Source organism: Indicator indicator, chromosome 17 (assembly GCF_027791375.1).
Source record: "Indicator indicator isolate 239-I01 chromosome 17, UM_Iind_1.1, whole genome shotgun sequence".
Classification (NCBI taxonomy): domain Eukaryota; kingdom Metazoa; phylum Chordata; class Aves; order Piciformes; family Indicatoridae; genus Indicator; species Indicator indicator.
Window position 1 is genome coordinate 3358030 of NC_072026.1, and position 67343 is coordinate 3425372.

General features: G+C 46.1%; 2 protein-coding genes across 2 annotated transcripts in view; both read right to left on the reverse strand.

Moving 5' to 3' along the window:
* The window catches only part of LOC128972640 (transmembrane protein 182-like), an 18561-nt gene extending 1019 nt beyond the window's left edge, over window positions 1–17542 (reverse strand). The window contains exons 1-4 of the mRNA XM_054388718.1: window positions 17390–17542; window positions 14481–14598; window positions 12239–12337; window positions 8652–8789 (exon numbers count right to left, since the gene is read on the reverse strand). Coding sequence (XP_054244693.1) covers window positions 8652–8789; window positions 12239–12337; window positions 14481–14598; window positions 17390–17542 — 508 coding nt within the window. The remainder of the gene's footprint in view (window positions 1–8651; window positions 8790–12238; window positions 12338–14480; window positions 14599–17389) is intronic.
* A 7490-nt stretch (window positions 17543–25032) lies between these two features.
* On the reverse strand, window positions 25033–60162 carry LOC128972721 (sodium/hydrogen exchanger 2-like). Its single transcript, XM_054388827.1, is given in 14 exon segments — window positions 25033–25181; window positions 26785–26857; window positions 31741–31875; window positions 33783–33894; window positions 35134–35298; window positions 36549–36619; window positions 38623–38712; window positions 44236–44432; window positions 48170–48387; window positions 52893–53143; window positions 54462–54925; window positions 57537–57696; window positions 57698–57777; window positions 60153–60162. Coding segments are annotated over 14 exon segments (2175 nt in total).
* Window positions 60163–67343: the final 7181 nt, after the last annotated feature.

Below are 67343 nucleotides of genomic sequence, written 5' to 3' on the forward strand. Positions count from 1 at the left end.
CAGCTCCTGCCCAGCCACAGGCACATCAATGCCTCCTGCTGCTGGTGCTACCCAGGGCGCTGGTACAGATGGATACACCATGGAGAAACCACCACAAACATGGATGATGTTCACAGCAGGGATCTGCGTGAGGCTAGCTCTGAACTCCTGCCTTAAAGGGGGGTTGATCTGCCTTTTTAATTTTTAATTTGTCTGAGATGAGGGAGAAAGTGAGACTAAGACTTCCCCTTTTTATATCTGCCCTTCCAGGTAGTGTCAGAGCCGGGTTCCACCAGAGATGCAAAGAGAGAGGGATCAGTCCTGCTGATGGCAAACATTACCTGGCATCAAAACTGCCACCCCAGCACCAGCACAGGCAGAGCACACACAGATGCCAAACTGCTCAAGGCAGTTCCTCTTCACGTTTTGTGTTACCCTTCCTTAAACTGAGGTTTGCAACCAAGCATAAAATACATGGAAAGGAGAGGAGATGATCCTGATCTGCAGGGAAATAACCCATAATAGGATGGAAAAGGCACGTACCCACGAGTTGCTCATCTCAGATGGGCTGCTAAACTAAAGAATGATTAATAAATAAATAAATAAATAAATAAATAAATAAATAAATAAATAAATAAATAAATAAAAGCTTATACCATGAGGCTAGGAAGTATTTTTAAAGGTGAGTGAGACTTGCTTTGCCCTCCCTTGGAGCCAGATGGGAGAAGGGCTGAGGCCATACTCAAGCCAGAGCAGTGAGTGCAAGGTCAGCATCTTGCTCAGCAAAGGTTCACCCCCCTGGGAGACTCCCACACCTTGTGGGATGCCCAAGACCCAAATAGCAAATCTCCCATGAGATCCCACCATCTCCTATTTCCATGGAAGCTCAGTGTCTGTAGGAGGAGCTCAGTCACATCTGACTGGTGAGCAGGCACCTCCCAGACCCAGAAGGTGCCTTAAGAGCAACCTCCTTGCCCCAAAATTCACCAAGTGATGGTGGTTGGAGAATGCAGATCTGGCTCCTCCACATGTAGCAGGTGACAAAAAACCTAGTGTGGCCCCATTATTATTTACTATGTCACATTAAAGAATATATACAGTGCATTTGAAAGTCAATGTACATTAAAACTAAATAGTGATGGCCTGCTGACAGATCTGGAAGCTCCTCAGGAGTACCTGATCTTCACAGCTAGAAGCTTGCCAGTTTTAAATGGTGCTGTATAACAGATAGATATATGCACATAAACACACCTATATGGGAGAAATACATCACAGATTAGATTTTTATGGTAGAAGTGAACAGTTCAAAGTTAATTTAGTTGACAAGTTGCCACACAGTTCTATGGATGTGTTGTGGCTTCTGCTGGATTGAATTCCTCCCCTTGCAGTTTTTAAATCAAAGGTATATTTAATTATTCCTCCTGGCAGCTTATACATGACAAGATCTAGCTCCTGTGGGTGGGTAAAGCCTGACACTGATCTATCTGCTTAGTGATGGGGGCTCCTGAAATCTTGGTCAGAGAAAACAAGACAGTGTTGGACTCTGTTGCTGCTTATAATGGATCTAATCAACGTCTATAAATACATCAGGAAGGGACAGGAGCAGCCTCTGCTCACATGCACCCTATGATAGGACAAGGGGCAATGGATGGAAACCACAGCACAGGAGGTTCCACCTCAACATGAGGAAGAACTTTGTTACTGTAAGGGTCACAGAGTACTGGAACAGGCTCCTCAGAGAGGCTGTGGAGTCTCCTTCTCTGGAGACTTTCCAGCCTTATCTTGATGTGTTCCTGTGCGAACTGTGCTGGATTCGATGGTCCTGCTCTGGCAGGGGGGTTGGACCCAAAGATCTCCAGAGGCCCCTTCCAATCCCTAACACCCTGTGATCAGCACATGTGCAGCCACAAACCTTTGCATCCCATCTTGGATCCAAAAAGGAAACTTAGGCAAATGTTCAGAAGGTTCAAAGTCCTCACTGTGTGTTCTGTGAAAGCTGAAGTCACCTGTCCTAAGCTGTCATGTCTCTTAACCTACCTCCTGTACCCTAAGACCATATCACAGAATCACAGAGTGTTAGGGGTGGGAAGGGAGCTCCAGAGATCATTGAATTGACTCCTAATAACCAAAAATTGTTGTAACCATATATTTTAAAGGTCCCTTCCCACCCAAATCATTCTAATACATTTTACATCACCAGGTGCTGTTCCTTCAAGTTGTGCTCCTGCACCTAGCTTACTGGAGAGGCAGGCTAGGAGTTAAAGAGCAGCTGCTATACCATTTGCATGTTCACTGAGCTTTAGAAACCACTTGAAATTAAGTACCCAAATAAATATTTTACACTTAATATAATAGTTGGGCCTTTAAAATACCAATTATTCTGCTATAAGAAAACAATTGCATGTTAGACAGCCACATGTCCTTTACAAAATACAATATATTGATAAGAAGGCAATTAAGTCTTTATTACTGATGTAATTTAAAATTAAATTAATTAGATAGGAACTGAACCTTGAAAAGTGCTCTTTTAAACATCAATTTCTATTTCATTAACTTATAATACCTACCATAAGAGGCACAAATAAAACCATAGCCCCGGTGGGATGGAGGACGTGCGTATGGTCATGTCCTTCTGAATTCTCCTACTTCTCTTTAAAGAGCTAGAGGTTGAGCATTGGGTTGTCCCAGGACAACTTAGGTAGCCTAAGTCTCATTTATTGAGGAAAACAGATTCAAACCTACCAGTTCTTACTAGGGAAGCCCCATGAGTGGGTGGTGCTGTCCCCGAGCTCACCAGGAGCTGAGGGTAGGGAAATGGTTCCTCTCCTAGCCCCAGTAGAAGCACCAAGTCTTGGTTTGGAAGGATTTGTTATTAAACAGGTACTGGAGGTGATGGCATGGCCATGGCATCTAAATTAAGAACGTTTTCACACCCTGGGAAAATGACAAGGAAAGGTAAAGTAAGCAGCCTGCTTCTCTGGAATAATTACAGGTGAGTGGCCAGCAGTCCCTGGGATTTACAGCAGCTCCTCAGTGAGAAAAGAGCAGCTAAATGGCAGCTGCAGCCAAGGAAGGACGATGGAAGCACAGCAAGGGCAGCCCACTGAAAACTGCTCAGCAAAAAAAGGCTGAAAGTGCCTCATGAAAGTGCCTACAATTGGTCATGCTGTTAGATATGAGCAGAGTCTTCATCACGAGAATATGGAGAGGTTGCCCAGTGACAGGGCAAAGGGCAATGGCACCAAGATGGAATATAGGAAGTTCCACTTAAACAGAAGGAGAGCATTTTTTGCTGTGAGGGTGCTGGAGCACTGGACAAAGCTGCTCAGAGATGTTGTGGAGACTCCCTCTCTGGAGAGATTCTGAACTCATCTGGATGCCATCCTGGGCAACCTGCTCTAGATAAAACTTCTTTAGCAGTGGGGTTGGACTGGGTGATCTCCAGAGATCCCTTCCAGCTCCCACCATTCTGTGATTCTGAGACTGTGTGATGAGACCACTCCCCTGCTCCTCTCAGCATCCCTGTGCTTTCTACCCTTGCAAAGTTAGCCAAGTGATCTACTTTTTCCTCTACCTTTTCCTCTTTGCTTCTGCTCATGGGCTAAAAAAAAAAAAAAAAAAAAAAAAAAAACCAAAAAATAAAAAACAACCACCTGTGAAGAGCTGCACCTCCATTGTGAGTAAATTGGAGTCAGGCTTCTTCATTCTTTCATTTTATATCTTTGTGACACCTTTATAGCTGCTAATTGTAGGGACAGGTGAGTGAACTCAGTCTTGAACTCTTCTGTGGAAGCTGCTGAACTTCTGTGTAATCTGCTAATTACAAGAACAATGAGCTTTGACTCATTTGCCTTTCTCACCAGTTGCTGCTTAAGGATGTTAAAAGTGAGGAAATGGAGCTGAGACCTTCAGCTGCCCTTCCATAACTTCTAGCCTTGGCTGCACACAGGGAGCCTGAGTGTCAAAAGGAAGATACTTGATTTGGGAAGAGGAATCTGAGCACAAAATTCAGCACTTTAAGTCACAGGAGCTGAGCACTCTGAAGAACAGAGCAGTTTGAGCATGCTCCCCTCATGAGACATTGATGCAGCTCTGAAAGCTCAGGAGAGGCTTTTGGCTGCCTTTGCCTGTTGGAAACAGCCACAGCAGTCCTGGGGCTGGGAAGAGTATGAACATACCTGTGAGTGCCACCCCAATGGGGATGCTGGATAATCAGCATCAGGACCACAGCAGCCAGAAGAAGTATGGACTGTGAGAGGTTCATCCAGTTTCAGTGTCAGCTTTGCAGTGTCAGGCAAGCTGATAAGGGACACACCCCCTCGGTAGGTTTGCAGATGATGCCAAGCTGGGAGGGAGTGTTGATCTCCTGGAGGGTAGGGAGGCTGGACTGAATCAACGAGATGAGGCCAGTGGAATGAGGTTCAACAAGCCCAAGTGCCAGGTCCTGGATGGGTCACAACAACCCCCTGCAATGCTGCAGTCTTGGGGAAAATTGGATGGAAAGTTGTCTGGTGGGAAAGGACCTGGAGGTGTTGGTCCACAGCCAGAGTAAATGAGCCAGTGTGTGCCCAGGTGACCAAGAAGACCAACAGCATCATAGCCTGGATCATCAACAGTGTGACCAGCAGAACCAGGGAAGTGATCATCCCTCTCTACCCTGCACTGGTGTGGCACACCTCCAGTACTGAGGTCATTGAGGTGCTAGAGTAGGTCCAAAAAAGAGCAAGGAAGCTGATGAAGGGTCTAGAGCACAAGTCTGCTGAGGAGTGACTGAGGGAACTGGGGTTGTTTAGCCTGAGAGACCTTGCTCTCCTGGAAGGAGGTTGTAGCCAGGTGGGGGTTGGTCTCTTCTTCCAACTAACAAGTGAAAGGACAAGAGGAAGTGGCCTCAAGCTGTGCTAGGGAAGTTTAGGTTGGGTGTGGGGAACAATTTCTCTTCCAGAAGGGTTGTCAAACCCTGGAACAGGCTGCCCAGGGCAGTGGTGGAGTCACCATCCCTGGAAGAACTGAAAAGCTGCAGAGATGAGGTGCTTAGGGACATGATTTCATGGTGACCTGACAGTGCTGGGTTGATGATCTTAAAGGTCTCTTCCAACCAAAACGATTCTATGATTCCATGGTTCCTTGCTTAGAGAGCTCACTTCACATTCACTCTTGGCCTGTGCATTCCCTCCAGAGCAGCCTCTTCACCTCTGAGCAAACCACCAGGTAGAGTTCACCTTGGTTTTTTCACTTAAGCCTACAGCCATGCCCCTGGTCTGGATGTACTAGAGCAGCACTGCAAGCTGAGGAACTACCCTAGGCCTGGAAGAATCAGGTGCTCACCTCTCAGCTTAGTCTCCAAAACACCCCAAGGAAACAAAAACTGAGGAGCACCAATACAGAAAACCAAGGAGCAAAAAACCAGAGTTGCCTCAGCAATTCAGTTTGCAGAAGCTGCAGTGCAGCATTCTCCCAGCCTTCCTGGTGCCATTGTAGTGCTAATTAATCATGATGTCAGCTGCCTGTTGAAACAAGGGGACAATGAGCCACCAGGCAGTGCCTGCCTCCCCCTAGCAAGCACCTAAACCAAGTCTGAGATGGCAAATGCTAGAAGGAAAGCAGCATGTCGGCTGTTTGCTCATGCAATTCAGGTGCTTTTGGGAGCAGACTGGCAAGGACAACTGCTCAGCTGGGTGGTATTTGCAGCAGCAAATGTCAGATGGGCTCTGGCTGTACCTCCCAAGTCACCCAGCAGTGCAAACCAAGGGGGATGGCTTCAGTCCTTTGAAAGGGCTCTCAGAAACACCACCCACTGAGCACTACATTTGTCACAGTAGCTCACAGAGAGTTGGATTTGCTCTCTTGAAAGCACAGGAAATAAAAGGCCTCTTGGAGAGGAACCCCAGAGGGGTCTAATAGAGAGAACAATCTCCACCCTTAGGCACTGAATTTCCCCCAGGACAGAGGTGCACACAGACCTCCTCAAGGTCACATCAGGCTGGATATCCATAGATGCTTGGGAGAGTGTTTGCACCAAGAATATATTTTAGAGCCTTTTGGTGGCAAAGGTTGCATCACCATTTTGTGCTGGGATGTGGTTTCATGACCTCAGAGCAGGCTGCTCCCTGACGGGGACAGAAGGATGCATGGATGCAACAAAGTTGCTTGTGAAGGATGTCCGGTGAGGCTAGGGCATATTGCAGCTGTAGTGCTCCATCTCACCACCTGACTGCAGACCACATTCCCACTCTACAAATTGCCAGTGTTTTCACACTTCCTCAAGGAGAGATCATTTCTGCAAGGGAGGTTAATTAACACTGACCCACAGGCCATGATTAGAAGACGAAGCACTTTCTCCTGCCTTGTCTCTCCACATCCTGCTGTCTGCAAGGAAGAGATGGCCAGGGAGTTGGAGCTGTCTTAAACCTATTGTTCCTACTGCTTAGTGCAATTATGCAAAGTATTTTTAGAAAGGATGGAGAGAAAATAACCACAGAGGGATGCATCTTGAATCCATTGGGAAAACAGTGTCAAGCAGGTTCCAGAGCTCTGAGTTTGGGATACTCCCAACCCCCGCACCCACCCCCCCACAAAAAAAAAAAAAAAAAAAAAAAAAAAAAAATCAGCTGAAACTCTAAGCAAACTTTGCTGAAATACTGCTGCAACCTCCTGGCTATCATTGAGATTGAAAATATAGCAGGAAGCCTCTTCCAGCTGAACTCTTTCCTCCTAATGACAGTTAATAACAATGATTGCTGTTCAGATTGAAACCGCATTAATACAAACTTCAATTTAAACAGCAGCATCTCTGGCTAATGCCAAGAGGTTTATGTGATGCATAATCAGCTCCTCTAAAAAGTGTCACATTCTAAGCCCCAGCCTTTTAATCAAGAAGTAGTCAAATGAAGTGCAAAAACAATGAATGAAAAAAAAAACTGGAATACAGTGATTCAATATCACTCAAAATCCTTTCCTCTGTGATATATTTTATGGGCCTGGCCAGTGTCAGAAGGTGGCCAAACTCAGTTTTTTCCATTTGGGATGAAAGCTGAGTGTTTTGAAGGGCTTTTACTGAGGTAGCCAGAGTGTCCCACCTGAGAGGATGCCAATATTCCTCCTTAGGCTCACAAGATGAGGTGATCCCAGTGCACAAGCATGCCAAGTGGCCAGCACTCCTCTGCAGAAGTCTTTGCATGAAGATCCCCAAGCAAGATGTCTTGCATTCCCAAATGAAACCCACATGTGTAAAACCAAGTGAAATTTGCCTTTAGGAAAATTAAGCCCAACCACAGGTTTATTAAACTATGGAAGTGAGAGATAAGCAGATACCCAGAGCCTGGCTGCCCTCCCTTCAGTAACTGGAGATGTGGAAGCAAAACAGAAGAGCTGACAGGGAGGCAGGGCAGGTAGGACCAATCAGATTTAGTGCCTTACAGAATTTTCTTTTAGGCAAATAGGTAGATGTCATCTAACTTTGTGTAAGCAAGCAGCTCAGCTGTGGGTAATCATTAGTACAGCTGGAGGACACAGAAATGAGGAAATAGTTACAAAATGGAGAGGAGCTAAATAAAGGGTGAAAAGAGTAAGAGGTAATAAGAGCAGGACATGGTGAGACTGGAAGGAGCTTAGGTGGAATTCCTCCAAGGTCAATGCTGGAAGATTCTTGCTAAATATTGTAGTTTCAGACCCTACAATCTTGGGCACACTCAAAGCTCAAACTGGATGTAAAGACACTGGCTTGGGTTTGATTCATGCCATGTGTGAGGAAGCAGGATCTAGAATTAAGCAAACTGTTTTCAGAGAATCATCAAATCATGGAATCATTTAGGCTGGAAAAGACCTTTAAAATCATTGATTCCATCCATTAACATAACACTACCAGGTCCACTGCTAAGCCTTGTCCCTCAGCACCACATCTACAAGTCTTTTAAATACCTTCAGGGATGAAGATAAAAGCTTAGCTCCATGGCAAAGTCCTTTGCTCAGCATGGCTCAGCTGAGCTTCAACCTCAGACTGCTTGAGTCACAAAAAAGCTTCTTTCTGAGATGTAGTCACTGTTGTAAGTCAGGTATTTCTCCTAGTTAGGCCAGTTACTCCTTCTTCAAACAGAGAAAAGGAAAAAGCCCAAGTGATACTGCAGTGCAATCATTTGCAAGAGCAGTGGGAATCATGAATAGAAGCTTTCTTAAATTCACTTTGCTGCTCTGCCACCACTTTATCCTTTCAGTTTTTACACCATCTCCCCTCCCATTTTGGGTTGTCAGGTATGCCTTGCACTGCTCCTGGGCTTCCAGCTCCTCCAGATGTTAATGGCAGAGGCAGGAGAGGCCCAGATACCAAGAGTGACTTAGGGCATGGCTGATCGCTCACCAGGGTTAACACAGTGGTGGCCTTCACTAAAGCTCTGCTCCTCTGGGTTGTATAGAAGAGAAGAACAACAAACAACAAATATTTTTTTCCCAATCTCCAGCCTCCCTAGGAGTAAGGACTGTTGTTGTAAGGCTTGACTGAACATAAGAGTTTAATTCCAGCGGAGAAGATGGAAATCATTTGCCCCACACCTATGCGGCTCCCACCAGAGCCATCATCATCCCTACTGCCTGCCCTTGCCCTGCACTCACAGAGCAGAGCATGATCATTGTGTTCTTGCCCTGGCCAGAGCCCAACACCCAGGGTGTATCCTGCTCACCTGAAAGGAGGAGGAATCCCCCTCCAGCTTTGTAGCAGCGGGGGTTGACAAAGGGCACACCACAGACCAGCAGCATCCCTCCTACCAGCCCAGCAGCAACAGCCAGCAGGATGAACGCTGTCCAGAAGCCTCTGTACACTGCACAGACAAAAAGACTCAAGTCAAGGGAGAGCAGAGGAAGTCAGGATCCTTCAAGCCCATGCTTAGCTCCTGCTTCAGCAACAGGAAAGGGGGCAACCTGAAGGAACAGCTGAGAAGACAGAGAGCAACCTGTCTTTGACCTGCAACAGTTGTAGCAAGCAGGACCAGGGAATGAATCATCCTCCTGTACTCAGTACTGGTGAGGCTGCACCTTGAATACTGGGCTCAGTTTTGGACCCCTCACTACAAGAAGGACATCAAGGTGCTGGAGCACCTCCAAAGAAGGGCAATGAAGCTGGTGAAGGCTCTAGAGAACAATTCTCATGAAAAGCAGCTGAGGGAACTGGGCTTGTTTAGTCTGAAGAAACGGAGGCTGCAGGGAGACCTTCTTGTTCCTCACAACTCCCTGAAAGGAGGCTGGAGCCAGGTGGAGGTCACTCTCTTCTGCAAAGTACCAAGCTATAGGAGAAGAGGAAATGGCCTCAAGGGGCTGCAATGAGTACAAGGGGTTGGAAGGGCTTGCCAGGGAAGCACAGAACAAAAGGGGGTGAGAGTAAAGTACACCATGCCTAGCTGTGCCTGGGGGGGATGGAAGATCTTGGCAGGAATGGAAAGAAAATAGTAACATTTGGAGAGATGGAATCTGACCACATCTTTGATCCATTTTAATTAACACTTACAGAAGGTGCCAGATTCCTGGTTTAAAATAAAGGCAGTTTGTGTTAGCAGGACTGCAGGGAAAACAGGAGCTCGTGACTCCCCCCACTAATGGCCTTGCTTGACTCCAGGTAAGAGAACAGAGCAAAAGAACAGCTGCCTCTGCAGCCCCTGAATTTGGGGGGTGTGCTGGGGCTTCATGCAACAACACCAGCCAGAGCTGAGCAAGCTTCTGTCCATCACATGGATATAGCCCACTAATTTCAATCTCCTAATGTCATAGGATCATGGAATGGTTTAGGTTGGATGGGACCACCAAAGGTCACCTAGTCCAATTAACCCACTCCAGCGAGCAAGACGTCTTCAATGAGATCAGGTTGCTCAGAGCCCCACCTGCAGTGTTTCCAGGGATGGGGCACCCACCACCTCTTTGGGCAACCTGGGACAGTGTCTCACCACTCTTAGTGTGAAAAATTTCTTCCTTCTGTTGAGTCTAAATCTCCCTCTTTTGGTTTAAACCCATCACCTCTCGTCTTGTCACAACAGGCCCTGCTGAAAAGTCTCTCCCCATGTTTCCTGCAGGCCCCTTTAAGTACTGGCTACAAGGCTATGAGGTCTTTCACTTCACCAGGCTGAGCAACCCCAACTCTCTCAGCCTGTCCTCACAGCAAAGGGCTTCCAGCCCTTGCATTGTCTTTGTGAGCTCCTCTGGATCCTTTCCAACAGGTCCATGTCCCTGCTGTGCTGAGGACACCAGAGCTGCGGTCTCAGCAGAGCAGAGAGGCAGAATCAACCTCCTGGCCACAGTAGCCAAATCTCTTCCAGTCACTGCTGTAAACCTTGGCCAAAGGTGGTGGTCTTCAGGTAGAGACCCTCTGATGCCCTGCTCCCCTGATTTATCTGGTCCCCTGGGTCCACTGCATCTTGCTCTGCCTGTTGTTCAGAAGCTCTAGTTAGAGAGATTTAATCTGAGCACAAGCAAGTGGGTAATTCTGAAATGATTCACACTTGAAAGAAAAATGATACAGAAAAGAGGCCTTTTACTCATTTGAAACCATTTTGTCAGGAGAGCCACTTAGGGGAGAGATAAGTATCATGAACTCTCCAAAACCACAGAACTCATTTTCATGTTTAACCTCTCTTCACCTGCTTCTCTCAGGAACACTAAGAGGATGCAGATAAGGCAGAATTATCTCTGGAGCAGGTAATAGCTGGAGGACCCCTTTTTTTGCATGACCTCCTGTGTGGTCACCCTTTGCCTGTGTGGATGTGCTGGTTGGGGAGCTAGTGACAGAAGGGTCTGCTTGCTGCAGAGTGCTTTGCAGTAGATTTGGTGCTGCAGAGGAGCCCTAAACATGGGTGCTGAGATATCCTCATTCCCCCAGGGATCACAGCAGGGTGGGTGCTGGGAGTCTCTCCAGCCCCACAGCACTCCAGGGTGCAGCCCTGGTGCAGAGCTCATCCCCAGTACCCTCTTGGGACCTGTCCCAAGGTGGCATTTCTGAGAGGCAGCTGGAGAGGCTTCCACAGCAAGGGCTGACAGGCAGGGACAGATGCCTCCAGAGCCTCTTATTTAGGATGGAAAAAAATAGCGTGGTTACCAGCGAGATCATTCACAAACCAAACGGCATGCCTGCCCCTCCTAAGCTGCCAAAACCCCACTGCATGCTTGCAGCACCCAGCCTCCAACAGGCTCTACCACTGACATGTCCCTCATATCCATTTTCCACCACGGCGTGTTCCCTGAGGCAGGAATCCTGCACAGCAAAGGGAGCTGGCTGCTCTCCCTCACCTGCTCCTACTGACAAATGGTGCAGCTGAGTTTTGGTTGGGTTTGTTTTTTTTTTTTAAATTAATTCCTCATAAGCAAAAAAATAAAAATAATAATAATAATAATAAAGGTACTGCTAAAGGCTAAGGAAAAGGTCAAGATGTTTGTTTGTGCAGTCTGCCTGCCCCAGCTCCCTGGAGGCAAGGCAGAGCGATGCACACTAGTTAAAGAAATCAATTCATTGCAAAAAAAAAAAAAAAATGAAAAAAGAGATCATTGAATTAATTCTAGCTGCTGCCACCAATTTGGCAAATTAAAATTCCTAACAGCAGCTGATTCATTAAAGAACTCTGAAAATATAGAGAAACATAAATAAAAAGGGAATCACAGTTGAAAGGAGAGCTCTCCAACTGCGTCGGGCTGGGCATATTACAAATAAGATGGTCGCTTACAGGAATCTTCTAACAGTTTGGGCTTTAAATGATTTTCCAGTGTTTGTTTATTTTATCCTGCAACAAATCAACACCAGAGCTCTCCCAGAAAGGCAGACTCTGGAAACAAGTCTGCACTGGGCTGCCATTACATGATCTTTAATGTCACTTCCAACCCAAACCATTCTAGGAGTCTGTGAAGCCTGCAGCTCAGTTCTTTTTCTTCCTGTATCTGGATCTCTTTTTTTCTAGGTCTGGATTTTACCATGAGTCCAGCTCCTCCCAACAAGCAAGGAGGTGGGAATGAGTGGATTTGGCATGCTCCCTTGCTCATAGGAGTAGGTGCTGAGTACCCAGCAGGAGGGTGAATGGCTCATGGCCAAGCATGGCTGGCTCCAGAAGAGAGAAGACATGGGAGAACATACTGATGTGCTGATGACTTGGGGCACTCAGCTAAGGAAGGACCTTTCCAAAAGCCTTGGACATGCTTGGCCACATGCATTTACAATGGGAGAACTGCCACAATCATAAATCTCTACCTGTTTGCTTGAGAAAGGAACTGCTGGGGGAGGAGGAAGGAAACTCACCTGCAGTTGTGTCATAGGAAGGATGGGGGAAAGGTCCAAGAGCAATGGGCATAGGAAAGAGGTAGCCATGCATGCAGAACTTGGGGTGTGCTTGGCTGGCTGAAAAGGAACAAGAAATAAAAATCACAGTTAGATTATTCAGAGGCCAGTGTGCTGTTCAGCAAAACCTACAAACCCTCACTGAAATCAGTAGGCTGGGAAGTAAAGCAGGAGAGTAAGACCTGGTTAGAAAGAGAAAAGAAAAAGAAGCAGAGGAATGACAAGATAGGGGAGATCAAACAGGACCTGAGGCTGCACTGAGACTAGGCAGTACAGCTTCTCATCTTCATAACCTGAGTCCAAGGTGGACATCAGTCTTGAAAGATGAAGCAACTGAAATCAGTGTAAATATTCCCACTGCTGTGTATGACCATCTGGGATGGACAAAGGTATCTGGGTACCAGAACAAGCTTCTTCCCTTTGTGAGAAGGGAAAGCACAATGAAAATGGAAGTGCCCCATCAATATTAATACCACTGAGGCTTATCATGATTAACAATAATAGAATGAATGTTAAATGAATTAATTAATGGCTGGCCACTTATTTAAATATGTTCCCCAGCTCAAAGGAACACTTTATAATAGGTGGACATTAGTTCATGCTAAATTGACTATGGAATACCTATTGAATTAATTATTACCTCCATGAGAGCAGCAAATTAATTTGCCATGATCAATCCTATTATAATAAATACCTAAAGAAGTAATACAAATTTGCCACTTATCAGAAAGAGTCATTTGACTTCAGGTAACATGATATTATATCATGGATTTCCATAGCACGTAATTAAGTGGAGAACTCCCCCTCCTCAGTCCTTTTTATCAGGAAAAAAAAAATCTGGGTGAAAAAAAAAAAATCTCACAGCGTTCACTTGAGCGTTGGCAGCAACTGTTCTTGCAAGATTCCACAGCAAACACAGGTCAGGGCCTGAGGGACAGCTAAGCCCTCTGAAATTTTAAATTTAATTTAATGTTACGGTGGGAACCTGTGTTATTGGCTGCCCAGTGCCCTGTGAGGCCACCACATTGCTCCACAGGCTTGCAGGGATCCTTGAGTAGACCAAAGAACCAGTGAGGCTTCTGCGGTGTTTAAAACCTTTGCAGAACTGATTTTAAATCTCTCTTTTTTTTTTTTTTTTTTTTAATCCTAACTCCTCTTTCAGCGTTGTGTCACCCCAGGGGAAGGCTGTCTTCTCATTGCCCACTGTGCACTAACATGGGCAAGCTGGTGACTGGCTTGGTTGGCAATAGGACTGGTGCCGGGTGTGTCATGGGGTGGTCTCATTCCTTTGCTCTTTCTGGTGAGAGCACCTGGTTCACTGGGCCAAGACCCCACATTTCACTGCTTGTAGGCCACCAGTCAGCACTAACTGGTGTCTCAGAACAGGTTTCACCTTCTCCTTCATTTTTTTCTGAAAAGGGAATGCACTTTCAGAAAAATAAATTATTTTGCATCCATCTCTGTCTATCCACAGGTGTCATTTCAATGACCTTAGAAGGCAAAGCAGGCAAGATCTTAAGGCAGAGGATATGGATGCTTTGTGTTGGCAGTCCTGAGGGACAGTCCAGTTTGGGGAATTCCTGGAACCCCTGGCTGGACACTGGCCACACAGATTGCTTAAGAGCAAAACCACATTAGTTATGGCTCTCCATGGTCCACCACTGCCCACTACTCGAGGTCTTGAGCTCCCAGGGAGACCACATGCATGCAGGTCCAGCCTTCCCCATGCTGAAACCAGTGGGAGGTGGCAATGTTCAGCACCCCAATGGCTGAGAACACTGACAGGAAAGCAATGCTAAAGGCCAGGAGCTCAAATTGAACAGACCGTAACTGAGGTATGACAGGGAGAATTTAGCTCAAATTGAACAGACCTTAACTGAGGTATGAGTTTTCCTTGGGAGAGTTTTCCTTGCTAGTGGAAGCCAACACCTCGTAAGACTTTGTAGGTGATAAATGCCACCAAGAGGTTCCTACATTTTTGTCAACAACCCTCTGAGAGTAAAACCCAAGTCAAAAAAACAACCAAACAAAAAAAAAAAAGCACAGAGAGTGAGCCAAGTTTGCTTTTGATAGAGATAATGAGAATGAAAACAAATGAAATAAAGACAACTGTTTCCTCATGCCTAGGAGCCCTTCTTGTGCTTGTTAGCAGTTCAGAGTGTGATGGAATGCTGTGGCTATGGTGCAGTGGCATTATACTTACTGTACCAGAAGCTCCAGATGGTCTCTGGGTGGCCCTCACCAAAGAACCAGCACCGCCAGAAGAAGCCCTCATGATGGAAAGTGAGGGTTTCCTTCCTGACCTCTGTTGGTACTTCAGCCTGTGGAGGAAAGGAAGCCCAAGACGATAGAGGGATGATCTTGTTGGAAAGGTGTTTTTTTTGGTTTGGTTTTTTTTTTTTGCTCAGACAGTTACTGCTTTCATTTTTGCTGAGGTTTTCAGTTGTGGCTTGAGTTGGTTTTGGAAGGGTTGGGAAACCCAGAAGCAGCTGCTCTCCTTGACTTGCTGTCATGTAACAGCCATAAAGTGCTCTGATAAGACAAATCCTGCAGACCTTCACAAAGCAGTTTCTACTTTCTCTAATAGAGTTGAACCACTGGTGGCCAGAGCTGGACTGGAAGTAGAACATGCTGTTCTATTCTACTTCTGAAACACTTTCCTTCAGTAAATGCTCTTGCTGTTATAACCAGTAGGAAGCAGGTTGGTTACCAGGTAAGGAATTTTAGGTATGACCCAATGCAACAGTTCAGATGTCCTTACTACTCTGCAGGATCCCTGCAAGGTCTGGTTTAGATGACTCACACTCATGAAATCATTTTGGTTGGAAAAGGCCTTTAAGACCAAGTCCAACCATTATCTAACTCTACCAGTCTGGTGCTGAACCATGTTCCTCAGCACCACGTCTCTGTGTCTGGCAGTCCAACTCTAACACTTCCAAACACCAGCCCCAAAGTTCTTCCTCCTTTCTCTCCCTCTGCCAATTTAGAAGCTATGCTAAACTTAAATGAGGCATAAATGACTATGCCCACACCATCTATCCCATTCTACAACAGAAGTGTTGACAATTTTTCCTTTTCTGTTTCTCTACTTCAGCCTCCAGACCAGACCTGCAGGAACAAGGTTTAGGTCTTTCCAGAAGGGAGAATATTACAAAGCTTAGTCATGGTCTGTTCACCATAAAACTTACTAAAACTCCAGCCAGAAACAATTTTATCTTTATCACAGAGTTTGGTAGAGGAGACAACAGCTACAAAGTGACATTTCATGGAGGACAGAGAAACTCCAAATCAGGCTGGAGTCTACAAACTAGGGAAAGGAGATGGGACTCAACAAGGAGGTGCCAAAACTTCTGTCTCCTTGAGATTTTTTTGTGCATTGAGTCATAACCTTATGTAGAGCTCTGAACCAATTCTCCTTTTATTTTCAGGACAAAATGCTGATTGTGACAATGGCAACATGCAGCCCTGCAATGTCACCACTTGGCTGGCTGCTGCCTTAATGCATCCAGGGTGTAACGCGCAATCGCCGTTTGGCAGATCCTCCAGACCCTCCTTATCTGTAAGGGACAGGATTTGCCAGTTTAAGAAAGGGCAGAGAAGGTAAAAAGACAGCCCATTGTACAAACCCAGCAACTGGAAGAGAAAGAACAGCGACAGTGTCTGGAATAAATAGAAATAAAACAGCTCAGAGGAAAGAGTAAGAGCAGGTCCTGTTTCTGCCTGGCTTTTGAAGTCGCTCTGCCTTAGCGACAGGCACACTGACACTTGGCCAAGAGCATATCTTGAACGTTGGAGATGCTTACTCATGTCATGCAGTGCTAAGTCTCTAGTCTCTCCACTTGAAAGACAACTGCCTGAGCAGAAACCTGCAACAATTAACATCGTCCTTTTCCATGTGTGTGCACACAACCCAAGTGGCACCGCTCTGTCCGTGACGCTCTGCCATCTTTGGGGGCTTTACTGTGCTGCTTTAAATAGTAAAGACAGTGGCTTCTGCCAGGCAGCTTTCCTGGCAACATTTTTAGCTTTTTCAATAGGGAAAGTCCTTTGGAAGCATGACTCAAGTGAACAGTGTCCTACATTTGATTACAGGATTCTGAAACGAAAAGGAATATTTCTTGCTGGCATCACGATGCTTACCCAGGGTGACTCACCACACCCAGAATCAAAGCAAGCAAAACACCAAAATCAAACCTAATTGGATTGAACTTTGAAGTAACAAAAAGTCTGCACACAACAAGGGTCTTCCTGTCATTTTGTAATTGAAACCACACATTGATCAGCACAACGTTTTTGAAGAGCGGGCAGCTTGTTATTTCGTGTGGCAGAGCTAGACAGGAGTGAGTGCAGCTGAAAATCAAACCTCTGAGAGGATCTATACACACGTGAGGCCAGCAGTTAGCACTCAAATACCAAATTGTCCTTCAAAATTACATTTCCTGCCAACTAAAAGCCTATATAAATCTTCATTTGAAATACATAGGCCTCTTCATGTTAGATGGGCAGGAACTCTTGTCGACTTGTCTGCCTCTGATGTTTGCTTTTGTTTTCTGTCTGTGCTGCAGTCACATCACTTAAGATGCAAATAATTGCCAGCTTTAAAATATGAAGTAGTTTTAAATGAAGAAACTACAGAGGGAGAACTCTTCTAATGGCAAATATCAGGAGGAATCTTTTGTCTTTAGAAGCAAATGCTGTCAACAAGTAAAGCTCTTACAATTTTTGCCTTTCATTCCCCAACATTCATACCTGCCTGATTACTGAGGTGCTGTCTTATTGTTTTCTAGATGCACTTTACAGACTGGGGCAAAGCTGTTTGGATTTTTGAGTCAGCTCAGGCTGGTGTTCTCCATTAGCAGGTCACTTCCAATGAGCTATACTCAATGCTATCAATTCTGCAATCACTATGCTGCTTCCAGTACTGTCACAAGTCTAAAACTCTTAAAAAAAAACAAACCAACCTAAACCAACCTAAACCAAAACAAACCTGAATAAACCAAAACAAACCTAAACAAGCCAAAACAAAGCAGAACAAACCAAAACAAAACAAACCAATTAAGTTGTTTCAATGAAGCTAATTCCTCCAAAGGAAGACAAGAGCTGAGAGTTTACCTCCTCAGCCTGCAGAGTGCTGTTGCCACCCTGGAAGAAGCCACAGGTCTCAGTAGCCAGGAGCCAGTAATCCGTCCCGAAAGAAATGAGAAAGAGCAAGATGCCAGTGCCGCCGAGGATGCCGGCTGCCAGGGCAGCTGCTCCAGCCTTCATGGGGCAGCAGGTAGGCAGAAGGACTGGAAATCAGGAAAGAAGGGGACCCCTGAAGTTTCCAGGTTGACTGGAAGAGGGGGCAGAGAAGAACTGCTATTTTTGCAGACAGATAATAATCTTCTCCTGGCTGGTGTGGGTTTCAGGGGGTGGCAGGAACAGGACTAATAAAAGGAGATGACCTGGTGTAACCAAACAGCTGTGGCATTAAGGAGCATGACAAATAGCTATTGAGGCAGAGCAGGAAGGGTTCCAAATGAACACATGGTTGCTCATTTCAGAAGAGCTGTGCAGAATCCTGAGCCTTGGCTGGTCAGGCAGTGTCTGTAGGTCACAAGTGGTCACGATGCAGAGCTGCCCAGGACACTGGAGGGGTTTTAAAACCCCACTTGTGTATCTGGAGAGGCTGTGCATGGCTTGAGCAGACCTGAACTCAAAGATCTTCACCATGTCATGGAGCTCACAGTCTCCACAGCCACTGCTGTGAGAGATACCTTTAGCCATGTCCTGGCAAGTGGCACTTCTGGAATATGCATCTCCTTCAAGTCCTGCTTCCTCTGAAGCGGATGCAGCTTTCACACGTCATAAACACAGAGATCCATGCAATGACATAAAAACATTGGTGCTACCTTAAGTACCTTGGTGCTCTTAGAAATGGTGCCATCAAGCCATGCAAAGACATTTCAATCAGGCCGTTCCACACCTAGTGAGACCAGGAGCATTCAAACCAGGTGTAGGTACCGACAGACCTGCAGCAGCATCTTGCTGTGCAGATGTAGAAAGATGTTCTCTCCCCTGCCACAGAAGGGAGGACTATATAGTACTCTTACCCCTCCCACTGCCTTAGCCTGCTGTGGAAGAAGTGTCTCATGGGAATGAACATGCTCCTGCATGGAATTTTTTTGCCATTTGATACCCAATGTTTTTGTCTTCTGCTGGAGCATCTGCTGTAGGTCACTGCCAGGAAGGGAACGCCAGCCTAGCAAAATTGGGATTTCTGTAGGGCAATAAAAAACATTCCTGTGATGTGCCAGGAGGCTGGAGGGAGAAAATTGAAATTACAGCAAAAATTCAAGTTCTGATTTTCTGACCTTAGTCTAAGTCATGCCCTGTTCTAAGAAGCAGGATAGATGAAGATGTTGGTTTCCTTCTCCTGTGGGACTTTGTGTTGCCAAATTAATTTCCAAATCAGTTTAATAGTTAAAGTTAACCATGAACATATGGGTATCTCAGAGAAGCTGCACACTGGTTAGGGAAATGAAACTGGAGAGGGCTGGGTGAAATTTTGACTACACTTCCAGCCAAATGTTGAGGCATATGGACTGATGAATGTGCTTTCTCTTCTTCTCTGAGCACAATAGACTTTCAATTATAATGATTTATTCTACTCTCTGCATTGTTCTTCCTTTAATATTGCAAGGATAGTTTTTAAATAATATATCAGACCTCTCTTGCTTGCTGTCACAGAGCTGCTGTTTGTTCAACCTGACCGTGAGCACGGGAGGCATCCCAGGAGGTCCAGGAAAGAGGTCCTTCCTCAGAGAAGTGCCCATGCTGAGAGCTGGAGAAAGGAGAGGTAAGACAGACTGCAGACTTACCATCATAAAAAGACAAAACTCAGCCCCAGTCCCCTTAGTTAGAGCTTGAGTGGTACTGCAAGGGGCAAGAGTGCAAGGAGGGCAGAAGATGTTGCATCCGGCACAGTGGGGCTGGACAGGGCTCTGGGCAGCCTGATCTAGTTGAAGATGCCCCTGCTTACTGCAGAGGGGCTTGGACTGGATGACCTTCAGAGGTCTCTTCCAACCCAGACCATTCTGTGATTCTATGCATGAAGAAGGCAGCAGAGAGCTGCAGGACAGAGCCAGCAGGTCATCTCAAAGGTTAGGTCTTCATCCAGGTTGCTCATTGAAATGGGAGAAGACTTGTTGTGCAGCTCACACCACAAGTGTGTAAAATTCAAGTGCAGAGTGGGCAGTTGTGTGCTTGGAAAGCCAAGGAGCAGTGCACAGCTCCACATCTCTGCCCTGCTCTGCAGTCAGCTGTACTTGGCGGTGCTGTCCTCATGTTCGCGACTTAGTGCAGGCTGCCATCTGGAAGCTGGCCTCAGCAATTCCCTGTCCCATTGGCAGGAAAACCCTGGTGTGGCTAAAGCAGAGCACTGCTGGTGCCCAGCCTTGGCTCTTCACGAGTTGTTACGTGCCCAGTCAAACAGTTTCCAGATTCTTAGGCTGTGGAAATGGGAATTGAGTTTGCAAGGTCAAAACTCATCTCTCCATGCAACAAGCTTTCCCTTCTCCTTGGCACAACCCAGCCTGTGCTCACCACCAGCAGGGGCTGAAAGATTCCTGGACAGGACGGGCAATGAGACCATACCTAGGGCAGCTGCTCCAGCAGCATGTGGTGAGAGCACCCAGGCTTGCTCAGGAGAGCTAACGCACGTGATGGAACTGCAGCCCCCTTATGTTTCCTTCTCTTCGGCTTGATTCTTTTGTGTAATTAGGCATCAATCCCATTGCATCCAGCCAGATCAGAAGGTGCTGGGGCTACCAGAGGAGCAAATTCCTTCATCCTCACTCAACCAGGGCTCAACTAACCCCTGCACTGCCCTTACTTCTCTATTTCTTCAATGCAATTTTACAAACAGATGTGATCTCAGGGCTGCCCTCAGAGACTTCCCCAGTCCCTTTGGAGATGTCATACCTTCTCTTGCTGGAGCTTACCCTGCTGATATGCCATGCTCTGGAAGATGCTCCCCATCACACTGCTTTAGATGAGTATCTCTTTTGGGTCTCTGCTTTTACATAAACCTCACAAACCTCATAGTAAAAAGAAACCAAGGAGCTCAAAACCACTCAGATCACACCAAGGGCTACCCAACTTCACCTTGGAAATGTCACCAAACAGCCCTGGATGGTTTTGCAAAGAACAACCCCTCCATAAGAACTGTGCAGGAAGGGAGAGAAACAGACACCCATGTTGTCTTTTACCCCTTTAATTCTGCATTAAAACAATACTCACCAATTCCTCTCCATCTCACGCTCCATTTTCATCTCTCCCATCTACACATCTCTTGGACGAAGCACACAAGCCTGGATGTTGAAAGATTCTTAGTGATTCTTAGGAGTTTGAATAACCCTTGGTACTTGATGTCAGGAGGGAAGGAGGGGGAAAAAAAAAAAAAGGCTGAAACGTGCTTCACTTGCTTCTTAAGTGTTGCTGGTACTTTCCAGGATTAAGCCATTCTAATCTCCTTAAGCAGTCGTGGAATAAAATAAACAGAAGTGTGATTTTTTTTTTTCAGCTCAGAATGAAAATAAAAAGCAGCCCACGTGCTGAACACAAATGCTTTTTAGAGCTGGCAGGGAGAGGGAGATTTATAGCCTGATTTTCTAATGTGGCTTCTTCATCAATGTGTGCCCAGACGTAGCTTTTGGGTTCCCACTTGGCCATGGAGTTCATCCCCCACCAGGAACAACTTTTGCCTCTTTCTACTTTAACTTTCAAAAGCCTCCTGTAAACTTCCAGAGTAAGCACAGAAGCAGTCACTCTCTGAACTACTAAAGGAATCAAACTGATGCAATTTATTTCCACAGAACCATGCAATATTCAATGATACACTGAATCCATGTTTTTAACACTTTTTAAAGGACTAAAACCCTGGAAAGAATTAATTAGGCATGCTCTGAAGCCTGAGCATTTAACAGTTTTCCACTTGCTTGTAGAATTTTAAGACCACCAACACTGGATACTGGCAAAGATTTTCAAAGGTATTCTGGGCTGAAATTCATCCTAGTCAGAGGGCCTGGCCACTAAGCAGCTGGAAAATACTTCATGAAGGCTTTAGCCAGGCTATTATATTTTGTAAAGAAACCTGAAGAAGAAATCCATAGTATCTAGAAGGTTAAATTTAGGGCAGAGTGACTCATTGGGAAAGTATGTACCACACAGAACATTGTCTTCACTGCAGTTCAAGCAGAGAAGTATTTATGGGCATTGCAGAGCAGGGTTGAAAGGGATTAACAGGCTGGGGTCTGTGAAGGATCCAGCCAGTGCATGAGCAACAGGGACATGGGGCTGCCTGGAGTAGCCTCTGCAGCCACCCTACCACACACTTGGAGTTGAGCACCATTTGGAATTGCCAGAATCTGGGAGATGCCAGCATCAAAATCTCTCATTTGGCTAAAGTGAGATCAAAATATTCTATTAAAAAAAATAAATAAAAACTAAAGCAAGCAAAGTGGTTATTACTTTTTTCCACATCAGGTAAAATTCCAGTGCTGTTTTCTGCAAGTGTCCTGATTTTTCCTGCCACAGCATTATAAAGTAGTCTACACATGCCAAAAGAGTCACAGAATCTCAGCTGGGAAAGGATCACAAAGGTCATCTGGTCCAACCCTTCATGGGAAAAGCACAGTCTAGACAAGCTGGCTCCACACCCTGTCCACCTGAAAAGCTCCTTAGGAGCCCACAACAATGCTGCAGAGAACTCATTTTACATGATGGGAAACTCAAACAGGGAAATATCATTATCCAAGCACCCAGTGCCCAGAGGTGTGGTGGATGCCATACAGGACAATGATGGAACAGACATCCAGATACTTTGGTCAAAAGCAAGATGCTTCAGAAGCCAAAAGTAAAACAACAACAAAACCCTCAAAACAACAACAAAACCAACAAAAACCTCACAAACAAAAAAACCAAACAAAATCCCGAAACAAAACGAACCCAAACAAAACGAACCCAAACAAAACGAACAAAATGAAGCAAGAATTGACCAAGAGATTCACTCATTTTCTGTTCTCGGTCAAAAAAAAATAAACTTGGTTAAAAACTCCTTGGCAAGCAACTTGGTTTCTTCTCTTTTTTAGCTCTCCAGCTATGGAATGGAAACACCTCATCTCAGTAAATCTTTCTATCATTATTTACTGTGCAGAACTCAAGGAGAAATTTAAAATACTGCAGAAATTAAACTGTAGGTGAAACAATGAACATTCATCCCCAGGCAGCTGAGGACCTTCAAGTTCAGTACTATTTCTCCTCCCACTTGTGCAGAATTTCTCATGCCAGTAACAGAGCCTTTTCCTCACTCATTACCACCACTTGCATTGCTCATGGTCTTGTGAGCACTGAGCAGGGGTTGCCCAAGGCAGGTCTGATTGTGACAGTGTTCAAAGCAGGTTTGGTGTGCTGGAGAGACAGCCCTGCATGTCACCAGCTACCACTGTCATGTTAGGAAGGCAAGGAGGTAACAACTCTCACATGATCTCTTAACAGAGTACATTTAATTGAAAGAGAAATGGAGTACAATACAACCTGTTGCATACCACATCATAATCCAAGATGGGAAGTTTTCCAAGCAAAGTGCAGATAAATCCACATGACTCTCAGCCAAGAGGGATTAAAGCTTTAATATAGGACCTGAAGGAGACAATGGACTTACACTAAAACAAATAAATAGGTCTACATGTGTGTGTATAGAGACACACAAAATACACATATAAGCCTAAAAGATCTAGGGTTTACTTACAATGAGGTGAACCAGCAGGTCAAGGGAGGTTTTCCTGACTCCTCTATTCTGCCCTAATGAGACCATATCTGGAATACTGTGTCCACTTCTGGACTTCCCAGTTCAAGACAGACAGGGAACTACTGGAGAGAGTCCAGTGGAAGCTACAAGGATGCTAAGGGGCCTGGAGTATCTCTGTGACAAGGAAAGGCTGAGAGCCCTGGGGCTGTTGAGCCTGGAGAAGAGCAGACAGAGAGGGGATCTGATCAATGCCAATCAAGACCTAAAGGAAGAAGGTCAAGTGGAGGGGACCAGGCTCTTTCCAGTAGTGCCAAGCAATAGGACAAGTGGCAATGGGCACAAACTAGACACAGGAGGTTCCATTTGGACATAAGGAGAAACTCTTCCTGTGAGGGTGCTGGAGCCTGGGAGTAGACTTCCCAGAGAGGTTGTCTCCTTCTCTGGAGAGATTCCAAAACCCACCTGGACATTGTGATCCTGGGAAACCTGCTGTGGGTGACCCTGCTTTCGCAGGGGGCTTGGACTAGAGGATCCCCAGAGGTCCCTTCCAACCATGATGGGATACTGTGAGTTTCTAGTAATGGGGCAGTGAAGAGTGGGCTTCAAGCCACAATGAACAGCATCTGCTTCTGTCAGGACACTGAAGGAGTTTGTTCAAATGTAAATGAGACCTCCATGTCATCACAAAGCAAATACATCCAATTGGGGGTCTCTGAAAACAAAACCCCCTGAGGTAGCAGGCAGTGGTCTGCTAGTGGAGTATTTCTACACAGACACAGGAGACTGGCTCTGGAAGTCCAAAAACATCATGGAGGGAAGCATGCTCACTCCTTTTACAGTTATTTCAGATTAAATACTCCTGGATCCTTCAATGCAGAGAAAGGGGAAGAAAAAGAGAAGTGCCACTGTTTGCATTGCTAGAAGTTACCATCAGGTTCAGCTAAAGACAAGGATTTGAAGGCTTGAGCACTTCTGTGGGGTTCCTAAGAAAATCACCCAAATGTGGCAATGCCTCCGTCAGGTACTGTCCCTGAGGTTTAGCTGCATCTGATCTGCAAAAGGGATCACACCTTTCCTGGCAGAAGGGCTCCACAGCAGTGAGGTTTTGAGTCCCTCTCTCTGCTGTGTCTCAGAAGACATGTTCAAACCTCTTTGGACACTGCAGCCTTAGCTGTGGTTGCAGAGATCATCTCAGACAGTTGTGCCAGGCTTGCTGCACACAACCAGACCCAGCACAAGGCTTGCCTATCTATTTAAGAGCTGGCACACTCACCTCCTGGTACCAGCACTGGATTTGGTGCTTCCTTGGTTTGTTTTTTGAGGTCTTCCTTAAACACTTTAACCCTTCCTTAAACACTTTAAAACATCAGCAAGAATATCTTTTGCCCTCTTAAGGCAGCAATAATAAGATTTCATTAGGTGTAGGGCAGTCCCTCTTAGGTAAAACATGATGACTTATTTAACCATATGATTTAATTCTGGCCTTAATGTGATTGATGTTCCTAGTCAGGACACATCAGCTTCTGAGGAGCACAAGAGATCTTCTGTTATTTCTGCTGTCTTTACTGGTGGCATGCTCCACCCCTAATAAACCCCTCCTTGAGATTAGCAAGTTTTTTTCCTAACATATAATCTAAATGCTCCCTGCTGGTTCTTCTATCCCTGCTGACAGAGAAGATCTGAGATCTCACCTTATTAAAACATCCTTTCTCTGAAATTGTAGACAATTTCAGCATTTTTCCAGACTGAACAGACTAATTTTTTTCCTAGACATTTCACAGAAATCCTCTCTCAGACATCACCTCACATTGCTGGTGCTCAGCTGGGCTCCTTCCCCTGGGTTCCTGCCACAATAAGAGCACAGGTTCTGCTGCAAACCACTCAGGATACATGCCCTTATGCCTCTTATTTACATTATCTACACGTATGGAAGCAGAGTTGGATCCCTCTTGGAGATCCAGCAGCATCAGTGGTGCTTTTCCACCTCCCAAGTCAGCTCTTTCTCCACGTCTCTGCTCCTGTTCCTGGCGGCAGCGCCGGGCTGCGGCGGGGGCACGACACACACCGACTGGGACCGGTTCTGTTTCACTTCACGAACCTGGTCTGCAGTCCCCACTGTGGAAAGAGACAAAACACCAACCTGGCTGAGAAATGTTCTCCTCTGTGGGTCAACAGGAATAAAAAACTACTTAGGGGAAAGGACATTTTGCAAGGGCTTGTTGTGATAGGATGAGGGGTGATAGGATGAGCTTTAGGCTTGAGGAGGGCAGATGCAGACTGGAGATTAGGAAGGAATTTTTTACAGTGAGGGTGGTGAGACACTGGAACAGGCTGCCCAGGGAGGTTGTGGATGCCCTTCCTGCAGACCTTAATCTCCTGCCAACACCCCTGCCATGGGCATGGACATTTTCCACCAGCCCAGGTTGCTCAAGGCCTCATCCAGCCTGGCCTTGAACACCTCCAGGGAGGGGACATCCACAGCCCCCCTGGGCAACCTGTTCCAGTGTCTCCCCACCCTCACTGGAAAGAATTTCTTCCTCATCTCCAGTCCAAATCTGCCCTCCTCAAGCTCAAAACCATTCCCTCTCATTCTATCACTACAAGCCCTTGACCCTGCACCTTAGCCTATCCCAGCCCATACTGGGAGCTTTTTTTGGTTACTTTCACCAAGCACTGAAACCTTTTCAGTCATCACTTCTGTAATGCTCAAGGTGCTGTGCCTGCAATTGTAAAAAATCAGTGCTCAGCTGCCCACTGAACATCCCATTGTGTCAACTCTGCTGACAGCTTTGACCAACTACAGTTGTGTCACTGACATTAACCCACTGATATCACCTCTTTGCTGTTGTTGAGTGTGGAAACTATTCCTTCAGTGCTCTAAAAGCTAAGCATGGGCTTACAAAAACATGAGGTCTTGAGCCACTGATCTTGCTGTAACAGATAATCAAAGCAGTCAGGGCTGCTAATGGGGCACTCAAAATGCATTTTAATAGCACTTTGCAAGCAAAAACAAAAAAAATCTTAATTTTTGGAAGGCAGATGGGCATAAACTTCACATTTTGAAGTATCATTCACTTTCATAAGGTTTGAGTTCATGCATTAGCATCGGAGTAAGCAGAATGATCTGCAGACACTGCCAAACCTCTTAGTGCTTGGTGGAATAGGATGAGAGTACCAGTTCCAGATGATTCCCTGGCTGGACATGGCAGACAAAAAAGCTTCATGTAAATTCCTGCACTCCCTTACAGCACACACATAATAAGGAGGTCAAACATCCAGACTGGGACACACTTCTCACTGCTCTGGTTCCCAGCACCACCTCTGTCATCAAGCAGCTACCTGGAGCACCATCACACATCCCAGTGCTCACTACAACTGGTCTGAGGTCAGGCTAGGATGGGGCACTGGGGCTGAGTAAGCTCCTGGCTGTGTTTGCTTGTTCACAATGCTCACCTAAAGAGCCCTACTTAGTCTCTCAGGCTCGGACTGATGCTCCTGCAGCCACCAGCCTGCAACAGGCAGCCCAGATCTTCCTGCTGCTGCCTGTAGCCAAGCCAGGGCAGCTTGGCCTTAGCTGTCTCACCAACCCCAGTCCTGCAACAGACATGCCATGGAGCTCAGCACATCCTCTCTGTCCTGTGCTGGACACATGGGGATGGGGCAGGGAGATCAGGGGAGGCAGGAAGTCACCGCCAGCACCCACCAGCTCCCATCTTACCGGTGAAGGAGCGGCACAGCTTGGGCTGCACGCTGGAGTCACTCTGCATCGAGTAGGAGTCCTCCTTCTGTGACTAAAGAAGAAAAGGACTTCAATGCACTTGTGAAGGCTGATAGCAAGTCTGCTAATGACTCCCCACCTTCATAATCAAGTCGTTTGCAAGCCCTGAGCTTTCTCTTTCCACTGGTATTGCTTTTTTCCAAAGGGAACACAAAGAACAGTTGCTAAAACCAGACCAATAGATGGTCTGGGAATATTTACACACAACCATTTGTTTCAGGTTGGCAGAAGAGGTCTGAAGTCTCCAGGAGCAGTCTGGTAGAAAGAGTGGGAAGGAGCAGCCCTGGAGCAGGGGGAGCAGGACGGGGGAGTACATAAGGCAAAGCCCATCCCCAGGACATGGACACTTCTCACCTTGGCCGGTGCCCACCTTGGCTGCAAGCCAAGGAGGCAGGTAAGGAACTTGTACTAATGAGCTCCCTGTCCTTTCACTCCAGCGCTAATCTCCACCCTTCAGGAAAAATAAAACCAAATCAAATCAGGTAGCACAATGCTGCCTGAATTGTTCAGTGCTTCTGTAAACTGGAAGTAAGTCTCTCGTGCAGCTGGGATTTGGCACCTCAGCCCAGAAACCCAGACTGCCAAAATAACTCTGGACACCTCCCAGCCCGGGTTGCTGTTTTGTTTCAGCTCGCTCCCCTCCCTCCCCTAACGAGGACCGATGCCCTCCATCCCTTGTTCACACTTTTATTGACCATTTTCCTAACAATGCCTTCCCAGCTCCACAGCAGTGGCCAGCTCCCTGGAAAGCCATTCCCAGGGGCAGTTAGGGATTCGCAGAGCATGCTCCATGAAAGGGCTCCGGTGTAATTACCAAAGGCAGTATGTCATTTACGCACATGGCTCACAGGCAGCTCCAAATGAGCTCCTTCTGGGGGGGAGTGCACTCATGTTTTGGCAGAAAAAAAGAGGACAAAGTTGCCTGGCTACAGGTGCAAGGATTTTCTGGGTGCTCAGTGGTAAATAAAAGCTATCCTGGGTCTCAGAGAGCTCCCTGCCAGCCCAGGCAGTGTTGGATCCTTGCCAGAAGCACAGCAAGCCCAGAATCCAGACAGCCTTTGGAGCCAGCCTGATGCACAGCTCCAGGAAGCTGCAGCCTTCGGCAGGAATTTTGTCCTTAGGCAGGGGAAGGAGAACTTTCTGCTGGAAATAGATAGTCTTGGAGTTAATCCTCTCGGCTACAATTCAGATCTGAAGTCACCTTGTAGTCTTGCCAAGGGTTTTCTGCCTGGTGTAAATCATTTAACCTGCACCGTTGGCTCGGCAGGGATGAGGATTGTCCTTTTCTTCCCTCCGCCTTCCCCAGTCACTGCCAAACCTTTCCTTGGCAGGGTCTTCTGATGCAACCTGAGAATCACCTCAGGTCACATCTGTCAAAGCAAAGGTAGGCACCTAAAGTGCACTAGACCCCTAAGGCCACCCAGGGTAGAGAGAAGAGGTGATTCACCCTGGTTGAAGCCAGATGCTGTCCATGGAGCAGTGCCTGTCCTGGTGAGCACACTGGTTTCTCCACATTGACTGGGGAAGGATTGTCCATCAAGTGAGACGAACTTCACTCCTGGCTTCTCCTCAGTCTCACAAGGCTATAGAAAGATGCCCTTTCATATGCACATTCATGACTGATACATGAAGTAAAAACAACCAGCACCTAATAAATCATGAGATGAATCTGAGTTGCAACAACTTCATGTTTTAAGAGCCAAGGACTAAAAGAACTTTGCTAAGGAAGTGAGCAGAAAAAGCAGAGTTTCACTGAACCAAAGGGATTCTTTAAGCCATTCTCTCAGCTCAGAACATCCAACTGATGGAATGTACCACCAAAGCTTTTTGCAAACAGACTGGCAGCAGAAGACACACAGTGTTTCAGCAGCACCAGAGGGCTTTCACTGGCTGGAAGTTTGCTTTGCAGTTGCTGGTGTCGTCGAGTTTGCAAACACAGTTGTAATGCTTCCATCTCGTGGTGAAGTGCAGAATAGAAACGCCTGTGCCATGAGAATGCTGGTTTCTTGGGTTTTTGGTTGGTTATTTTTTTTTTCTTTGCTGAATCAAAACCTGGAAGGCCAAATTCTTCCCTTTGGGACTGCAAAAGATGGAGCATCTGACAATGAGCAAAATCTCCAACACTAACCAGCTCTATTTTTCATTCATCTCTTTTAAAGAGGAAGATGCCATTTGCTTGTCAACTTGGCATGAAACTAAACCTGAGAGGCTTAACTCCCCCTCCCCACACCCCCCACCCTTAATATATTAAGCTGCTTTCAATGGGCTGAAATCTACTTTTTAGCACAGTGTTCCTTCCTTCTACTGACAAATTCTGCAATCCATCCTCCTACAGCGTGAAGCAACAGCGTTCACCCACCCTCCCGCCTCGTGTTAATGTTCCAGGGCTCTTTTGGAACATTAACCCAGCACTTTGGGGTATTGCCTTATTTCTACTTGCAACAAAATACCAGAATCTCCACAGCAGGGGTTGGACCTCTGGAGATCACCCAGTCCAATCCCCCTGCTAAAGCAGGGTCACCCACAGCAGCTTGCCCAGGATCACAATGTGCAAGGTGAGTTTGGAATCTCTCCAGAGAAGGAGACTCCACAACCTCTCTGGGCAGCCTGTGCCAGGGCTCTGACACTCTCACAGCAAAGCAGCTTTTCCTCATGTTTAGATGGAACCTTCTGTGGTTTGGTTTGTAGCCACTGTCCTTTGTGCTGTTGCTGGGCACTGCTGAGAAAAGTCTGGCCCCATCCTCTTGCCTCCTGCCCTTTAGCTATTGATGAGCACTGAGAAGATCCCCTCTCAGTTGCTCTTCCTCAGGTTTAACAGCCCCAGGTGTCTCAGCCTTTCCTCATAATGAAGACAATGAGGCAGGTTTTAAAACATTAGCAAATAAGCTACACACACCACACCTGACTTGTCCTTTTGGGTGCAGGGGATGCTTCTTGAGCTTAGAGTCACCCTTGCAGATGTCAGTGGCATCAGCTCCCAGTGTTGACATCTACTTCACTCAGCCTGGTAGAAGGCAAGCATAGCTGCTGTACAGGGTGTGATCAGCCCCAACAAATGACTCCTCTGAGTGTTCAGCATCAAACTGGCATTTTGCATCATCCAGAGAAGCACTGGCCAGCCACCATCCACGAGTCAGTGTAGAGACAGAGTCGATTCTACAGCTTCTGCTAATTCCCTCCCCCCAGTATTCTGTGCCCTGAAAATCCAGCTGTAAGTATTCAAAGGGAAAAGAGAAATGGTCTTCCCAAAAGCACTAAATTGCCTCCCAGATGCACCACACAGGAACAACAGTGAAGGGGAGAGCAGGAGCAGAAGGGTTAACAATCAAATGTCCTTAAAGTGTGTAACTTCGTGCTCAAAATCAGCCCTAGTTTGATACTGTTCTTTTGAAGTTTAATTATACCAAATGTTCTACAGGAACATGCCATGTTCTTGCCTATCTATTTTGAATTGTAAGTACCAATCAGCATGTAAATGATCAAATTAAATCTTCTAAGTTGTTTGCCAGAGCTGGAACACCTTTCTGTGAATGAAGGGCTGGGAAGCAGCAGCATTTGGTGGCTTACTGCTGCTCTCGATGGGCTCTCAGTGACTGGCATTTGAACAGAGAAATGCGAGTGGAAGAAAGCCTGTTGCAGTCCTGAGTTCTTGTGCTGTCATGGAAAATTACTGTCTAAATAAAGACAGACAAATTATTTCTTTTTAAAAGGTCATTCTGTTCTCCTAAGTGATGGAACATTGCTGCCCAGATTAGAGACCAGGACTTGCACTTGGGCAGTGCTTTAGCTCAAGCCACCACATCCTTAAGTTCAGATAAGGGAGGGAAATTTAGGGATGGCTCAGCAATTACTGCTGATGACCTGGAGGTTAGGGAGCAAGATATTAAAGAGGCTGATTGTTTTTCCTCTAAAGCAAGAGTTGCAGAGGATGGGAGGAATTAAAAAGTCCAAGCCTGCTCTTTATGTACTATTCCTAGACCATTTTCTCTTTCCATGGGGAAATGATGGCTCAAATCCTCTCACTGATTTCCAAGGAAGTCAGCAAAAGTCTTCACCAGCTACAGACATTGTATTTACCTTGTTTCTCTTCTAAGTCAGAACATGAACCAACATGGAGCTGTGCCAGCGGTAAATTTGGACTCAGAGTGGTTCTCCCAGGAATCTGGTATCTAACACATCCCTCTACTTTCCTTTCTTCAGAGAATCATAGAATGATTTGGTTTGAAAGAACCTTAAAGATCATCTAGTTCCAAGCCCCCAGAAAGGAAAATAAAAAGATTTTATTGCTACCAGTCTGCCCAGAAACGTAGTTGCTTTTAAAAGCCAAACACTTACCTTCAGAATAAACAAGGAAGCTCACAATCGTGCTTCTGTGCTTTGAAAAGAGGTGGGAGGGGTAGGGATCAAAGACTGAAGAGTTTCAAATATTTACAGTCCATCTGGGCCCACGGACAATGGGTGAAACGAATTCCTGCCTTCCACAAAATCTCTCAGAAACAAAAACGTGGGCAAACCAGACCTCTGAATCCCTGGATCCAGAGAGTGAAGCCAAATTAATAACCTTTGCTCACTAAATAACTGTCCTAGCAGGGATGGAAGCCTGTGTTCACAAACAAAGCCCCCAACAGCACTGCGTGCAGGATGGCCCAAGCTGGTTGTCAGGAGTTGGGTTTGGTTGGGTTTTTTTCCTCTTACCTCTGCGTTTTCTGCTCACTGGAAACTAATTCAGGATTGAGAGAGACTTTTTTCTTCTCGTTTTAAGGCAAGAGGATTTGTCCTTCAAAGGAAGCACTGCCAGCAACAAACAGCACTATTGCTAGTGCCTGTCACAGCTACCCAGGGGAAGCAGCCCACGCCTGGTCTCTGCAGATCCAGGCACTGCTCGCTGCCTCTTACCTCCTTCCTGCAGCTGGCCGTGTCAGCGCCGCTCAGCTCCAGGCGCAGGCCCCTGTGCCGCAGGATCAGGATCTCCTCGGCATGCTCGCCAGGCTCGGTCTCTCCAGGAAGGGTGTGCCTGTTGTACGCCGGCCCCTGCACATTGCATCACACCATCGGCGTTAGGGGCTGCAAGGGACCTCGGAAGCTCATCCAGCCCAACCCCGCTGCCAAATCAGGATCACCTATACCAGGTCACACTGGAATGCATCTGGCTGGGTTTTGAATATCTCCACAGAAGGTGCCTCCACAACCTCCCTGGGCAGCCTGTTCCAGTGTTCTGTCACCCTCACAGAAAAGTGTTTCCTCTTGTTTCCATGGAACTTCCTATGCCTCAACCTCCACCATTGCCCCTTGTGCTGTCATTGGGCATCACCCAGCAGAGCCTGGCTCCAGCCTCTGGGCACTCACCCTGCACATCTTTATCAACATGAATGAGGTCACCTCTCAGGCTCCAGGCTCCTCCTCTCCAGGCTAAAGAGCTCTCAGCTCCCTCAGTCTCTCCTCATAAGGAAGATGATCCATTCCCCTAATCATCTTTGTGGCTCTGTGCTGGACTCTTTCAAGCAGTTCCCTGAGGTCCTTCCTGAACTGAGGGGCTCAGAACTGGACACAATACTCCAGATGCAGCCACAGCAGGGCAGAGTAGAGGGGAAGGAGAACCTCTCTCGACCTACTAACCACAGCCCTTCTAATACAGCCTGGTGTATCAGAGACTGGTTGCAGGTGGGACCATCCCTCCTTCCACACCATCATCCCTTCACTAGTGCCTGTGGCTTCCAGGGTCCTTTACCCACCCCTGCAACCAGCCTGCCTATTTATGGGGATAAACTGAGCTACCCACCTATGAGAGGTGGGGATGGAGGGAAAGAGCCAAAGAAGGAAGATGGGACTCCAAACCCTGCTTTATGCAAAACTGCCCAAGAGGTCACTGAATGACAAGACCAAGGCACATCTATGAGTCCAGGTGACAGAGCAACCTAGTGCAACTACTCTGTTTGAGGTGTCTTCAGCCTCGGGGCCTCTTCCCAGCCTTCCAATATTTTATATCATATACAAACCACAGGAACCATAAATCCTGCTTCAAAAGCCATAAGCCAACCAAGTCAAATCTCCCACTGACATCAGTTAGGGTTGGGATAAGTCAGTTGCTGTGAGGGGTGAGGCCGGATTTAGGCAGGAGTAAGTGCAAACAGGAGTCATGCCTTCATCTTTATCCCAGTGACCATTTCTACTGGTTTCCTCTTAGTCCTGTCTAGCTGTTTCCTTCTGGACAGGAGGGAGTGGTGGATCCCTGTGTACTGAGCTGCCCATGCCAGCTGCATCCCTCAAGGGCTCAGCATTTCGTGTGTAATCCCTAAAACAAAGGCTTAAGGTGGATTTTAAGGATAAGGCTGCATGTATCACCACGTGAACAGCAATTACAGCTCGCAGTCCTGGGTGCTGTGCAAAACCTCAGACAGATTATTCACCAGTTATTCTGTAAACAGCAAATGGGCTCTGTGCTGTTTGCCAGTGGAATCAGTTTCATGGCAAAACTGCTGAGCGGTTTCAAAACCTCTGCAGATGAATTTTGCCTCACACCTCACTCCCTGAGCTCTCTTCTGTGGGGAAAAAAAATCCACAATGTGAGGATAACTCCGTTCCTGCTTTGCCCCATAGGTAACCAGGAGCTGCTGCAACTGCTGGATCTGCAAACCTGCTGCCTGCAGATCCGTGTGCTCCTCCTTTCTCCTTTCTGGTTCAGGGTACTGATGCCTAAAATACTTCATGAAATTATAGGCTGACTGGGTGAACCTTTCAAAAGCTGTCATGCTGCAAACAGAAATGTGCCACTGACTTGGAAACTGGATCCGGCTCCACACAGCCAACTATTCTCTGCTCACAAAGAGACATCGTTAGTAATTATGTAAATATTCATAACATCTGCTCAGGCTGTTAGGATAAGGGAGATGTATTTTGTTATTGGACATCTAAAATACAGATTGAGGGAAGGGTTATACCGTCCTCCTGGTTCGGTACAGGTTCCTTGCCAATATTTCCTGTATGTTGTCCAGGATGTCCGGAGTCAGAGCATCCTCCACTTTTCTGTCTGTTATGACAGCCCTGTTGTTGCTGAAAAAAAAAAAAAAAAACAAAACACCAAACCAGAATGCTGTATTTTGGAAGATGCAAGACAACCAGAGCATCCTCACAGCAGCACTTTCACATCCCACCAGCAGCAGACATGACCACCAGCAGCAGACATGACCGCCACCAAATCCTTGCAGATGGAGCTCAGTGCAGGAAGAACATTCAGTAATTGCATCAGAGCTGTGCCATCCATGTGCCTCTTGGTAGCTAAAGGAGCTGTGGCAGAGCAGAACAGCCTGTGAGAGATGAGATGGCCATGACACATGACTATTTGACCCTGCTGTCTCAGCTGATGCCTATTCGCACTATTCACTCCTTTGGTACATGTAATAGTGCAAAACCATCAAAAAAACAGTGCAGAGCCTCAAACCCACGCTGGTGCAGAGCCTCAAACCCACGCTGGTGCAGAGCCTCAAACCCACGCTGGTGCAGAGCCTCAAACCCACGCTGGTGCAGAGCCACAAACCCACGCGGGTGCAGAAACACAAACCCACGCGGGTGCAGAAACACAAACCCACGCGGGTGCAGAGCCTCAAACCCACGCGGGTGCAGAGCCTCAAACCCACGCGGGTGCAGAGCCTCAAACCCACGCGGGTGCAGAAACACAAACCCACGCGGGTGCAGAAACACAAACCCACGCGGGTGCAGAAACACAAACCCACGCGGGTGCAGAAACACAAACCCACGCTGGTGCAGAAACACAAACCCACGCTGGTGCAGAAACACAAACCCACGCTGGTGCAGAAACACAAACCCACGCTGGTGCAGAAACACAAACCCACGCTGGTGCAGAGCCTCAAACCCACGCTGGTGCAGAGCCTCAAACCCACGCTGGTGCAGAGCCTCAAACCCACACTGGTGCAGAGCCTCAAACCCACACTGGTGCAGAGCCTCAAACCCACACTGGTGCAGAGCCTCTTTCTCAGAGCACCCTTTCTGTGCCACTGGGGTGTGGCTAACAGATGACTTCCCGTGCACAAGATCAGAACCTCTGTTTGCCAATGCCAGTAGATTGCTCATCCAGCTGATCATTTTTCATGCCCACCTTATGATTTTTTCCAGTGCTTGCTGTGCATGTGTCCAAGCTAAGCTGCTCTCTCCCATCAGGGAAGGGCAGAGGAGGCAGAGGAGCTTTTCGTAACTGCATTCTGCAAACAGCAAGCGGTTTCTGTGCCCTCAGGTGGGAAGGCTGGGAGGAGTGATGGCAAGGGGAGCACTTACAGCAAGGCTGGGTGGGATGGGGCATGGCCCAGCTGCCCTGCTTCTGCCAGCTGGATGGCATGCTTCCGCTCCAGCTTCTCGTAGAGCAGCACGATGCTCGATTTCGGCTGGTTGTGTTCCCGAAGCAGGAGCTTCTGCAGGTATTTGCTGTTGAAATATTCTAACCTGTTGGAGAAGGGCATGGGCTTAGCCTCCCCCCACTGCTCCCCAGTACCAGAATGGACCTGAACAAGCCAGCAGGTTCACAGAATCATAGAACAGTTTGGGTGGGAAGGGACCTTTAAAGGCCATCCAGGTCAACCCCCCTGCAGTCAGCAGGGACATCTACAACTAGAGCAGGCTGCTCAGAGCCCCTGACTCTCCCCTATCTTCTTGTATTCCATTACCTTCTTTCCAGAAACCAACAGTGTAGGAGGTCAGTCCCCAATTATTTCTGCACTACAATACATGAGCTAAGATATTAAAACTTTGCCAAATATAGGGAAAACTCCCCAAAGTGCCCAATTTATCATGATCTCTGCTCTAAGTGCTAAAGATACACTCAGTATCCCTAAGGGACGTCACTTCCAGATTCCCTTTTGATCCATCTCCTCTTGCTTTCTGCTCAAATGCAGCACAGCCTTTGGGAAGGATCTAGCTAGTATCAGATCCTGCCACTCAAGTTCAGCTGTTGCTGGCAGCTCACAAACCTCTGCAAGGAACCAGGACCTCCTTTATCAGCAGTGATTCCCATACCCTCTAGTGGCACTTCCAAGCACTGGCATTCCCAAGAACATCCCTGCCAGCTGTCTGTTCCAGAGTCTTTACCATGAAGTTAGCTGCATCTGTGTCTGCACAGCCAAGGGATTAACCCTGGCAGAGTGCTGTTTGTGTATTTTATGTTATTTGTGTTTCAGAAAATCTCTTAGGTGTGCATTCTACCAGAACTTCATGAAAATTGAGCACCTTTCCACAGAAATCTGTAGAAATCCTCTATAACATTTCAGTCTACAACAAGTAGTTGCCCATCTGAGTTCTGCAAGCTCTCGTATTGTCCTGCTATTTGTGCACACACTGAATTGGGGTCTTCAACTCCCAGCTGGCCAGATAGGGACAGGTTGAAGCTGCCCAAGCTGGGGGTTGTGCTGACAGGTACCTTTTCTTTCCAGCAGATTTCTTTGGACAAGAAGGGGCAAGCACAGCAGGAGAGAAGAAAAGAGTCTTTTCAGGGTGAAGTACAACATGGGACCTGCAAAAGCAGGGAAGTGCCCCAAGAACCTAGTCTCACCGTGGCCAGGAAAAGCTGCCCCTCTGCCACCCGCCTTGTGCCACAGGGATGAACAAGGCTCAGCTGCCCACAGTGGAAACTCAGGGAACATAAGCCAGCCTCATTTTTTTCTACACATGTACACAGGTGTATTTTGACAAATCCTTACTTGTCTTTCCAGTAATACTGTCCCCAGTGTCCAGATATATCTTCAATGCCAGCCAGCAAATGATCCAAGAACTAAACAGAAGAGAGGATTTTGCTGTACACCGGTTGCATGCATTGCCTATGTGATGAACTCAGGCAACAAACATCAAAAGCCAGCTGAGGAAACTGGGGATGCTTTCAACTCCCTGCACAGCTCCAGTAAACAAGGGAAGGGGATGTCAGGCCAATTCCCCATCCAGGCACCCACATGTATCCCTTGGTTCTGGAGCACAGTCAGGGGTTTGGCTGTTTGCTTTCAGGTCTGCACAAGCAAAGGATAAGCACGGAGGGAGGGCTGATGTCCTGCATGTCCTGCATACTGGGCCTTGATAAGCAGGACAACCTGTCTCAGGAGATCAGCATCTTCAGGATAGAGATGTAGATAACATCTAAATCATGCTTTGACTTGAATAATGAATGCTGTCTTCCCTCAGACAATTCCCACTGAATTAAGTCATTGGCCATATCATGCCTTACACAAAACCATTACTGTTGGTTAACATGACATTCAAAATCCCAGGCTTCTTGATTTTTTTTTCCACCTAGAAGTTAAAACTCCAGTTTTCCAAATCGTTTTTCCTCCTACTGGCATCTCTAACTGGGAGAAAGCTCTGCTCTACTCCGGGTCACTGCCCCTCCATGCTTAGCTACCAACGTCCCTCGAGCCTCCTCCAGCTCTCATTCTCATAATAATTAATTTTTGTGAGGTCAGAGACAGAAAAATGTCAGAGTGGTTCACTCAGTCCTGCAGCCTGGTACAGGCTTAGAGTCCTCACGCTGCTATTAGCAGCTGTATGGTCTGAGGACCAGCAAATGAGCCCCACTACTACTGCTGTTCATCACTCTTGCCAGCAAGGACATTCTGACCACCTGAATGGAGAAATTAATTTCAGGAAGAAAGCTGCTTCTGGCTCCTGCCTCCCTGATTTCCAACCATCTGCATTGTTACCTTTTCTACTTAACTTAATTGGTACAGGGCCATTCTCAGCTCACATCTCCTAACAAACATGTTTCCCGAGATGATTTGCTATTCACACCCTAACAAAAGAGGAAAGTATTCTCTGCTCATGATAGGAAAAGCCTCTTCAGCCTATTGAACTGTTCTGTTAACCTCAGACAAAGCCCTGTAATACAACCTAATTGTGAGGGTGCCAAACAGCTTCTATAAATGTCCTCAGACCTAATGTCTTCATTTCTAGCTACCCAAAAAGATGACAAAAATATTCCTGAAGGAGCCATACCCACCAAAACGTGACTGGGCATAAACAATTAGATTGAAGCCCATGACTCTAGGCTGGATGCAGACGCAAAGGCAAAGCCTCAGCTAGGTGTGCAGAACACCCTGCTTTCTCCTGCACCTGACCCACTCTCTGAAGAAGTCCTCTAGAATTAGAAAGGCCAACATTTGGATGGCAAGAGCAAGGTGAATTAAACTTCTCTTTTGGGTTAGGGACTTGGAATGATTTGGGTTAGAAGGAACCTTAAAGATCATCTTGTTCTGACTCCTCTGCCATGGGCAGGGAGACCTTCCACTAGACCAGGTTGCTCAAAATCCCATCCAACCTGGCCTTGAACACTTCCAAGGAGGGGGTATCCACAATTTCCAGAAAATAACAACATATTTGGGGCACATCCAAGCTGCTGCTGATGTGCCTGATGAACACACAAATGATCCCAACCCTGAAAGCAACCAAGTCTTGTTTGCTTTCACTGTTTCCAGAGAAGCAGAAAAGCTAGACAGAGGTTAGAATATAAAATTTTGGGCAAGTGATCATCTTTTTTCTGTCATCTTTATGCACCACACCTAAGACAACATCAGCCTGAGTTGATGGCTGCTGTTCCAAGGAAAATAATAACTCATGGTTAGGAAGCTGCACAAAAATTCAGACCTGGAAAGGGACTGACCTGCAGAGGATTCAGATAAAGCTGCAGGGCTGACAAGCCCCTGGAGGCACACCAGGTTTCAGAGGACCACATTGCTATCAGCGAAGCAAATGGGAATGCCCTGGCCAGGTGCTGATGGATGCATCACTTACCCGGATATGGATCTGCTCTCCCACTGTAGGAGCACTCTCTCTTTTCCTCTTGACAGCCAACAAGTCAACAAGAGGACGGATGGTCATCCCCTGCAGCATAACCACAGAGACAAAACTCAGCCCTTCTTCACATCAAATGGTCCTTCACTGGAACCAAAATCACCTCCATGGGATGAGCCCCACTTACCTTGTTCTTTGCCAGCACAAGGCCTGCTGTTTGAGCTGGCTCCTTCTCATCTGTTTGGTTTTATTAGCAAGGTAAAACTCTGCAAAGCTTTGCCAGCTCTACAAATTCTGTCCTACCAACAGACAAACATTTTGTTTGCTTGTGGCACCAGCCTGTCAACAAGAGGTCACTTACAGAGAGGGGAAATGCTCCACTCTCCTCATCTGGCATCTCAAAGACCACAAAAAGTCAACCAATAATTGCAAGGTCAAGCCTGTGCCTTGCTCTTGCTTATATCCCACCAGATGGAAAGGGGCTTGAAAAGTTCAAAGTTCAACTGCCTGAAATGATGACAGTCCTTGAGATCCCCAGCACAGCCTCTGCCAGCATTGGTCTGCTAACTTCTTGAGGATTACATGTCACAGATCATTACTCCAACAATCTGTGACAGCCAGTCACTGGCTAAGTTTACAAATCAAAGCATCCACCTGGGGGAAAGGGTCAAGGGAAGAGTTTTAACATCCTCTAAGCCTTCAAGAGACAACATCTGAAGTGCTGCTGTGGTGCATTTCTTAGCTTGACTTTTCCACGAAATGACTTCTCTAGGACATGTTTACAGCAAAAATGATGGAGTGGTTGATGTTTATGACTTCTGAATGTCACAAATGCTGGCAGGGAGGAAGGTTGAACACATTTTTAATTGCAGAAACAATTAATGTGTCATTTTAATAGCAAATAGCAATAAAAACTGCATCACTGTTCAGAGTACCTAACATAAAACTCACAAATTCAGAAATAAGAGATACTACCAAAATTCAGCAATTTGGACTCTTGCCTTTACTGGATAACCAGCTGCATTTGTTTTCATTTTAAAGTGGCATTTTGGAGTTTTGTGATCAGAAATGTCTGAGTTACTTTGCTCCTTCCTGACCTTGGGAATCCCATGTGTCATGACCCAGCAGTGCACTCATGTAGCCCAGAAGGGAAATTGTATCCTAGGCTGCATCCAGAGGAGTGTGGCCAGCAGGGTAGGAGAGGGAATTCTGCCCCTTGGCTCTGCTCTGCTGAGACCCCACCTCCAATCCTGGTGTCCCCAGCATATAAAGGAGCTGCTGGAGTGAGTCCAGAGGAGAGCCACAGAGATGATCCAAGGGCTGGAGCACCTCTGCTATGGGGGTAGGCTGAGGGAGCTGGGGGTGTTCAGCCTGGAGAAGACTCCAGGGGAACCTTAGAGCTGCCTTCCGATACCTGAAGAGGGCAATCCTATAGGAAGGCTGCAGAGGGACTTTTCATGAAGGTGTCTAGAGACAGGACAAGGGGGAGTGGTTAGACTGGAGATTAGGAAGAAATTATTTTGAGAGAGGGTAGTGAGACACTGGAAGAGGTTGCACAGAGAGGTCGTGGATGGACGCCCCCTCCCTGGAGGTGTTCGAGGACAGGTTAGATGAGACATTGAGCAACCTGTTCTAGTGGAAGGTGTCCCTGCTCATGGCAGGGAGGTTGGGACTAGATGATCTTTAAGGTCCCTTCCAAGCTACACCATTCTATGAATGACTCATTCGCAGACTTAGGTGTCTGAAGGTTCATCTTGACACCTGCTCTGTTGTATCAATCTGTGTTTTCTGTGCTGAGCCACAGCAGTATCTTTCAGGTTTAGCTTTTAAGCAAGCTCACTGGCTCTTCTCCCCCTGTTCTGGTGGTGGCCTCAGCCACAAAATACTGCAGGTACCTGGAGCCTGAGCAAAGTCTGTCCTGATAGATGCTCTGTTCCTACTGAATGGCTGAAGGTCAAGGGGTCGCCCTTCTGACACCTACCCACCAGGGACCCTGTTTAACTCTCACCCTTTTGCATGCAGATGACATCACAGTTGAGCTTTGGAGCTTACACAAAATCTCTTTTGCCAGTCCTGGGAAGGATTTTCCGAAGCCTCAGCAGAATGGAGCTGCTGCTTTAGAACAACCTTTGTCTGGGCCTCCAGAGTGTCTCTGCATGAGCAGCGGTGCCTACTGACCAGATCTTTTCAGTTTCTGACCCACATTTGCATCTTAAAACTTGTCAGCCTCCACCTAAGTATGCTCTCCCTACCCCCAGCCCCTGCTCTCTCTTTTCAGTCTCAAATCTGCCTGCAGTCCAGCTGCCCTGAGGGTCTCAGCTCCAAGCCCGTCAGCATGTCACACTTGTTGACCATTTTTGCAGCTCATGCTGTGGATTAGGTGGACATAAGGAAGCAGAGAGTCAACTCCAACCCTCCACATTACCCAGAGAGGTTCAGGGAGGCCAAGTGGAAGGAATGTGCTCTTGGGAGGTGATGTTCAGCTGTGTGGCCACTCAGTAGCTGCCACCAGGACTTACCATCTCCCAGAGCCCCAGCAGTTGCTCTGCTCCCTCCATCTGAGGGCAGGAGGAGGGCAGCCCTGGCTCAGCAGCTCCACATGGAACTGAAGTCTTTCAGCAGCATCTCTTGGGGAGCTTTTCTCTGCAGCATCATTTCCAGACTTCTATCCCACTTGCTTCAGTCCTACAGAGACCCACTCCTAAAGTCTTGTGTCAGAGCACAGCATGGAGCCAGCCTTGCTCACTTTGCACCAGGCAAACCCCAGGTTCCCACCACCGCCTCCTTCAATCGTGACACTGCTGGCCAGGTGAAATAAGAGAGGTGCTTCAGAGAAACCCCATAAGGAGCCTCGTCCTTAGACCCGCTGCTGGGCCGAGAGGAGGCAGGGAGTCACATCCAAACCCTTCATGCCAGGGAAGGCTGCAGGAATGTTTTCACCACTAGATGTCAGAGCCACGCCGAGAGCTGCCTGCCTGCTCCTCCCGAGCTGCGCTCCGCGGCGCCGGGCCGCACGGCCACTCCTCTGTGCCCAAGGGAGAGGAGACCTTTCTCCAGCACACGCCTGGAGGAGAGAGCAGTATCTGCACCGGGTTCTGCCCCAGCAGCAGGCTGGCCAGCCGGGGTCCTTGCTACCTATGCAACCGTGGGCAGGAGTCAGAGGTGGCACCTCCTGTATGCTCCCCAAGAGCACCCCAAGCTACAGATCACAGAATCGTTTGGGTTGGAAGGGACCTTTCAAGGTCACCTAGTCCAACAATCCTGCAGTGAGCAGGGACATCTTGAACTAGATCAGGTTGCTCAGAGTCCCAACGACCTGACATGGACAGGTTGCAGAAATGTGGTTTCTACCATCTCTCTGGGCAATCTTGGGCATTGTCTCACTACCCTCAGTGTGAAAAAAATCTTCTTTAGATTTAGTCTAAACCTCCTCACATTTACCTTAAAGCCATCACTCCTTGTCCTGTTGCAGCAGCCCCTGCTAAAGAGTTTCTCTACATCTTCCTTACAGAGCCCTTTAAATACTGAAAGATTACAAGAAGATCTCCCCCAAGCCTACTCTCCTCATCCCTTCTCAGCTGCTCCTACAACCCTTCTACAGGATGGGGCTTTGCAATACAACACCCATGGTGGAAATCAGTCTTTAAAACAATAACAGCAAGGAGGAGAAGGAGGAGAAGGAGGAGAAGGAGGAGAAGGAGGAGAAGGAGGAGAAGGAGGAGAAGGAGGAGAAGGAGGAGAAGGAGGAGAAGGAGGAGAAGGAGGAGAAGGAGGAGAAGGAGGAGAAGGAGGAGAAGGAGGAGAAGGAGGAGAAGGAGGAGAAGGAGGAGAAGGAGGAGAAGGAGTTATTATTATTATTATTTTAAAGTACATTCCTGCTTTCCCCAATACACTAAATACAGCAATTAGAAACAACCCAAGAATCACCAGGGCAGAAAGCAGGTAGCAACAGGGCTTAGGGATCAGTTATAAAAGAAAAAAATAGAAGCAAATGAATCAAATGTGCCATGACTTTTTTAGTGCCTTCTGCTTTCCCTTACTTTTATAACAAGTAACACACCCCATGTTTTTTCCAGTGGAAGCACTAAAGCAATCCCCTTCCTGCTGCATCATCACAAAGTAACTGCAGCTGCTCTGCTGCACGGATGTGGAAACATCTCAGGCAGGCATGCAAAATATTTTGATAGGCAGGTAATGACTGTTGGTGCTCCAGCTGTTAGATGCACCACTAAAAAGGAACTCATTCTCAGAGTGTGCTAAGAACATTCCTTCAGAATTAGGTCCCTTTAAATTGTCCCACTTGTGAACTACCAACACTGAGACAACCAACCACAAACCTCTTAACATTCTTGCTGCCTATGTTCAGAGGCTTTGGAATATCTCCAGTATCTTCCATCTCCTCAACTATGGGATCAGTAAAAGTGACCTGCACTGCTGCATGGCTCAAGTGACATTTCATTTCCTAACAAGGGGTTCTTACCTTGCTCAGACAGCACACTAGTTGTAGAAGTTGCATTGTGTTGGCTTTGCTCTCACATAAAACACATCAAAGCTCTACTTCAGAGAGGAAACCTTTGCCAGTAGCATTCTGGACAATTTTCACCACTGTTATCCCAGTTATGGATGGATCAGGTCAAAGATGGGGTAGGTCATCATGGCAAACACTTCAGCACATAGTGTAAGTCAACAACTGCTAGTCACAACCTCATGGACCTGTGACACATTCTCACATCTCCTGCCTCTTTCAGTAATAACATTAAATCTTTCTATGCCTTATCACACTCCATGGATGGAGAGTTTTAATGACTGGTAAATCCTTCTATTCATCCTGTGGCTTAGTACTGATTAGTATTGGAAAAGGACCCAGAGGTGATGGCTAACAGCTTATTGAATATGAGCCAACAGTGTGCCCAGATGGCCAAGAAGGCCAACAGCATCCTGGTCTGTACCAGCAGTAGTGTGGCCAGCAGGACTAAGGCAGTAATCATCCACCTGTACTCAGCACTGGTGAGGCTGCACCTCAAATACTGGGTTCAGTTTTGGGCCACTCACTACAAGAAGGACATTGAAGTGCTGGAGCATGTCCAGAGAAGGGCAACAAAGCTGGGGAGGAGTGTAGAGCACAAGACTTCTGACAAGTGGCTGAGGGAACTGAGGTCATTTAGCTTGGAGAAAAGGAGGCTGAGGGGAGACCTTCTCACTCTCTACAACTCCCTGGAAGGAAGTTGGAGCCAAATGAGGGTTGGTCTCTTCTCTCAAGCAGCAAGTGACAGGATGAGAGGAAACAGCCTCAGATTGTGCCAACAGACATTTAGGTTGGACATGAGGAATAATTTCTTCCCTGAAAGGATTGTGAAGCCCTGGAATAGGCTGCCTAGAGCAGCAGTGCAGTCACCATCCCTAGAGGCATTTAAAAGATATATAGACACAGTGCTTAGGGACATGGCTTAGTGGTGAACTTGACAGGGTCGGGTTACTGGTTGGCCTCAATGATCTTAAAGATCTTTTCCAGTCTAAACAATTCTGATTTGGGGGGGAGTGGGGAAATCATTAAAAAATCATGCTCATTCCATGCACCTGCTAATGATAGGATGATACTGAGATTGTTTTTACCTGTATGAACACGGTGAAGAGGATGACAACAGTTGTTGCTGCGATGAAGAGCTTCTTCCTGTGAAAGTCAGGGAGCAAGAAAACCAAAGAGAAACAAATGGCTCCTCGGAGGCCCCCATATGCTATGATGAATTGGTCTTTGCCAGTGATGGTGTTCACATGAAATCTGTTCACAAAGAAAGTCAGCACAAGGACCCCTGAAAAGCAGAAAAGAGGATGGGAGCACATCAGACAACAATAACACACACAGACAAAAATAACCCAAAAAAACAATGAGGTAAAACTCATCATCTTATGATATATTTTACAGTAAAACATCACTGAACACCAATCACAAGGCACTGGCCACGGCCCAAGGTGGTGTGTTCCCAACATGCCACTGCAGAAGGGCTTTTCTCCCAGCCTGGTCCAATGGGTTTGCATTTGTCTTGTCCAAACACAAATTAATCCTCAATAGATTTCGGACTTGGGGGATTATACAAACACCACTGACTGGCCACAGCTCTAGGGGTTTGCATGACTAGGAAAGTTTAGGTAGCCAAACCTTGTAGCAAATTCTCTTGTTTTTTAACTCAGCCTTGTGCTTGTCTCAGTCCAGCTCAGAAAGAGAGTTTCCTTCAGGACTCTCAGCCCTGCAGGGAAGTTTCAGTATCATCCCATTCCCATGGCCATGGATGCTCAGAACATGATCTTTACCTGAGGACTTGGTGTTAAGCATCAGCTCAGTGCTGAACAGCCAATAAGCACTGGCAACACAGGGTGCATCAGCACTTTTACTTTGATGGTAGTTAAAGCTTTTAGAGCAATTCCATGGTCAGGGACCAATGGAAATTTTACTCTTGTAATGATACAGAGCCCGATTCCTAGAACTGAGTTGAAACATTGATTGCTTTATTCTGACTGATATCAAAAGACTGAATTGCTTGGATTGTAAATGCTCTTGAGGTAAACCACCAGCAACAATTCAGGCATGAGTTACCCCCTGGTTTCCCACAGAGTAGTTGGGATCAGCAGCTGCCTTCTGCCTGTGTTAATGGTGCTTCTTCACAAATCATTCACTCCAGAGATTTATGCTGTATGAATTTAAGGCTATGTAAGGTGACACAGCCATTGGTGTAATTTATAGTCATTTACAGTCAAATTTATAGTGATTTATTAGCTGCAAATACATAAACAGATGCAGAAAGGTACAAGAAGCCAGGCCTTAAATCAGCAAGTTCTGATCTTGATACCAACAGATAAGATAAACATGTTGTTTCCTGAAGATTAATGACCATTGTGAGAGCTGATGGCACAGGCTGTAACTGACTTGTGCTAGGAATTAGCTGCAGCCACATCACTGTTGCTTGTCTGAAGGGTGTTTGGAAAACAAATCAGCTCCCAGAAGAGTGCCTTTGCAATATGTACACATCAAACACCCTCCCAGGCAGGTGCAACTAAAAATAGCTCAGCTTTGATTACACATCAGACTGGTCTGGAGGAAACAAAAAACTGGGGGTGATCAGGAACAGGGAATTCAACTAAATGATCTTTGCAACACCTTCCCCATCTCCAGAGCTCTGTGGAGCAGGTGCCCAGACCAGCAGATGTAAACTACTTCAGTTTCAAGGTATTAACAAATTAATCTATTAACAAAATATATCTCAGAGCACAGCTGCAGCTGCTGTAAAGCTCAGGCAGCGTTGATGATTTAAAGGAACAAAGTTTTCTTGAACTCGTATCCTGGCCTTTGTCTTAATTGAATCCTTCCTCATAAGTTATTATTAGCATTCCCTAAATGAATTCATGGCCAGTTTACCCCAAGAGAAGTCATGGCATTAATCATTTTGTGCAGAATGTATTTTGTTCTGGAGATATACCTTATAACAGCAGAAGAAAACCTCCCTGGTTCTTGGCTGACAGTAGAATAGAAGTGCTGTCATGAAACTAATTCATCCTGCTTTCTAGATTACCTCTCATATCAAAGTAATTCCAGTCTCCAGGCTTCAGCAGAATCATTTCTCATTCAAGAGCACTGGGAGGATCCAGTAAATGACAACTTAGACCCTAATCCCAGCACTGTCAACCCAGAAGTCCCCAATTCCTGTATGCAGACTCCGTGGGTGCCTCCCATTTCTGGATCAGTGCCTCAAGCTGCTGGATGAGTCTGAGCAGGTCAGGGGCTAATCTCAACCACCACCTCCACAGCAGGAATGTCCCAGCAGCAGCACCTTGCCCAGTTTGCATCCTACCAGCCTGCAGAAAAGGGATCAGACATGCAAGATGATTTTCAGCCCCTGGCTTGTGTGTCTTCATTTAATCCAAGGGGGATTTTGACTATAAAAAGAGGCTTCTTTCCTGGCTGCAGCACTGAGCCCTTCCCTAACACTTTGCTGCATCAGAAGAGCTGTGTTTAGAGAGCCAGAGGATTTTCAGTCTGCTTCTGTAATCTTACAATGAAGCATCTTTTCAGCTAGAAAAAAATAAAAAGTCAAACTCAGAACAACTTCTCTTCTGAGCAAATAATTTCAGAGCAAGCCACCATCTGAACTTGCCCCCAGCTGACTAACAAGCACATTTCCAAGTGCATTTATGGTGCAGAGTTATTAAAACAAACCTTGGCATGTGCATTACCAGCTAATAAACCCCATTCTGCTCTCTCTTGCTAATCAGGGCCTAGCCTGTTTAAGCAATTTCTTGAGGTGCCTATCGAATTTGAGTTCACTGCTTGACTCAGTCATTTGTAAACATAAATCCTGCTGAATGCTCCCAAACTCTTTGCCAAAAAAAAAAAAAAAAGTGTGCTCTGTTCTAATTGCAGATAGAGTTAATATACAAAAGCAGCCATAAATGAGAAGGGAGGGACTCAGCACCCACTTAGGTGACAGCCAAGGCTCATTGTAAGAGGCAATGGAGAATCAGCCTCTCCAAAATTCAGCTGGAGACAATGCTAAAACAGAGCATCTATTTTATTTTTTTTTTCCTGGTCATTTACAATGGATGAAAATGGGATCCTAGAGTATTCTAGGACCAGGATTTGGGGTTTCATCATAACTGCTCTCCAGAAGATTATCTTTGGAGACTATTTTCATGCATAGCTCTCTTCCTTTAGTTATCACTAAGTCACTTTTTTTAATGTGCAATAGGTTTCCCAGGGAGGTTGTAGAGTCTCCATCCAAGGAGCTGACCAAAAGCTGTCTGGATACAGTCCTGCCAAGTGACCCTGCTTAGGCAGCAGGTTGGACCAGATGATCTCAAAAAGTCCCTGCCAACCTCAGCAATTTCCTGATTCTGTGCAATTCTGACATTCCCAGTCCTTAGCTGAAATCCCTGAGCAGGAGCAGAAGCATCCTCCCATTTTAGGTCCTGCTCTTTGTCCACCCAGCAGTAAGCTGTAAAGCAAAACAGCATCTCCAGGGACAGCTGTGTGAAGGTTCCTCCAGTTTCCCATGTAAGGCTGCTGCTGTACACAAACTTGTTATGAAATAAATCCCTTAAACCTCTGCAATTTAGAATATGCAGCCAGAGGCCCCCTGGCTTGGCATGGCTCTCTGATCCCAGGCTATGCTCTTACAGCCTCCCTACTACTGCAGAGACATCAAGAGACTAAGATATACTGACATGGAAGAGGAGATCACAGCAATCAAAGAAGGGTCTAAGACTGAAGCATCAATAAAAGAGAGATTGTGAGAATTTCTATTTTGTCACCAGCTCTGTCTGTGGTGACAGGACCAGGAGAGGACAGGGAAATGCTACTGAGGGAGTGACAGAGGAGGAGGGAAGCAGCAGCTGGGGTGTCCCACTTCAGTCCTTGCATTCACATCTGGGATACCACACAGCACAAGCAGGAAAGGATGATGATGATGAGGGCAGGAGCATTCTCTCTTTTAATGGAAGCCCAAGTTTCACTTCCATAAACACTAACATCAAAAATAAATCAATCATTTCACCATACCCAGTGCTCTCCAAAGGAGACAGAAAATGACAGTGAAGCAAATGTATGGCCAGTTCCACTCATGGTTTTCTCCAATGGTGGAAACTCCAAGGAAGATGAAGATGAGGGTATCACTGACACTGCTCCACATCTTCATGAAGTACTTGACTGTGGTGTGAGACTTCAGAGAGATGTTGGCCTCCACGTAGCGTTTCATGCCCATGGCACAAGCAATGATGCTGAGAAGAGAGAAACAAACCAAGAGGTTTTTCTTCTTGAGCACACAAATAGACACATTCTTATTAGTATTCATTAAAAAAAAATTAATAGATGTTTGCAGACATCTCACTGGGTAGTGCTTCACTTCTTACTTCAGACCAAGATCAGGGGGACCACCAAGAAAATAAGATACTGTATAGGTTGACCAGACTGTTTGAATCTGGTTTTAAACAGGTGAATAATTCACCATCTGTTGCATTAATCAAAGGCACACAGCACTACCCACAGCTAACTAGACCAAACTCTTCCCATCACAAGACAGGTTTCAGTTGTTTAACTCTGCCAAACTCATCCAGGCTGAGAAGTTTCATGCTTGGAAATCCACTTTATGTGTCTGTATGAGAGAAAGACATTGGAGGGAACGGAAACTCACTTCTCAGCACGAGAAATGTGTGAATCACAGAACTGTAGAGGTTAGAAGGAACCTCTGCAGATCATTCAGTTCAGCCTCCCTCTCAAAGCAGATTCACCTAGAACAGGTTGCTGAGGAATGCACTCAAGTGGGTTTGGAATCTCTCCAGGGAAGGAACGTCCACAGCCTCTCTGAAGCCTGGGCCAGGGCTTCAGCACCCTCACAGGAAAGAAGTTTATAGTTAATTTTAGGTGGAACCTTCTCTGCTCTAGTTTGTCTGTTGCCCCTTGTCCCGTTGCTAGGCACCATTGAAAGGGTCTGGCCCTATCCTCTTGACTCCACCCTTTAGCTATTGATCAGCATTGAGCAGATCACCTCTCAGGCTGCTCTTCTCCAAAATAAAGAGCCCCAGGGCTCTCAGCCTGGGGGAAAAAGGGGACTGGAGGAGAGGAAGGGAAAAGGAGACCGGAGGAGAGGAAGAAGAAAGAAAAGAAAAAGAAAAAAAAAAAAAAGAGAGAGAGATAATAGATAAAAGATAATAGAAAAAATAGAAAAAAATATAAATTTAAAAAAATATATAATAGATCAAGCAAAACCCATTTGCAGAATTGTTTAGCAGACTGAGTTGCACTCACAGATTTATTTTCTTTTAAACAAATTGATTTCTGGCTATCAAATTATTTTTCAAGGAAACAAACTGCCAAGATCTACTTCTCCTAATGCAGTATTCCCTGCTCACAAATGACTGAATGGTTCGAAATCAAGATATATAATGGAGGCATTTGTGATTTGGCAATTCCAAAAGCAGCAGTGCAGGAATCAGCTGCCTCTGCAGTTGTTTTGCTTCTGGAACAATGCATTATTCAAAAGAATAGAAAATGGGTTCCATAATGGGTACAGGAGATGGTGATTGATAGGAGCAGACACCATTAGGATTGAATGTTTTCTGCTCCATGATGATTATGCAGCTTATTTATTTCACTGCTCTGTCTTATGCTCCTATAAATAGGCTTTCTCTTACCTATTCCCAGAGCTAGAATTGTTTTCAGTAATGCTGGAATATTGCTCATATTAACCACTTGGGGAAACAAAATCTGCATGACAGAGGAATGGTTTTATACCCACAGCAGCAGCATTGCTTTTAAAATTGGTCTCCCAGCTCCTCCTGTGCCTGGCTGCTATCTGACTTCATTTGTTTATTTTCTTTTTCTCTTCATTACTATCAGATTTACAGCTGTTTACACTGCAGCAGCCCTAAGTGCACTTTGTAGCCCTTTGGGAAACATTAAATGGCTGTGACCCTCAGCACCAACAATTTAGGTGGGAAAACCAAATGCAACAGATATCAGCCTGCAGAAAGCAGGAGGACCAAACCACTCTGGGTTTCATCTGCTTTCTGAGGTGAGCTTTCTTTGACCAGCAGGATTATATCCATTACTATATCTGGATTATATCCCTTGTTAGATCTGTCTGTTCTTCAGCACATTCTCTGCAAGTGAAATGCACAATGGGTAAGCAAGAAGCTGAGTTACGTCTCTTAGAGTTGAAAAATTTGGCCCCGCATTATTCATTTCATTGAAAGACCTACCTAGTGAAAAAAGTAATTAATTGGCTGCTTTATTTGCACCACCACAGGTGAGAGGCTGGCCTTCTGGAATGCAGCTTTGCAGTGAAGGACCTGGGAGTGTTGGCAGACAAGGTCACCATGAGCCAGCAATGTGCTCTTGTGGCCAAGAATGTCAATGGTTTCCTGGGGTGCATTAAGAAGAGTGTGGCCAGCAGGTTGAGGGAGGTTCTTCCTCCCCGCTACTCTGCCCTAGTGAGGCCACATGTGGAGTTCTGGGTCCAGTTCTGGGCTTTCCAGTTCAAGAGAGACAGGGAACTAATGGAGAGAGTTCAGGGAAAGCTGTATAAATGCTTAGGGGCCTGGAGCATCTCTCTTATGATGAAAGGCTGAGAGACCTGGGGCTGTTTAGTCTGAAGAAGGGAAGATCAAGAGGGGATCTTCTCAATGCTTATCAATAGCTGAAGGTTACAGGGCAAGAGGATGGGGCCAGACTCTTCTTAGTAGTGCCCAGTGATAAGACAAGGAGCAATTGGTACAAACTGGAACACCATCTAAATGTAAGGAAAAACTTCTTTGCTCCGAGGGTGCTGAAGCCCTAGCCCAGGCCACCCAGAGAGGTTGTAGAATCTCCTCTGGAGAGATCCCAAACCTGCCTGGACACTGTGATCCTGGGCAACTTGCTCTGGTCCCTTGCAACCACCACCATTCTGTGATTCTGTAATCTATGAATTAGAAATTGTGAAAGACCAAATTTACAGAACCAAACAGTTTTGCTCCTCTGATCCTGAAAGTTGTGTGGGAATTCATGAGCTGGTAGCTGGCACAGTGTGGGACAGCTGCTGCAGCCAGCCAGTCCATGTCTGCCCCATATTGCTGTACCCTCACTCTACAAAAGCTTCACAGAGCAACCTGCCTGTGCTCTAAAGTGCTTTTAGACTGAAGAATTGCAAGAATTTGGGGGTTAGTACCTTCCAAACCTCCACCTCTGATAACTTTGGCTGAACTTGGTCAGTAGACTTCCAGCACTACTGGAGGTAATGGGTATGAGCCTCAACCAGGAGGAGAGACAAACTCCTGAGCTAGGTCTCAACCTCTGGCAATTAGTCAGAATCTCCAGAGCAGTGGTTTCCATTAGACCCCTCCACACCCAAACAGCAGGAATTATTTCCAGGCTTCAGCTCTGCACAGAAACACAACTCCCACTCTATCATTCTTTGTTCTGCCACCATGGTCTGCCTCAGCATGCCCTTGAGGCCACCACCCAAAGCTGGCTGGTAGGTAGGGCATGCAGATGAGAGGGAGAATGCTAGAACAAATGTGCTGTCAACTGGGATCAAACCCTTCTGAGGAGTTGATCCAATACTCCTTGCAGCTCTTCAGCTGTTGGTTGACTTGGTGACATGGAAAATACTGAAATATGCCAAGAAAAATCTCTTCTGGCTCTGCCAAATCTACCAAACATCTCACTGCTTTCCAAACAAAATCCATGGAGATCAGACAAACATTCCTCAACCTACATAAACCAATCAGGAGCTTGCCCAGCAGTAGTCATCTGGATTGTTTGTGACTTGCAGCCATCACCATGGATGTGTCATTGTGTAATGTATGAAATGGAGTTATACCTTTGGTCCTCCACAGCCTTTATCCTCCTTGTTTGCTGCCATACACAGATTTCCACCTAAGCAAACTTGATTTGAAACTTTTTCTGCTACCTCTCAGTAAGCATTTGCAGCCCAGAAGGCCAATGGCAGCCTGGGCTACATCAAAGGAAGCATGGCCAGCAAGCAAGAGGAGTGACTGCCACTTTACTCTGCTCAGGTGAGACCTCACCTGGAGTGCTGTATCCAGCTCTGGGGGCTGCCAACACAAGAGAGACGTGGACCTGACAGAGTGGGTCCAGAGGAGGCCACAAAGATGATCAAAGGGATGGAGAAACTCTCTTATGAAGACAGGCTGAAAGAATTGGGGCTGTTCAGCCTGTATGAGGCTCTGGGGAGACCTTAGAGCTGCATTTCAATATCTGAAGGAGACTTACAGGAAGGCTGGGGAGGGATTGTTTAGAAGGGCTTTTGGTGATAGGATGAGAGCCAATGGTTTGGAACTGCAACAGGGGAGATTTAGGTTGGATATAAGGAAGAAGTTCTGCACAATGAAGGTGATGAAATACTGGAACAGGCTGCCCAGGGATGTGGTTGAGGTCCCATGCCTGAAAGCATTCAAGACCAGACTTGGTGTAGCTCTGAGCAGCACCCCTGGTTTTTGCCCAGGGGGAGTTCTTGCGCTGTTTATAAATACCTGTAAATATTGTCTATTTTGTATATATTCATTGTATTTCATTTTAGAGTGTAGTTTTGCTTGTAAATACAGTTTCCATTTGCTTCCAACTGAGCAAATTTAATGTTGGGGAGAATTTTCAACCCACCCCAAGGAGGGCTGGACAAGGCCATCTTTGAGGGTCTCTTCCAATGCAATGCAATCTGTGGGTGTGCCAATGCAGCCAGAAAGCTTTCCCGGGCAGGTGAGAAGCTGGGGCAGGGGAAACTCACGCAACGATGCCCGAGAGGTGGAACATCTCCGCGGTGAGGTAGGAGAGGTAGCTGTAGAGGAAGACGAAGAGCGGCTCGATGACGCGGATGTCCTTGGTGAAGCGTGTGGTGAAGGCGGCCGTCAGCCCGAAAGCCAGCCCCACCAGAACGCCTCCCAGCCCCACCACGAAGAACTTCCCGACTCCTGCCACCACGTCCACGCTTTTGACCGCGGGCATTTCGCAGAAGGAGCGGAACAGCTTGTACAGCACCTGGCGGGGAGAAAGGAAAGGGCACAGCCAGCCCGTAACGAGATACTCCCTAGACATGGCCATAGGTAGCAACGAGGCTGAAAGGCGCTGCAGGGGCAGCATCTGCCTCTGGAGGTCAGGCTCCTACCAGGGGAGGGCTGTGCACCCAAGTGAATTTCTATGTCTATGAATTGAATGTCTCAGATGTAGTCAAAGATAGCACAGAATGACAAAGCAGTATGGGTTGGAAGGGACCCCTGGAAGTCATCCACTCAACTGCCCTGCTAAACCAGGGTCACCTACAGTAGGGTGCCCAGGAATGCAATGTCCAGGGTGGGTTGGGAATCTCTCCAGAGACTCCACAACCCTCCTGGGCAGCCTGTTCCAGTGTTGTGCCCCTCACAGTGAAAAACGTTTCCTTGTGTTTCCATGGAACTTCCTATGCCTCAGCTTCCACCCATTGCCCCTTGTGCTGTCACTGGGTATCACCAAGCAGAGCCTGGCTCCATCCTGCACTCACCCCACACATCTTTAACAACACGAATGAGGTTACCTCTCAGGCTCCTCCTCTCCAAGCTACAGAGCCCTCAGCTCCCTCAGTCTCTTCTCATAATATTCTCTCTTCCCAATGTTCACCTGGAAGCTTCTCAGCACCTCAGACCAGAGAAGCAGACAGAGGATTCCCTTGCTAGAAGAGGCTGTTGATGCTTTTTCCCCCTAGATCTCTGGTCTAGGAAAGTTATTCTACCTCTTTACTCTGCCCTGCTGAGACAGTTTTGGGCTCCTCAGTTCAAGAGAGACAGAGACCTGCTGGAGAGAATCCAACAGAGAGCCACGAGGATGCTCAGGGGTCTTGAGCATCTCCCCTGTGAAGAGAGACTGAGAGCCCTGGGGCTCTTTAGTCTGGAGCAGAGAAGACTGAGAGGGGATCTGATCAATGTCTCTCAATATCTTAGGGGTGGGTGTCAAGGGGAGGGGGCCAGGCTCTTTTGGGTGGCTCACAGTGATAAGCCAAGGAACAATGGGTTCAAACTAGAACATAGAAGATTTCATCTCAACATGAGGAGAAACTTCTTTCCAGTGAGGGTGACAGAGCCCTGGAACAGGCTGCCCAGGGGGGTTGTGGAGTCTCCTTCTCTGGAGACTTTCCAAACCCAGCTGGATGCATTCCTGTGCAGACTACCCCAAGTGCTCCTGCTCTGGCAGGGCAGTTGGAGCTGATGATGTCTTGAGGTCCCTTCCAACCTCTGATACACTGTGAGCCTCTGATCTCACTCTCACCCCTCAGCAGCTGCCCAACCTTCCCCTGCAGATGAAACACTGCAGGCCTAGCCCTTACCACCGTCACGGCATCGTTCAGGAGCGACTCCCCAAAGACCAGGATGTGCAACCTCTCATTGACATGGATCTCCTCAAACACAGCCAGCACCGCCACGGGATCCACCGCCGCGATCAGGCTGCCGAAGAGCAGGTTGTGCAGCAGCGACACGTCCTGCAGCTGGAAGGCTTTCACCTGGCAGATCCCATAGAGGGAGAAGCCGATCCCAAACACGTTCCATATGGTCCCCACCACAGCGTAGAGGAGGATAGTGCCGATGTTCTCAAAAAAGGGGCGGCTGGGCATGAAGTAGCCTGCATCCAGCACGATGGGCGGCAGGAGGTAGAGGAAGAAGATGTCGCTGTCCATAACAGGCGGGGACCTGTCGTTCAGGCCATAGATGATTCCCCCCATGATGAGCCCCACAAATATCAGCAAACAGCTCTCGGGAACGACAGAAGGCAGCTTGTTATACAGATGAAACCCTGGAAGCAGATGGAGGGAGACAAAAAATGTATTCTTTCACCGGCCTGAAGAGCACCAACCAGCTCAACAACCAGGCTGAGGAAGCTCCTCACGCTTCCACCTTCAGTGGGCTGAGCTTTGGAGCAGCAGCAATAAATGCCCACAGTTAAGGTGAAGCTGTCCAAGATGAAATTGGCTGGAAAAATCTGAAAAGTCACTGAAAATACCAAATAGTCTCAAACTACTGCAGTTCATCACAGCATAAGGCTGGAGATGTGTTTTGAGGTATTATAAAAAGAGAAAAACCCTAAATCTGCAAAAATGAGGAGGGATTGGGAGTCGTTTATGATGTGCTCTAGTTTGGATGCCATCCTCAGCACAACAAGTGATAGTTTTAAACACAAGAGAGGCTCCATGAGTTAAAAAGCAATGAAATCAGAATAAGGAAGTCTCATTAATTACAAGTGGTGCCACTTTAAATAGTATTTAATCATTAAAACTTAAAAGTAGAGGTAGAATTGGCAGAAGTCCACTCCAGACAGCCTTGTACAACACCAAACGTTAGAGAGAAAGGCTGACAGCCACTACAAGGACTCTAGGTGAGGACTTCAAAAGTAATGTAAACAGTCCAAATTGGAATGGGAATAATAGTGGTAATAATGATAACAACAGCAATAATATAATGAAAATAAAAATAGCAATAAAATAATAATGACAATAATGATAATAATTCAAAATAAAAATAGCAATAAAATAATAATGACAATAATGTTAATAATTCAAAATAAAAATAGCAATAAAATAATAATGACAATAATGTTAATAATTCAAAATAAAAATAGCAATAAAATAATAATGACAATAATGTTAATAATTCAAAATAAAAATAGCAATAAAATAATAATGACAATAATGTTAATAATTCAAAATAAAAATAGCAATAAAATAATAATGACAATAATGATAATAATTCAAAATAAAAATAGCAATAAAATAATAATGACAATAATGATAATAATTCAAAATAAAAATAGCAATAAAATAATAATGACAATAATGATAATAATTCAAAATAAAAATAGCAATAAAATAATAATGACAATAATGATAATAATTCAAAATAAAAATAGCAATAAAATAATAATGACAATAATGATAATAATTCAAAATAAAAATAGCAATAAAATAATAATGACAATAATGATAATAATTCAAAATAAAAATAGCAATAAAATAATAATGACAATAATGTTAATAATTCAAAATAAAAATAGCAATAAAATAATAATGACAATAATGTTAATAATTCAAAATAAAAATAGCAATAAAATAATAATGACAATAATGATAATTCAAAATAAAAATAGCAATAAAATAATACAAAATAAAAATGATAAAAATTCAAAATAAAAATAGCAATAAAATAATAATGACAATAATGATAAAAATTCAAAACAAAAATAGCAATTAAATAATACAAAATAAAAATGATAAAAATTCAAAACAGCAATAAAATAATACAAAATTTAAATGATAAAAATTAAAAATAAAACCAGCAATAAAGTAATACAAAATTTAAATGATAAAAATTAAAAATAAAACCAGCAATAAAATAATACAAAATTTAAATGATAAAAAATAAAAATAAAAATAGCAATAAAATAATACAAAATTAAAATGATAAAAATTAAAAATAAAAATAGCAATAAAATAATACAAAATTAAAATGATAAAAAATAAAGACAAAAATCACCATCAAGACAAAAATCACCATCAAGACAAAAATCACCATCAAGATAATACAAATAAAATAATGATAATGAATCTGTGATCATTATCATTTCTTCATGCATGTTAACAAAGTTGAGATCTCATCCTAGAACATGCAGAACAGCACAAGGGAAAGACCATTTCCATCTGAAAGAAGTTCTCAGTTAAAGGAATCTCAGAAAGTTTTCCCTTCTAAGGAAAAAAAATGAAAATCAATTTTAAAAGACTTTCACAGCAGTAATTTAACAGAAGTGATCGTAATTGCTAGAGGAAAAAGAAAAAAGAAAATTTGCACTTCCCAATAGCCAGTTTTGCAGGAAAGAAAAGAAAAAAGCCAGGTCCATGTTCTACAAAGTACAAGATTTTTTAGATATTGTTAGACAAATAACCTTCCTGATCCTGAGAGGTTTTATGTAGGCTGTACAACACGCTGCCCATGGGCTGAATGATTCCTTGTGGCTGGCTGGACACTACACCCTCTCACAAGGCCAAGGAGTCTTCATTTTAAGAGGAAGGTATCAGTGGACAGCCTGTAGCTGCCAAGCTCACAGAGATGAAATCACACCTTCATGTGGACTGCAGTTCCAGATTTCCTCCTCCTGGACAGCCTGATACTTCTCCTACTAACAGCCACACCAGGCAGAGGTGTGAACTTCTAGATGGAACACCATCATTTCCAGCCCAAAAGGCAGTGGTAGTTATTCACCATGGCTACAGCATGTCTGGCAGACAACATGTGCCTCCTTAGGACTTGGCATCTTAGCTCAGGCTCCAGGACTGGAGGAGATGCCAAAACCACCTCTGCCCACAATGTACCCACAGAGAGCCCCTGCCCTTCCTCACCCTCTCAAGATGCCTTACCTATTTTGGCCAAGGATGCAAGCATGATCCACAGAGTGATTTCAAAGGGGACTTGGACGTGCTGGTAGTCCACAGAGAAAAAGGCATGCTCAGAGGATTCATTGCCCTGGGCTTCCTCGGGAGCCCAGCTGATATTCTCCAGGATCACATCCTCCAGCAGCGGCATCGGTGGGGACTCTGGTGGCTTGGAGGATGGAGGAGAGCAAGGACCCAGCTAGGACAGCAGCTGCAGCTTTGCCCCCTGGTCCCTGCCTGCCGCAGGGATTTGGCCTCTGGCTGCTCCCGGTTGGTGGGTGAGCGACTGGGAGCAGTGCTGGAGATAGCAGCATTTGTCTCACCCTCTTCTCTGGGCTGTTGCAAAGAGAGGAGCAACTGCTCCACCTCCCCCCACTCTCCTCCCTGGTCCATTAGTTTCTAGCTGGGAGACCTTGTGAGAGAATCACAGCCTTTGGCACCACATGCTCAAATAGGCAGGGGCTCTTCCTGTAGAGGCTTCCTTGAGGATACCTCATGCACCTTTAGACCAACTGCACATCTCTGAATGCTTGAGAAAGAGACAAGTTGCATTTTAGCCCTGACTCCTGACAGATTTCAGCTTCTGGTCTCTCAGAAACTCTTCTTGAAGGTGAAGAAAAAATATCTTCTAGGCTTTGATGGAACAGGTCTACCTTCCAGTGGGCTTCACTGTGTTTCTCCAGCACCCACAGAGAGAAGACCTGGCACCAACATTACTGATAATCACGTTCCATTTGGTCAAACAAAGCACCCAACTTTCCTGTGCTAAGCACAGAGCTGCAGTGCTGTGCTGGATGGAAGTCACTTGTGCTGGATGGAGATCACCTGTACTGGATGGAGATCACCTGTGCTGGGAAAACAAGTTTCAACAATTGCTTGAAGCTTCTTCCTATACCAAGGGCTAACATGAAAAGTTACATTCATCTCTTCACTGCTTGAAAATGGCATCAAAAACCGAGTGAGCTTGCTTAGGAGAGTTGGAGAGGCAGGGGAAAAAAAAACTTATTTGCAACAGCTGTCGATGTATTAATAAAAGAAGAGGGGGAAAAAACCATACTGGGGCAAATTCCTCTGTTTTGGAGTTTGATTGAAGTGGATGAAGTTTCAGCAGAGATGAATTTGGTCCAAAGAACACATGTAATTAAAATACAGAGGCCCCAGGCTGCTGCCAGCCTGATCGATGGCCTATTTGTTTCTCTTCAGCTGCCTAAATGACACCAAAATGAAGCTGCCAATAACAAGCTCCTGCCCCACTTTCCTGCTGGGAAGGCAGAACCCAGCCTCATGCAGAAACAGACTCTGAGTTTCTCAGAACCACTTTGAGCTCCCTGTTTCTGACCCAATTTGCAAAGCAGGAGGAGGATAAACTTTGGGAGACAGGGAAAATGCACTGACAACACTCCAGGAGTGACTCTTTTCTGCTTTCCCACGGTTAATCCGAGTTTATAGTGTGCCTTTACCAGCCTTGATGATTTGAAAGCAAAGCAACACTCAGTACAGCAGCCTCCTGCCAAACTGAGCTTTTTAAACTTGCTGCCATTTCTCCTTTTGTATATTTAAAAGGAAAAATAAACAAAACCACAGGACAGACACTTGCAGGATGGAAATCCCACAAGGATTTCCCATAGTTCAGTTCCAAAGGATCTGAGGTGGGGAGGATAGGAAGAGGCAAGAGGATGGGATCTGTTGTTACTCTGAAGGAGAGAGAATACACGCTTTTAACAGCACTTAAGAAGTAATTAAGAAATTATTCAGCCAGAGCTAAGAGCAGTAGGAGCAGTTCTGAGCCTGGGCTCACACACCAAGCCATCATATTCCCTCTTCCTGCTGAAATATTTGGCTCTGAATTTGGGAGTTTGAAGACTCACTTAATTTGGTGTCATGAAAAAGGAGTTTTGTTAATCTTCCATTTCCCCCTGCCCCAAGCAATCCATTCTGATTTTTGCTATTCTCAGGGAAAAGAAAAGGAAAAGGAAAGGCACGAAAGTTACTGATACATTTCCCTTAAGCCAAAAATGAAATGCTTGCATCTTGGAGGGAAAAGAGACCTGCAGTGAGGAGCTCCATAGCACTGCCTGGGAAATGGTTTTGTGCATAGAATCAATATCTATTTCATAATGGAACCAGCCATAAACAGCAGAGTTGGGGCAGTATCTGAGGAAGGTCAGCAGAGAGGGTAACATTTAAATATGCTCCATTTTCTCTACTGAAGTTAGCTTCTAAATCTGGGCCTTAAAGACTGAGCAACAATTAACCAGTGAAGACAGGCACGTGTCTGGATGTGTTCCTGTGTGATCTGGTACAGGTCATCCTGCAGGGGGATTGGACTGGATGAGCTTTGGAGGTCCCTTCCAGCCCCTAACATTCTGTGATTCTGTGTTCTCATTTACCCTAACTGCTGACCAAACCCCTCTGTCAGAACAGAGTAGAACACACTGTGGTTCTTAAGAAGGAAAAAGGGAAAGAGCCTGGGCCAGAACCCTGTGCACAGTTCATAATGAACCTGATTCATTAGTTTTCTTCTCTGCTCCTTTTAGTGAAGAGGGTTGTAGCCCCACAATAAGCTCCATGCACACAGATCAGTACAACCTCTCTACAAACTGGTTTCCATCCTGCAAACCTTTGAGCATCTCCTTAAAACTCCCTTTGCCTTCTTATATCGATTTCCAGCTCACCATACCTAACTCTGCAAGAATAACAAAAGGGTCTTTGCAGATATTTGGAGCATTGTGTTTCATTATAGTAACCACTTCCATGTTTGCTTTTAGGACTAGAAACTAATTTTTCTGTTTTGAATGGATTTACCTTGAAAGTCTATAGCAATAAGTTTGCTCCTTCCCTCAAGTCTCCCATGTATCCCTGCTCATATATTAGTTATAAATAAACCACAAGGCTAGGCCAAATGGGTTTGTTTCCATAGTTCTATGATAGCAGAGAGTGTTGCTCCTCTTGTAATGGGTATTGATGGTATTGAACCCTTTTTAATGTGAGCACTATTTGATTATATGTTCATCAACATGCTTTCATTTGGCTCTCATGTAACCCGGGCAACCTGTTGCAATGATTCACCTCCCTCAAGATGAAGAAGTGTGAACCTGGTTCAGACATCACTCAGATGATGTGACAGTTCCCTCTCCACCCACCCCAAACCAAGATTCAGACATATATCCTCATCTGAGCTGCTTCTGTGCCACAACTGTATCAGAGATACAGCTCTCTGATAAAAGGTGTGGGGCACACGTAGAAAAGCACCTTAAAAGTCACCCACACACTACATCTAACCAGCTTGTGTGAAGACAAAACATGCATGTGAATGATACCTACATCTGGCATGAAAATATGAGGTTTCCACTGCCATTTGTTCAGAGGCATGGTGTAAGATTTGAAGGAGGAAGGTGTTCTCATTTCTGAAAGTGCAAGATCTCTTCTTCCCTTATCAGAAGCCTATTTTCATATATAACCACCTTCTTTTTCAGCTTCTCCTCCTCATTGCCTGCAGTCTCTGTTATCTTGCAATACGCACAGTGAACACTCTGATCTTCCTGAAGAAACTGGGACAGAAGAGACCCTCCTTCCATCCAGGCACAAGGCTGTGAGCCAATACAGAGGACACAGACAGCAGAGAGGCAGCTCAGCAAGAAGATTTCATTGGAACTGAATTTAAGAGAGAAGACTGATAGGGAATTTAATAAATTTCTATAAATATCTGAGGGCTGGGGGTCAAGAGAGAGGGGACAGGCTCTGCTCAGTTGCATCCTGGAATAGGACAAGGGGCACTGGATAGAAACTCCAGCACAGGAGGTTCCACCTCAACATGAGAGGAACTTCTTTGCTGTGAGGGTCACAGAGCACTGGAGCAGGCTGCCCAGAGAGGTTGTGGAGTTTCCTTCTCTGGAGACTTTCCAGACCCATCTGGATGTGTTCCTGTGTGACCTGTGCTGGATTCTGTGGTCCTGCTCTGGCAGGGGAGGTTGGGCTTGATGATCTCTTTGGGTCCCTTCCAACCCCTAACATCCTGTGATCCTATGAAGCATCACACTCACAGCCACCCTGGACAACAGGAATGGAAAAGCCCTTCAAAGCCATAGCATGGGTTTCTCTCAGTATATCACAGGCTATGAATACAGAACCTAACTTTGTGTTGCAGTGAGCTGGAGGAACTGCCATGCTTCTGAACTCCAGTGCATCCCCCAGAGCCCAGACAAGAATGTATATTTAATTTAAGCACCAGAAAGCCGGCTTTAACATTAACTTGAACCACGTTGAAGTGAGGAAGTTCAATATGAATAAGAAATGAGTGATGAAGAATAAAGCCAAATAAGAAGCTTATAATAATATAAGCAAATAATAAGCACCCTCCCTTTCATCATCAGGAAGCTGCAGAGGATGTATCCAGGGCTAGATGTAAATTTTGTGGCTCATTGCTTACCATTCCACCAACCTGAAAACCACAGAGTCCTCTCTGATGCTTTTACTTTGCCTAGATGTAGAGAGTTTGACAAGTAGATCCCTCCTAGACCAACATTAGGAAGATCCAGAAGATCTACATCCCCCGTGGCTTGTGCCTGCTCCTTTTCCATCGCTCTTCCCTGCAGTTCCCATAGCTCTCTCACTTGCAAGCAGCCTTGTGGTGGCAGAGCTGCAAACTGACTCCCTGCAGCTTTTCATTTAACAAGTGCCTAATTAACATGGTCTGAAAGAATCCCTCCGGGGCACTTCCCAGCCGAGTATCACCTCAATCATTTTGGCACTGACTTCTGTTTGGATTCTCCTTGTGCGAAGAACAATTCCAGCACTTTGAGCAATTGCTTAAACTGCTTGTAAGTTAAAGGGCCTTTTAATATTTTTCTTCGTGGTTACACCTGGAGAAGCCTGTAGCTGTGGCCTCAAATAACTAACACTTGTCCTTCTTGGTAAGCTAAAAACTCCTTTTCTGATTTAAACTCCAAAGCCTTAATTCACAGAGACACATCCAGAACTCCCACAACTGCAAAGCAGGTTCCCATTCAAGTGGTGGTATGAGATTTCTTCCATTCCTACTTTGAATGCTCACTACTTTTGACATGGTAAAGCCAAACTTAACTTAAACCTGTGCAGGAAATCTCCAGGCCATGGTGCTGTACAGTGGATTGGGCTAGGAGACCTTAAGGTTGAGCCAAGTCAGAGGAGACAGCCATGACATGGAAGTTGTTTCTCATCCATTGGGAGCCCAGACCAATAGGACTTTGAAGGATCCCTCAGGCCCTCCTCATAAGAGTACAGCTGAAGATTTTTTCCTGCACTGGCCTCGAGCATTACATGTAACAAGACCAGAAGGTATTTCATGGTGTGAGGAACCAACCCCTACAGGATCATGTCCTGGGAGGATGAGAGCGCCTCACACTCATCATTAATGTTTTTGAGAACCTCTATTCCTTCTTCAGCTGTGGTTTGGCTGCTGGGCAGTCCAAGCGATATCAGCCACTTCCTCTTGGTACTTTCCCTCCCATTCACAGACAGGGGAGGATGGAACAAATTCTTCTCATTCACTGTTTTCTGACAGTTTACTCAACTCTTCCTGTCCCCTGACCAAGCTGCTAACCACCCACAGGGAAAACACACAAGCCTGAACAAACCAAACACTCAACATTGCTGTTGTCATGGCAGTTCTGTAATCCCAAAATAAAGCAAGAGCCAAAGGAGGAAAAAGAAGCCTGGGAATCAGCAGAAGTCCTTCTGGCAGGAGAACTGCAGTGCCACCTGCTTTAAGCTTATGGCTGCAAACAGAATAGTGGTTTGGGCAGGAAGAGAACTTTAAGATCATCTAGGTAGATGACAGCAGTTGCTCTTCCCTCATCCACCTATGCCACAGCCCTGTTGAAGGCCACCAAATGTCAGGCACCATTTACTCCTAGTGAGGTCATGTTGGCTGTCACCAGTCCCCTCCTTACTTCTCACGTGCCTTGTAATAGAGCCACTGTGCACCAGCACAGCAATTCTTACCCTCAGGCAGAGGTGGGAGCAGATTAAGCCTCCTGAGGATGAGACACCTGCTGGTGCTGTCATGGACATTTTGATCCACAGACTCAACTCAGCATGGAGATCAGCCTCCATTTCTTAGCTCACTGAGCACCACGCTGCTGTTTCTGGACACCCTCACACCAGTCCCATGTCCTGACACACTCCAAGGCAGGCTGGAGATGCACTCTTAGGGGATGTCTACCTTCTCTGAAGTCCTTTATCTGCTGAATGCAGCCTTTGATTTCCTGTCAGGGAATGAACATAAGCAGATGGCTACATCCTGGGGAGTATTTGTTACATAAAAACACTCAATAACTCTGTCTGAAAGCCATTTCCATCTGATGGCCTTGCCTGTGATCAGTGACCTGTACTTGGTGTTCACTGGCTGGGCTCATGCAGTACATGGTTAGCAAAGGGCAATGGAGTTGTGCTGGCTTCCTCTCTGAGCACATGAACACCAGCAGCACCAATACCCAAGCATGAAATTTGACAAGCTAACTTCCATCATCTTTTGCTCATGATGCACTCATGTTCCCTGGAAAGTTGGGGGATTTTTTTTGCAGTTCTGCTAACAGGAAAGAAGAAGAAGAATGAACAAAATTTCTTCATTTGGAACCTCAAGGCAAGATCTTTTGGAACTTAGTTTGCAGTTAGGTTTCCTGTCCTTTTAAGTGCACAGAGGTTATTTATTAAAAAAGAAAAAAACACAACAACAAGAACAAAACAGTAATATGATTTGTGTACAGAAAAAGAATGAGGCTGGGCATGAGGCTGGACATGAAACTGGGTTTTTCCTCACTCTTCTTTGTTAAGAAGGTAAGGTTGGATGGGGCTCTGAGCAACCTGAGATGTCCCTGCTGACTGCAGCCGGGTTGGACTAGATAACCTTGACAGGTCCCTTCCCACCCAAACCATTCTATGGTTCCAATTTTTGTTGCATTTCAGATTAGTCCTTCAGTAGTGAAGCATCAGCTTTGTATGGAATCACAGAATAGAATCACAGAACCACTAAGGCTGGAAAAGAGCTTTAAGATCTTTTAGTATGGAAAAGAGAAGACTTAGAAGGGATTTAATAAATGTTTATCAATATCTGAGGGCTGGGGGTCAGGAGGGAAGGGACAGGCTCTGCTCACTTGCTCCCTGTGATAGGACAAGGAGCAATGGATGTCAGCTGAACCACAGGAGGTTCCACCTCAACACAAGGGGAAACTCCTTTACTGTAAGGGTCACAGAGCACTGGAGCAGGATGCCCAGAGTTGTGGAGTCTCCTTCTCTGGAGACTTTCAAGGCCCATCTGGATGTGTTCCTTTGTTTCTCTGTGGTCCTGCTCTGGCAGGGGGGTTGGACTCGATGATCTCTTTGGGTCCCTTCCAATCCCTGACATCCTGTGATCCTGTGATCATTGAGTCCAACTGTAACACAGCTTACCACAAGCACTAAACCATATCCTGAAGCACCACATTTACAGATTCTTGAACACCTCCAGGGATGGTGACTTCACCACCTCCCTGAGCAGCCTGCTCCAACCCCTCACCACTCTCTCAGAAAAGAAGTTTTTCCTAATGTCCAACTTAAACCTCTCCTGGCACAACTCAAACCTATTCCCCCTCATCCTATTGCTGATTGCTTGGAAGGAGAGACCAACACCAGCCTCACTCCAGCCTCCTTTCAGGGAGCTGTAGAGAGCAATAAGATCTCCTCTCAGCCTTCTCCTCTCCAGACTGAACAACCCCAGCTCCCTCAGTCTCTCCTCATATGATGCCCTCCAAAGCCCTCCCCAGCCTCACTGCTCTTCTCTGGACACACTCCATGGTTGAGTAATGGAGAGAGCAATAAGTTATCAGTGTGTGTGTGTTACAAATCTGACCTTGGAAAGCAGAAGTGTGCAGTTACTGCAAGTGGGGAATGAGAACAAAAATTAGCAACACAGCATATCAAGAAATTGCATTATTGCACAAAAGAAGAAAGTTTTTGAGGAGCAGCTGAAGTCAGAGCTGACACATCCACAGCGTCCTGTGGGTGCACTTCTGGCACAGAGAGCTTGAAGCATGTCACAGAATCATAAAATCACTGAGCGTGGAAAAGACCTCCAAGGTCCCTGAGTCCAACCACCAACCTAACACTGCCACTTCCACTGCTAAACTTTGTCCCTCAGCACCACACCTACATCTTTTTTGAACACTTCTAGGGATGGGGACTCCACCACTTCCCTGGGCAGCCTGTTCCAGGGCTTAAACACTCTTCAGTGAAGCATTTGTTTTGCAGTGCCCAACATCAACTTCCTCTGGTGCAACATGAGGCCATTTAATCTCATCCTATCACTTGTTACCTGGGAGAAGAAAACATCCCCCACCTAGCTCCAAACTCTGCTCAGAGAGTTGCAGAGAGAGGTAAGGTCTCCCCTGAGCCTCCTCCAGAAGAGAGATGCCTTAGAACTTGGGAGACTCCTATGGAGCTTTCTGCAGCCTCCTTTTCTGCAGGCTAAACAACCCCAGTTCCCTCAGTCATTTCTCATTGTTCTCTAGGCCCTTCACCAGCTTCATTGTCCCCCTTTGAGCATGCTCCAGCATCTCAGTGTCCTTATTGTAGTGAGAGACCCAAAACAGAACTCACTGGCTCAGGGACACTGCTTCTCTGGAGCTGCCTTGAAAGCTGGGCAGTCCTTTCCCTCAGCTGCCTTTGCAAACCCTATTCCTGCTCTTTGAATGCCTGACCTTTGGTTGATGTTTTTCTGGCAGGCTGTCTTCAGGCTGAGGTGTAATCTGCCATCACAGCACTGTGGCAGGATGAATATTTTCAGGTGGCCAAAAGAAAAGAGAGATTGCTGTGCTGTGGTGACTGGCAGGGCTGAGAAGAATTCACTCCTGTGGGGCAGGAGATGGAGATGTCCAAAGGAAGAACCCTCTCTCTCCTCTCCTGGTTCAAATGACAGGCAAAGACATTTCCTGTCAAGTGTGTAGCAAACAATGAAATAAACCCAGATTCATACATGTCCAAGACCTAAGTGAACCTTCCTTGCCTGATCAAAAATGGTGCCAGGAGTCTGAGCACCAGTGCAGGAAACTGTCCCTGTTTACTAAGAGGATGACTTCTGCTGTGCGTTGCCTTCATTCCATCTCTCTCTCAGAAATTCCCTTCTTGCCTTTCAAAATCGAGTCAGGAGTCCTCTGGAAGAGGCCAAAAGACTTCATTAAATCCCAGAGGAGTCCAGAGCAGGCAGTGCTCTAAAGTCTTCCTAAGCAGAGGTGCAGAGAATAAGTTAACTGAGGGGGAGAGGAAAAATACTCTGAAGGGCATCAGTGGCCAAAGGGTTTGCAATTAACTGCAGGGGGGAAAAAGTGCTCTGTGACACTTGTGCTGCCTTGCCTTAGCCTTTGAATTCCCCTGGGATGTATTTATAGTTCAAACCAAGGTCTTGCAAGAAGCTAATTCTGCAAGGTTCTACCTCAGGAAAGGTGGAAGTCAGAGTTTAAAGCTGAGGCCCAGACTCTGGTCGTTTCTCTGTCCTTTTCAGCCCTGAGAAATGCATTGGAAGGGAAGTGATCTCTCCTGCTAACCTCAGAACCTCAGCCCTAGGTTTCAAAGACAGCTGCAGTTGCAGCATTGATGTTGGCAGAAGCAGCAGAAGCAGCAGAAGCTGCTGAGCATTGTCACCTGCTACAGTGTGAGCAGCCCTAAGGGACTGGCTTCTGCCATCACCAGTAAAGAAACAGAGGGGCAGAAGGGAATATGGAAATTCCTATTTTGTGGCTGGCAGAGCCTGGGTTACTGTCAAGCTGTGTCCATCCCTTA